Here is a 67,638-nt window from a genome sequence, read left to right on the forward strand (position 1 = left end):
CTCTGCTGCTCCTCCTCTGCTCTTCATCCTCACCATCCAACACCTCCTCAACCTCCCTTTGACTCTCTGGGTAGCATTCTGGGTAATCTGAACTCAGAACCTTCTGGATCTTCTTCAGCTCGTTCTTCACGAAAGTCACAATGTTCTCCTCCAGCAGCTGGAACAGAATATTATGTGAATGACAACATTTAACATCATGGAGCCAAACATCAGATCCATGTTGGACAGATTCACCACTGGTCTGTAAAGTGCAGCGTGGAGATTATTGTGAACAGACTGGATGTAAAAGTAGTTGTTGTTCATGTACAGACCATAAATATGGAGTCCAGGTGTGTCTGATGCTGCTGGACAGACGGACCTCTGGGAACCTCTGAGCTCTCCTGGTCCACTCTGTGGAGGAATCATGAAGAATCAGTCACATTGTGTCTGTCCACTCAGAGACAAACACAAGCTGAAGGTCCTTTGAGTTAAAGTGTTGATGACATCATTGAATCAGATGGTTTCCTCTGACTCTGTTTAGTCCCTCCAGCTCTTGTGGACCCGTTTAATACTGAGGACAGCAACACACAGCTAACACAAGCTAGCTGGATGCTAACTGTCCAGTGCAAGGTTCAAGTGCAAGGTTCAAGATGAAGTTCAAGGTTCCAGGTTCAAGATGGCACCGCGTGAGTGGCAGCCTGTTGCAGCAGCTGTCGCTCACTTTTGAGCTTTTTCCTCTTTTACAGTTCTTCTTGTACTTTTTAACTAATCCTTTTTTACTTCTCTCTGGAGCTCTCTGTTTGGGCAATATGGAGAACAGAAGTACCAGAAGTATTGAGACCAGACTCGCTTCTCTCGTTCTGGTCTCAATACTTCTTTTTTCTACATTTTCAGCCGTGTCCGGGGAGCCTGTTCGCACAGGAGGACACGCTACAGACCCGTCCTCCCGTCTGTCATCTCTCTATAAAAGCAAGGAATCTCTGTCTGTCTGTCTGCCTGTGTGTGTGTGTGTGTGTGTGTGTGTGTGTTCATCAAATATCTCTGCGGATCAGGATCAGACTGACCTGAGAGTTACAACATGGCTGCTGCGTGTTTCAAGGGTGTGCGACTTCGCATTTGTTTGGACTGCAATGACACCGTGAATGAATTATTTCATAAATGCTTTACAAATTCACGAGCATTGTCCACCGAGCCACCACAGTCACGTGCGCACCAGAGCCAATCACTGCAGAGCCCACCGCGACCCCCCACCTTAAGAAACAAGCAGATTTATACCTGCAGCGGCGCGAGCTGGACCGGGATTTTGCCGGCGGTTCGGTCCCGTTCTGTTCTGTGCATCTAAACTGACTGTTGTGTATTAACGAGACTAAAAGAGTCCGGACCGAGTCTGTTCGGGTCTGAGGAGATCCGGAGACGCGCGAACAACAAAGTGGAATCGGAATCTGTGGATGTTCGTGTGTAGCTAGCTGCTAGCTGCTAGCCAACCTACACGATCCAACTCCCAAGGCGACGGACCGGACGCACCGGCACATCCAAAACCGGACGTGGCGTAAATAGTGTCCGCCACGCTTTTTCGCGAACATTGCCGTCACGTTTGCTTTGTGTCTGGTGCAGGAAGAAACGGTAAAAACGGGCTTTTGTCACGAAAAGTGTCCAAGCAGCAAGTTTGGTTGTTGAGGAACAGGAAGTTGTGTGAGGGACAGAGGCGGTGATGCAGACAGCGACAGAGAGAGCGAGTTTTGAGAGTTGAGAGATTTGTGACATTTAGCTGCTTGGAGTGTATAGTTAGTGTGTCATGTAGTGTTTGGTGTGGTGTGTTTAGTGTGCAGTGGAGTCGTTTTTTGTGTTGTGAGTCAGAACAAGGAGGAGAAGCTGAATGTGGAGCAGGCAGGAATGAGCTGAGGAGCTCATTATAACTAATGCAATTGGTTCATTAAACTGTTTGTGATTTTCACAGCAAAAAATAACTTTTTCCTACTTTGATTTTATGTTATTTTGTGATTTTAGGTCCATAGTGTTAATATAATATGTCAAAATAAAAAAAAAATAACTGTACAGTCACACATGTGAGGTTGTGCTGAAAATAATGACACCAAACAAGACAAGGTGAATAGTTCTTAAGGTGAAATAATATGATGGTATAATCAAAAGTTATATCCCTGACGTCTCACCTTCAAACACAACCTCATTTGGCCATCCATGAAAAAGCTACTGAACCTCCCACTTTTCTATAGAAATACATGCTTCCTACGGGCAATGCACTAGTCATGGGGAATGTAAGATCTCTCCCCAATAAGATGGATGAGCTAACGGCGCTGACCTGGCATCAGAGGGACTACCGCGAGTGCAGCACACTGAGACGTGGCTAACGGAGCTGACACCGGACACGGACGGCTGTGTTTGTTAATGACAGATGGTGTAACTCTTGGCACATCACTGTTAAAGAACAGGTCTGCAGTAAGGACATCGAACTTTTGGCTGTTAGCATGAGGCCGTACTACCTCCCGAGGGAATTCACACAGGTGATTGTACTCGCTGTGTACATCCCCCCTCTGCTAACGCTGATGCAGCTTGTGATGTTCTTCACTCAGTCACAAGCTCACTGCAGACACAGCACCCACAGGCCCTCTTCCTCTTCCTCTTCCTCATCTCTGGGGACTTCAATGATATCTCTCTGTAGGAACACAAGCCGTTGTCTCTGCATCGTAAAGTGGTCTCATTTTGGCCATGATTACCTTTAACCCAAATCAACTCCTTTTTCCAGCATTTGGGACTGAAAGCCCCCATATCCTGGCCTGGCAAATTCCTCTCCTCTCCACAGAGTGGGAAGATGTTGTTTTTCTTGCAATAAACAGATCACCAGAGATCTTCTTTGTAATTTACAACGACTAAAGCACATCTGGTCTGTTCCTCTTCCTCCAAAGAAGATGAACCCCTGTTCCTCAGGTCAAACAAGGTCAAGCCTGATAGAGTTTTCTTTGGTCACACCAAAAGGAAGAAGGACTGGTTTCTAACATAGATGTGGTGATTTAAGATGTTTTTCTAATCTACGTGTCTCTTCCTCTGGAACATTCTCCAGTGGGGGAAGGCTTAATGGGAAACCTAATCTGTGTGTTCTTCTCCTCACATGTACAACTGTTATTTACGACCGTTGTTGTTCCTGGGTCTGACATACCAGTCCCCCCTTTCAGTCTTCTGTTCTCACCCAAAAGTCCTAAATAACAAATAAACTACATCTCAATTTCTTAAATTTAATGGATCCCGAAATAGAGTAAGAAGGTCATTCAACAAGATCTTTCTTATGTTATTGTGAAGCCCAAATGAAGTTTATTACTCAATAAGTTTGAGGTCAACAGAAACCCCCTCCCCTTTGTCGATGGAGGAGAGATTTGAAGATCACCATTCCTTGTGTAATACTTGCATTATTTACCAGTTAAATGTCTGATATGTTTTGTTAAAAGATAGAACTACAAGGAATATGTATAAGTCCTTGGTTCTACTGTGTATTGTATACTTTATTGTCATATGTTGTATACTTAAGTGCTTCATGTGTTAATCAGGTTATAATTCTTTTGAATGACAAATGATCATTATCATGTTGCATCTTTTCACGAAGGCAAACATTCGACTTTTAAGATGGTGAAGTTTTGGGAAGGTTAAAACACGATTTCGAAATGTTAAATACAAATAGTATAGTTAGATTAACTTTTGGGAGCCTCAACTCAGATCACAGGAGGTGTGACACTGTCAGCCAGCCCCTGCTGCAGGCCATAAAAACAGACACTCTCCCCTGCTCTCATCCTCTCTCATGCCACTACTTTACTTCCTCTCTTCTTCTCCGGACACGCTCTCCCCCTGTCCTCTTCTTCCCCTGCTTCTTCTCCCTCTTCTTCTTTCTTCTCTTCTTTGTTTTTCATTTTTATTTTATTTTTATTTTTAAAGTAATCTTTACTTTTATTTTTGCAACAAGCTAAGACAAGCGAATTGAATCCCTACTTTAAGTATTCACTTTTATTCAAGTTTTTAATAGGACAAATTCTTTTCTTTTTGATTTTATACTGTTAAAGTATCACCGCCTGATCCAGAAGAAGTCGAATTAGTTTCAGAATCAGAACTTGACTACCACTATTTGAAACCACCAACAAAAGTCTTTTTCAAGACTGTAATCATCTGATGAAGAACGTTGCAGTCCATCGTCTGCCTCAGAAGCCGTGCAAGGAGTCTCCGTAAATAGAGCCTTTGTGTGCTCCCAGCCGAGATCAACTCTGCCCCCAGCGCTCCCAAGGCGGAAACCCGCTGGGCCTTCGGACCAAGAGTCCCTCAACAGAGTACCGGCCTTCCCTCTGGCTACTGGACCGACGCGCCGTGCCGTGGCCCAACCCAGAACTCTCAAAGAGACCAAGCTTCAGTGCCTCCTGACGCCCAGACAAAACAGGCTGAACGTCTTCATACAGCTGGATCCACACACGTGAGAATGAGTGGTGTCTAAAGTTCTGACTTCTGTCTAAAGTTCTGACTTCTGTCTAAAGTTCTGACTTCTGTCAAAGTTCTAACTTCTATCTTATGAACTTAAAAGAATTAAGATTAGGGTCTCGTTAGTATTAAAAGATTACTCCCGTAATATTTAATATATAAAAACCCGACCCTTTAACTTTACCATCTACCGACGGTCACACGACTTTATTACTTTCCTAATTGCAGTCTTTACATTTTCTGTTATCTGTTGTTCGTCTAAAATTGTCATGTCTTTTATTTTACCCAAATTATTTAGTCAATAAACATATAATCGTTTGTCTTTGTCTGGAACTTAATTTTAATATGGAGAACCGATGGATACGTGCAAAGAATTCACTACTTCAGAATATTGAGACTGAATATTGATTGATATTGAATAAATTGATTTTGAATGGACTCTAACTGTCCAAGCCAACTGGTACAGTTAGGTGTTTGGAATAATGTCCTCCGGATTATTCCAATAACTAAACACAGAGGTGGTGCCCCCTTTAACGAGTGTAATATTAATTGCTAGTGATTAATAATCATATATATATATCAAAGTAGTGTGTGAGCAGTGTCTCCTACATCATATATTTATGGTGCTGCCCATGTCAGGACCGCACACCATAGTATCCTACATCTCTGTCCTCCACTCTGCCCACGTTCACACAGTATGTCACCTGCCACACCAATCACCTCACTGCCATCTACAGAAGTTCTCTGACGACTCTGCTATCGTCGACCTCATCAGGGACGACAGAGCCTACAGTGAACTTATTCAGGACTTTGTGGACTGGTGCCAGCAGAACCACCTCTAGCTCAATGCCAGGAAGACCAAAGAGCTGGTGGTGGATTTCCGCAGGCACAGACAACCCTGCACACAGGTGAACATCCAGGGAACAGACATTGAGATGGTGACTTCTTACAAGTACCTGGGAGTTCACCTGAACAATAAACTGGACTGGACTGATCACACTGCAGCTACATATAAGAAAGGTCAGAGCAGACTGTATCTGCTGAGGAAGTTCAGGTCCTTTGGAGTGCAGAGGACCTCCTGACCTCTTTCTATGACTCTGTGGTGGCATCAGCCATGTTCTATGGAGTAGTCTGCTGGAGCAGCAGCATCTCAGCAGCAGACAGGAGGAGACTGGATAAACTTATCAAGAAGGCCAGCTCCATCCTGGGATGCCCTCTTGACTCAGTGCAGGTGGTGGGAGAGAGCAGGATGATGATGTCATCACTGCTGATGCAGGAGTCCAACCTGCAGGTCACTGTCACAGCACCGAGCAGCTCCTTCAGCTACAGACTGATACACCCTCAGTGTGTGAAGGAGAGGTATCACAGGTCCTTCCTGCTGCTGTCAGACTGATACACCCTCAGTGTGTGAAGGAGAGGTATCACAGCTCCTTCATCAACAGACTGATACACCCTCAGTGTGTGAAGGAGAGGTATCACAGCTCCTTCAGCAACAGACTGATACACCCTCAGTGTGTGAAGGAGAGGTATCACAGCTCCTTCAGCAACAGACTGATACACCCTCAGTGTGTGAAGGAGAGGTATCACAGGTCCTTCAGCAACAGACTGATACACCCTCAGTGTGTGAAGGAGAGGTATCACAGGTCCTTCAGCAACAGACTGATACACCCTCAGTGTGTGAAGGAGAGGTATCACAGGTCCTTCAGCAACAGACTGATACACCCTCAGTGTGTGAAGGAGAGGTATCACAGATCCTTCAGCAACAGACTGATACACCCTCAGTGTGTGAAGGAGAGGTATCACAGATCCTTCAGCAACAGACTGATACACCCTCAGTGTGTGAAGGAGAGGTATCACAGCTCCTTCATCGACAGACTGATACACCCTCAGTGTGTGAAGGAGAGGTATCACAGCTCCTTCATCAACAGACTGATACACCCACAGTGTGTGAAGGAGAGGTATCACAGGTCCTTCAGCAACAGACTGATACACCCTCAGTGTGTGAAGGAGAGGTATCACAGGTCCTTCAGCAACAGACTGATACACCCTCAGTGTGTGAAGGAGAGGTATCACAGGTCCTTCAGCAACAGACTGATACACCCTCAGTGTGTGAAGGAGAGGTATCACAGGTCCTTCAGCAACAGACTGATACACCCTCAGTGTGTGAAGGAGAGGTATCACAGGTCCTTCAGCAACAGACTGATACACCCTCAGTGTGTGAAGGAGAGGTATCACAGCTCCTTCAGCAACAGACTGATACACCCTCAGTGTGTGAAGGAGAGGTATCACAGCTCCTTCAGCAACAGACTGATACACCCTCAGTGTGTGAAGGAGAGGTATCACAGGTCCTTCAGCAACAGACTGATACACCCTCAGTGTGTGAAGGAGAGGTATCACAGCTCCTTCATCGACAGACTGATACACCCTCAGTGTGTGAAGAAGAGGTATCACAGGTCCTTCATCGACAGACTGATACACCCTCAGTGTGTGAAGGAGAGGTATCACAGGTCCTTCATCGACAGACTGATACACCCTCAGTGTGTGAAGGAGAGGTATCACAGGTCCTTCAGCAACAGACTGATACACCCTCAGTGTGTGAAGGAGAGGTATCACAGCTCCTTCCTGCTGCTGTCAGACTGTACAACCAGCACTGCTCCATATAGACCTCACCCTGTACTCTGCACTGTGCAATAACTCTGTACAAACTCATTCCAACACCCATATTTATTATCTATATTTAAAAATCTGTATATTAAAATGTGTTGCTAATTTTTTTTTGCACTATTCATGTAAATATGTATATGCGTAGATTCTATTTTTCTTTCCTTTTTAATTATTTTGTCTATTTTGCTATTGTTTTGTCTTGTCATATTCTTCTGTTGCGACAAACAAATTTCCCGTCTGCGGGACATTAAAGGATTTATTATTCTGAGTCTGATTCAAATTGATGAAGAGTCTCAATAAACTTGTATTCAATTGAGATTCCAACATTGGAGAATGAAAAAATGATTCTGTCTTTTTGTTTTGTTTAAATTATTTCTGCAATAAATTTGAATCTGACACCAAAAAATTAAATTACTGGTTTGTTTTTCGTAGAAACTTGATTTTGATATTTAATTTGTCTGATTTGTGACTCGAAAGTCTTTATTGACTTTTTTGTGTTTTGCTTTTGTGTGATTAACGACACAACGGCCTAAATATAAAAGATAATGATGAATTCATCATTTGTAAATATAAGCTATATTCATGTAGACGTGACTTAAAATACTTAACGTCTGAGTTTCAAAATGCTCCACGTAACTTTAGACGTATTTGTAACACTTTATTTTTTGTTGCATGTTTCATAAATATTGTAAATCAGTAAAATGTTCTGCTTTCAGTTCATATCTTTGTCTCAAGTGTTATGATAAGTTATTTGTTTTATATATTTTATATCTAATGTGCTGATATATCATTTATCAGAGTTTTTTACTCTTCATATGGGTTTGGGTACCGGCCCCATGAGGTCCGGATGGGTCGGGCCCTTGTAACGTCAGATATAACACACAGCCCTTCCTCTCCTCGGCAGCAGGGTCAGATTTCAGCAGGAGGTGAGTCACTGCTGTTTGTCCACAGGAGGAACACTGTCCTGTCAGAGTTGTTCAGGGACGGACATGAAGAAATGTGAACCTGTCCTTTAATACTAATCCTGCTCTGACCTCCATCATCACTCTGAGAACATGATGACCATCAGGACAACTGGTCAGACTGGATTTAATGAGGACAGACATCAACAGAGAGAGACAGGACAACAACTTACTGTCTGTCTGACACATGTGCTTGGGAAGATTACTTTGGAAATGTAGTTGATTACAATTACAAGTTACCCTGTTGAAAATGTAATAGTAGAGTAACTATTTCAGTTACTTTCTCAAGGTAATGTAACTAATTACATTTGATTACATTATGATTACTTTTCTTAATTTTGAATGAAATCTCTCAACTGCTTACCATTTTCACATTTTAAGACCTATAGTGTGATAAACCTTTCAGTTCAAAGGTTTAACCATATATTATGAGTCTGACCTTCGGCCTGTACTGAAGGAGGCTCACTTCCTCACTAAATGGAGCAACAACGGGCTGATTTCAGCCAAGAGGAGCAGGTTGTTTTAATGGAGAGAGTATGAGCGATATAAAAAGCCTGATCACAGCCTGAAGCAACAGTGTTGCTGCAAATATGACAAGAGGAGGCTGATTTTCATTTCTGACAGCTCTACATTGAGCTGCTTTTAAATATGAAGCTTTAGAGCAACAACAACTGTTGTTTTAAACTGTGTTTTAGATTGTTTTCATATATTTCACTGATCGCAATTATAAAATGCCAGTGTGTGTTTTATTGAAAGCGAGGCTGGTGAGCGTATGAAAATAGGTTACAGTGGGTTTTTTAGGTGCTGTAGCTACAAGCAAATCTCATGTTGTCTCTGTACAAAGACCTTTTTAAATGTGAGAAAACAGAGTAGACTTACTCAAGATTTACTGCGTTTGGGCAACACATAACAGGCGAAACAATTCATTTATTCATGGCCACATTAAGTTAAATTATCTGTCTTCTTTCAGTGGTGACTGTATATAAAGTAAACAGGCTACAGCCTAATAAATGACCTCCTGATGCGAGTCGGATCATCAGCTGAGCAGCGTTTCCCCTCAGCTGAACATCTGTAGAGACGCTCAGAGAGAAAGTAACCAGCAGCGGATCAGCGCGATCTCTCCCTCCGTACAGATGTTCTGATCCAGCTCCACTGGACTTTCAAAGTAAAGGTGACGCCAGCTGTAAATGAGTTAAATAGTGAAACAGAGTGAACAGAACCTGGTCATACAGGGAAGCCTGGCTTCTGTCTGTATGAACTGTTTTCTGTGTTTCCAGCCCAGGAACATCTTGTGCGCCGCCGACACTGTTGCTGCTGAGTCGAATGGCACATGACCAGAGAGAGCCAATCACAAGCGTCAGTTTTGGAAGGAGGATGTTGATATGAAAAAAACTAAAAACAAACATGAATCCAGGGGGGGCGAAAAACTATTTGATAAATCTGAGTTTTTGCTGCGATTTTTCAAATGTAACTTAAGTTGTAATCATTGAAATTTCCAAAAGCAACTGTAATTTAATTACATATTTTCTCCCAGTAATGTAACGGATTACAATTACGTACATTTTGTAATTAAATTACGTAACGTCGTTACATGTAATTTGTTACTCCACAACACTGCTGACACTTGTGCTTGTTTGAAACTAATGATCTTATCCTTTGACTGATCACTCTTGATAATATAGGTGAAAACATCAGGAATAAACCTTCAGAGAATATTGGACCAAACTAATTCAATAAAGTGAAATGAAGAGTTGAAGACTGGTTCTATTGGGCAGCTTTCTAAAGTGAGAAGATACATTTAAGTGAAGAAGAACGAAGCTGAAAATAAACATCAGGTTTCAAAAAACATCTTTCTCCACAGTTAAAATATGAATCAGTCACATATTAATGTTATTAACAGCTCACCTCTTTACAGCAGGAGCTGGTTGTTCTTTAAAATCAGTGCCACGACCCATTGAGTCGTCACTCTTGAAGGACACACAGCTGGGCTCAGGTCCAGGTCCAGGTCCTGGTCCAGGTCCAGAACCAGGTCCAGGTGCAGGTCCAGTGGTTTTAGAGGGAGGGCCTCCCTCCTCTCTGTCCTCACACTGATTCATGCTGCTCATCTCACACACACTTTCATCTGGAGAGGAAACACAAATCCTTCATCTGCACATCAACTGAAATCAGCCTTTGGGTCAGAAACACTCTTGAAGGACAAAATGTCTGAAAGTCGACTTCCTCTTCTAACATTTAAACTCAGAGCACATTATTCCACAACTCACTGACTCTATTAATACATATTTCACTAAATGGCTGCTACAGGACATCAAACCAAAACTAAATCATGTCATTAAATCATTTGTATTCTGTTTTTTACTGTTCTCTACTAATAAAGTCGCTCACAGCAGTGACGTGAAATCTGGAGACAAATGTGAAAATGTCTTCTGACAGAAAAGAGACAGTGGACTGATCCAGGACCTGTCTTCACTGATCTGCAGGAAGGACAGTGATGTCATCAGTCTGAGGTTTATTTCAAAATAAAAGACTTCTGTCACACAGTAACACCAGTGACTCCAGAGGACGATCTCTCATTATATGTTTTATGATATTTATTTCTAAGTAAACATTATGACATTTTAAAGGGTATAAAAACAGTCAGTGTCCTTCTGTACATGACTGTGGAGACTTTCTGTGGAGCTTGGAGTGTTAAATAACTGATTAAACACAAATACTGACAAGTTGATTTAACCAAGAGGCAGAAATTGTTCTAATAACCTGTTGTGTTATTATAAAATATGACAGTCTCAGGTGTGTTCAGGTGGGTTTTGTCTGTAGAGGTTATGACGTCTCTCACTGACGTCACGTCTCCTGTCAGAACATCAGCTGCTGGACTTGGATCAGTCCACTAGATGACGTCATGACGCTGTGGTGGAGTCAACACACACGTTTCTCTGATATCTTTTAATCTGAAGAGTCAATCTGGTCATCTGTTGTTTATTTAAAACATTTATCTGCAAAGTCAAAATGAGAATCTCTTCCTCTGAGAAGTAATCAGGAGCAGAAGTACTCAAGTAACGTAACGGGCACTTTAAGTACTGACACTGAGAGCCGACGTGTTCCTGCTGACTGCTGCTCAGTGATGAAGTTATATTTGTATTAATTAAATAAAGCTTCAGACTCCTGGATGTCCTCTTACTGCCTCCTCATCAGTCCTGGACTGTAAATACAACCACAGATTATTCACCGACACCAACAGCTGCTCTGCAGCCGCGTTTAGTGCGTCACACAGCGGGAGAGCGGCGGCTCGTCTCGGCCTCCTCCACAGGCTCATTCAGGAAGACACAAAATGGCGGATGTGTGTCCGGACGCTCCCAGTTTAAACTCGTGAGTTTGGAGAAATAAACAACCGAGCTTCAGTTTTTGTGCTGTTTCCGGTGTAACAATGAAAAGTAGAGCTTGTGTTAGCGAGTCGAACATGTCAGATTCATTACATTACCTTCAGCTGGAGGTTCAGACGGGGAAAACTATCTGCGACACACCTGTCAGAGAAAGTGAAAGTAAACTGTGAGGAGGAAACAGCCAGAGAGGCGTGTGACTGACTGGGAGTCTTCCTGTTAGACTGAGGGGGCTGCAGCACGACCCACAACCAGCTAACACATGCCGAATTTACAAGAAGGCCCGAATAATGAAGAATCAGTCACAAACAGCGTTTCAGGAGGTTAGAAAGTGTCTCCTGACTCAGAAACTCACTAAATGGAGAGATTTCATAAGGGAGTCTGGGGGCTGTCTCTCCCTCTTCACACTGTTAGTGACGTCACCACAGAGGACTTCTGGGTATTGGAGTTGTTGGTCGTTGATCTGTGAGTGTCCTGTGAGACAAGAGAAGACACTGAGCTGAAACAAGGCGTTTCTTCTTCCACAGCCAAACTGTTACTGATGTGAAATAATGCTGAATATTCAGTGTGGAAGTAAAGAAAAGTAAAGATCACATCACAAGTCTTGGCACAATGTTTTCACAGCTGATGTGGACACAATCAATGTTCCCTCTAAGCTGCGCGCTTGCGCAATCGCGCACTGCTTGCACATTCTCAGCGCACAAGAAAATCTATGCAACGCATAAAATAAAATTCAACATAAATGTATTAATTAATATCTAATATTAGACCTAATCTAATAAATTAGACCAATAATATTGTTTTCTGTACCATTTTGCAATGTAACACAGTGAGTGACAGGTGTCCAGCCAGTGATACGATACGGTTCACTTACGCTACGCAGCCAATCATAGCATTGACAGTGTTTGCATATGTGCCCTGCCCATACGCGCCGTGCAGGTTAGCTAGCTAACAACAGTGCGGCGGAGTTAAGAGACGCAAATGCTAACCCCTTATCATGGCGAAACGAATGGGCAGCGACACATCCACTCACCAAGCCAAAGTAAAAAAGAAATGCGCTTCTTTTAAGATGGAATGGCTGTGGGAGTCATACTTGCCAACATTAGGTTGTGAAAAATAGGGAAATCGGTCCAAGTAACAAGGTTCCTTCGCCAGGTGTGCGATTTATTTGTCATAATTTCTTGCCTTGTATTTCAAACCACACATGTCCAAAATTCTTAGAACAGTGTTTCCCCTAAATGTTTTTATAGCAGCTGTGCTCTGAGTTGATAATCTAGCAACACTAGGGGGGTCTGGGGGCCCCGGAAGAAAATTTTGAAAAATGAAAAATCATTTTCAGAATTTCAGAATCAGAGTCTAAGACATGAGACAAAATGGTGTAGAAGCTGACATTGCTGCTTGAAAATATGTGAACATCCTGAGCATTAGAGAACTTTTTTATTTTCAGAAGTCAGTGGGCCACATGACATGGAAGCTATTGAGAAAAATAATCATAATTTCTGCATATTAATATTCATATTAAATAGAGGAAGCACTAAAATACAATAACAATAGGTGTCTTATTCTTCCATTTTACTGATACAATCTGCAGCTGGTTTGGAGTCACTGGGTTACATGACATGAAAGATATTGAAAAAAACAGCAATGATTTTGTATTAATATTTTTATGCTAAGTAATTTAATGACGGTCCCTAAATCAGTCTCAGTGATTCAGCGCGAGGCTCTGGAGGTGAGCTGACCGTCCTCCTGCTGCTGACACTGGGAGAACCTCAGTAAAGTCTCAGCTGGACCCGAGTAGATATCCACAGAATATCCAACCTGAAACTAACTTCACCCCGGTTCAGTGAGTCGCCTGTTGCAGCCTTTGAATAGGATGACGAGGATTTCAGTCACTCAACTTCTACGGTGACTTGTAGAAATTATACAAATAGCAGTAATGACAATGATGATCGATTTCGAGATAACTTAGATAACTTGCTTTCTCTGTGTGCAACTTAATTCCCCATTCGCCCCCCGTGATGTTAAACCAACAAAATCATGTCATCATCAAAATCAGATGTCATTATGTTTACCAACACCCGACCCGTGCCTTGCACAACGCCCCCCCCCCGTTCCAAAACGAGAGCCTCATTTTCAGGTCGGAAAAGACAGATTGCGGGATTTATGGGTTTATCAGGAACAATCACACACCTGCTCATCTGCACAGGCAGGCCAGGGTTGCCAGATACTGCAACAATTATACCTCACAATCTTACTTGTTTCCTTTACTGTAAAATCGGGAGATTAACGGGAGAAATTACTGACCGGGAGCATCGAGGGAGATAGGGTTCAAAATCGGGAGTCTCCCGCGTGAATCAGGAGAGTTGGCAACTATGGTGGGAGTTTGTGCAAATAGAAGAACAAGCGGTGAAACTGGGTGAGATTTTTTCTTTTTCCAGTGAGAAAGGTCTACTCTGCAAAACATGCAGCGAAGCCAAAGTAGCAAGTGAGTTTTCAGAGGGGAAAATGTGGAATGAATGGAAGTTGGACTACCTCAAACGTCACATTCAGCACAAAAGTCATTTGAAAGCTGTTGGAATTGTACGAAGACTCAAGATGGAACAGGGGATTGGTACATTATTGCGGGAGAGCGCAAAAGACAGAGAGAAAAGGAACAAGCTGTCACACAAAACAAAATCTGACCCCGAGCAAGTTAAAGTTCTCATTGACAATATTTTACTTGCCATCAAAATGAATGCATCAATGCTGTCAGTTCAACAAATCCACGATCACATGGCAAAGTATGTGAGTATACCAGAAAGCTGGCCAAGCAAGAACTATGCCTTTGAATTTGTGAACTCAATCAATGAGATAGTGCAGAATGAGACTATGTGCAGTGTTAAAATGCACCCTGGCATACCTTGATAGTAGATGAGAGCACAGACATATCAGTACACAAAATGCTAGTCCTATATATTAAATACAGGGAGGAAAATGATGTTAACTATAAAACTGTGTTTGGTGGCATCATCCAGCTGACAGCATGCACTGCCCAGGATATTGTTAGTGCAGGCAATAACTCAGTTTTACTCTGAACATGGACTGGTGATGTTGACCTCCGATGGCTCCTCAGTAATGCTAGGAAAACACAACGGGGTTGCGGCTTTGTTAAAGCGCCAAATACCACACCTAACTGAACAACATTGTGTGGCCCATAGAGAGGACTTGGGCATTGATGATGCCTTTGATGCGAGATGTGGAAACTCTTCTTAGAACTGTGTATTCCACTTTCTCTCGGTCCACTGTGAAGAGGGGCAAAATGGAGGACCTAGCAAAGATTCTTGATGAAGATACGCTGTCATTCAGGCCTCTGAACGAAGTGCGATGGCTGTCGCGGCACCAAGCTGTCAATGCTGTTCTGAGGAACTACACTGTACTTCAAGAATTCTGCAAAAGAGAATACACCGATAACAGAGATCCAGTGGCAAAGTACTGCTACAAAAAGCTGAGTGATTCAAAGTTCAAGGTTACTGTCACTGCTCTGGGAGTTGTTTTGGGTGAGCTAGCACAACTCTGCCTCACTTATCAAAGACACAACCTGACTGTGATGGAAGGACACTGCTTTGCTAGAGCAAAGATTGAGAAGTTGCATGTACAGTGGAGTGACCGTGTCAAAGAGGCAATGGGGACCTCATCAGCTGATGGCAGAAATACTGGTGAGATTACTCTTTTCATTAGTAAGCTCTGTGATCACATGGATGCTCGTTTTCCAGAGGATGAATTAAAGGAGTGGTCTGCATTTGACACTGAAGCATTGAGCTCAGCCATCAGTTCTGACTATGGATCAGCAGACATTGCCACACTGGCAAAGAAGTATGAGGCCATTCTCCACCACCCACAGTCTATGGAGGCCATTTACAGTCAATATGCTGAATTCAAGTACATAATGAAGCAAAAACTTAAACAGGGGTCAATCAGCACATTCTCAGATATGGCTGCTGCAGCACTGAGATGTGAGGAGCTAAAGGAGATCTCACAGCTTGTGGATATTTGTGCTACATTTCCAGCTTCCAGTGCAGATTGTGAAAGAGGATTTAGTTTAATGAATCATATCAAAACAGCATCCAGAAATCGTCTTGAAGTGGCACATTTGGACCAGCTGATGCACATAAAGTCAAAGCAAGAAGCAGACGAAGCCATCAACCTGGACAAAGTGTACAACCATTGAAGTGAGAAGAACAGACGTGAAAAATAAGGTAACATTTCAGTCAGATAGGTGCATATTCTAGTGACATTTATTAAGAGTTTTTATTTATGGATATTAATCATTAAATGCTGTTACTACTAGATAATTTATGGGTAGTAGAAATGCTAATAAAAAACTGAGCAATTACATATTTTACAGACAAAGAGTTACTATGACTAAGACTAAGAGTCATTATTAAATACGCCACATGTTCAGTGAATATCCTTGAATATATTTGTCTGTGTGATTTAGCTGCTGTGATAAAAAACAAATGTGTTTTTATCACATTGGAACAGAAAACCCTCAGACTATACAACCTGTGGTGATGCTCACCTGGTTTCCACCTGTTTACAAAGAAGCAGCAGATGGAAGCAGAATTTAAGATGGAAGCTGAAATGATGTTTTCATGCTTGTAAGTGCTTGTTGCACTGCAGCCTTCAGACTGGGAGGTTTTGGGTTCAATCCTCTGTTCATCTTTAGATTGGAGAAACCAAATGATTGCTCTGCTGCACATTTCTTCATGTTATAGGTTCTGTGGAGTGAAGCAGCTGTGCAGAGAAACAGCTGAGTGAGATCAGATGCTGCTGTTGTTGATAGCTGAGGTTCAGGGATCAAATCCCAGCTGATCTGTGGGGATGTTTTCATCTTTAAAGCATTTGAAGGCCTTTTTGATGGGACAGCTCAGCAGAATCCTTGTTTCCTCTGAGGATTGAACTCACAACCTGAGAACTTGTGCTCAGTCTTCTTCCTTGTTGAGCTCTTTGTCCTGAGCTGCTTCACCTTCATGAGGACTTTTCACTTGTTCTTTGTGATAACAGACTCCAGAGTCAAAGCTTTGGGATCTGTTTTTATATGAATCATTATTTAGAGAGATGATGACTGACAGGATCTTTGTTTTCACACTGACAGTCAGAAATGTGCTTCATCACAATCTGGACTGTAAAAAGAAAAACTGTCAGTATAAAACACACACACACACACACACACACACACTCCTCCTCACCTGTGGGGGCCTCATACCTGCCCTACAGCTCAGAAGTACCTGATCCAGACTCCTCCTCCTCTTCCTGACTCCTCCCACACAGTCCTGTCTGATGCTTCCTGCCAGTTTCAGTGATTCTTCAGTGTACAGTGGTCCAGCCTTCAGCTCATCATCACCACTTCCTGTCTCCTGTTCCCGTACCTGCCCAGGTGATCCTGATGCTGCCTCCCTTTGCCCTCTCTGTCTCACCTCTCTTGCCACATTTGCTTGGTTTTCCCCCAGACGACACTCTTCACCTGCAGCCTCACTGATGCTCACTTCCATTTCTATCCTTCCTTTCCTTAGCGCCCTCTTTGCTAACTCACCTGCCCTCTCATTATTCCCCCTCAGCCCTCCATGCTGGTTCCACATCAATCTAAGCGGACCTCCTCTGTTCACTCTTCTTGTAAGTGACTGAAGAACTTCATATCAAACGTCCTGACGGCCGTTGGAATGACTGACTGATTTCAAGCTGCCAGAAGCGATGAAGACTGTGAGCCCATCAGTACCTTGTTGTGTCTGGACTCTTCCACCATCTGAACTCCAGCAACACTGCAGCATCTCCAGCGTGTTTCATGTTCTTCTGTTTCTCCCAGTTCCCTTTGCTGGTTCAGCCGCCCCAAATCCTGCCACTGCTGTCTCAGGTTCTGTAGCTCCATCTGTATATATCAGCATAGAATCACTGTTACATGATATTTAACAGCACTTACCAAGTTTGTCTGTTGGAGCTTTTCCTTTTCTGTTCAGCAGTCTGTTTGTGGCCACCCAGTCAACCATGGTGGTGATGGTCTGTGGACACACCACTGTGGGGCTTCTCCTCACTGCTAAGACTCCCAGTTCATCTGCCACATCATTCCCCACTCTTCCCATTCTCCCAGCACTCCTGCACAACTTGTTTTGTGGGGTGAGAATCACTGTGTCCCTGCAAATGTGGCCAGTAATTCCCCATCAGCTGCTTCCTCCTCAGCCCCAGTGGCATCTCTCCATCTCTACCTGTACAGCAGCAGGTACTGGAGGTGTTTTAAAGCCCCACTGCAAACTCTCAGTGCCTGAATCACATCCAGCTTCTTCACATGAGACCTGGCAGGCAGCTGATCCAGAGGCAATACTGCCATAATCACACACACACACACACACACACACACACACACACACACACACACACACACACACACACACACACACACACACAGATCTAATCACAGCCACAGATATTCTTGTCAGTGCCCAGCAACCTGTCAGACATCTCAACACCTCCATGACTTTTTTCTTTCATTCTGCCAATATGAGCTGCTGGCCGTGTTAGCCGTGAATCAAACACTGCTCCCAAACTCTTTGTGAGTGGTTCCCACACATCCTTAGTTTCATTCCTTCCTCTCTTGTTTTCCTGCTGAAATAAAGTGTCTGGGTTTTCTCCTCAGAGAAGCGGCAGCCCGATCACAACCCCACTCCACCAGCTCATCAACAGCCCCTGGCACTTTGACAATGACATGCGCCACATTCCTTCCTCTTTTCCACGAGGCCCCATCATCATCCACAGAGAGTGAGCTGCCTGTATCTGCTGCTACTTTAGAGAACACGGATGATCATGGATCATCATAGTGAAGAGTAACGGACTGATCACACCACCTCCAGGAGTCTCATTCTCAGCTGCACACTGATCTGATCAATGTGATCCAACTGGTACCTGTATTTTCCTTCCACACAGAGAAGAAGAAATCCTTTATCCAATGAAAAGCCCTCCCTCCCTCCCTCCCTCTCACAGCCATGTTGCACAGCTTTATTAACAATCCTTCCTTCCACATCATGTCAAAGGCTTGTTCAGCATCAACAAACACTCAACTACTGGCTCTTTATTTGCCTTCTTCTCTCAGTTTGCAGCCTCATCACTGCATCCATTGTGTTTCTTCCTTTTCTAAAAGCACTTTGATAATCAGTGCCAGCAGCAGCAGCAGCAGCAGCAGCAGCAGCAGCAGCAGCATTTCTCTCTTGTCAGGATCACATGATAACCTCTGTGTTATCATCCTCTATACACATGTGATGTTAGTGCTGTTGGTGTGTAGCTGGTGAAGGGCTGTGAAGGATCCTCTCCAGGTTTTCTTCCAGGAATCACTGCTGCCTCTTTCTTTCCATGCACTTGCTAATCTTCCCTCTTTCCATATGTTGGTATAAAGTTGCAGCAGCTTTGATAACGCTCCTTCCTCCAGGTGTTTTAGCCTCACATAGCAAATCCTATCTATCCCAGGAGAGGTTGGTTCTGATGTATTGATGGCCCTCGTCATGTCTGCCAATGTAAAGGCTTCATCATCACTTGCTTCACCTGTTTCTTCCCTCCTGTCTAACACACCTGGACACTGACTCATTGTGCTTCCTCTCTTTCTAGAGTCATGTCTAATGCTGACTCAGCACCTGCAGTAATGTTCACCCTGGTTCCTCTGCCATCATTCAAACACACCAAATTCCTTTCATCCATCACTTCTCCAGCTGTTTCCCACCTGCGTCTGTGTGTGTCTCTGTGTGTGTGTGTGTGTGTGTGTGTGGCTACAGGTGGCTGATCAGGTGCACTGCAGTGGCCCCGCCCCCGGAATGTACCATTTCTGTGGGTGGGGGAGTGTGATTCTCTTTGAGCACATCTAGTTCCAATGCCTCAGTCAGTTGACTGATTGAATCAATGAAAGCTTTATTGTCATGTGGTTTCTCTCTGAGGTCCAGTTAGTAACATCTCCTCCCAGTAAAAGGTCAGAACCTCACAAAGTCCAGCTTGTGTCTTACAGCCTTCCTTCCCCACATTCACTGTCCAACACTTGGACACTCATCAAGCAGATATTCTACCATCAATAAAAGTCGTCCCAGGAGAATTCATTTCAGGCCTTTATTTCAAGTGACAGAAAACACAAAGCTCAGTATGAAATCAATCCAAAGTGCAAACAGCTCCCAATAAGCTTTTTTTACGCTTCACTTCAACAAGTTCCAGCCTGAAGAAGTTCAGGACGACATTTCAGCTCAAAACATGTTGAGAAAACAGTCAATAAAAAGTGCAAATGAATATGTGCTTCTTTTCTTTGACTTGTCTTCCTGAGAGGAATGGGCATGTGATGGTCCTGCCACTGATTTCAATCTGGGCTGAATGGAGTCGCTGCCGTTCTCATGCAGATCTGTAGGTGTTCACCTGTGAGCCTGGAACCACACTCGTTCTTCATATTGTTGACGGTGGGTGGAAAAAGCCCACTGGCAGCCGTCAGCGGGTCCAAACGTGGTCCAGGTGTGCAGTGCTGCTTTGGTTAGAGCATGAAAACAGTGTGCAGCAGCCAGAAAGCAGCAGGTCAGTGGCCTCTAAATGCTCTTCATGCATCACTTCCTCACAGATCAATGAGCTCCAGCTGCAGAGATCCCACATGAGCCCACCTCAACGTCTGTGTCACCTCCTTTGAAAAGTTCTGTCATCCAACGGGCCGCTGAATGGTTCCGGCCCTGCAGCTTTAACTGGAGCTCATGCAGGTGTGATGTGATGTCAGCCGACACAGCAACCGTCTCCATGTTGTGAATGAAAGAGGTGAAAGCAGGTGAGCATCATCCCAGATGGTCTAGTAGACCATCTGGGATGATGCTCACCTGCTTCTAAAAGCAGCTTTCACCTCTTTCATTCTTCCTGCCTGAGTATTTTCAAAGTAAAAGTCATCAAACTGCTGCAAACGTGTCACATGTGTTGTCAGAATTCACAACAGTAGAAAGACTGAAAACAATAAATAACATGAAGTGAAGAGCAGAAAAACACCACGTCAGCACAATGAGACACTTTAATGAATATATACATCATAATACACACTTGTTTGTTTGGTATTCTAATCAGCTGTTAATATTCTGTTTCTGTAATAAAACATCCATCTGTTTATTATGTCACCATGGAAACCATCAGATGAGTTTATGAACACCATCACAGGTTTTTGTTTCTTCTCATCACGGTTATAAAAACACATAAAACAAGCAGAAACATCAACATGTGAGTGACACACATCTTGTTAAATAAAGCTTCACAGACGTTTGATTTCACGTCCTGAATGTTTTTCAGCTCAAAGTGTTGAAATATAAAAAGTGAAGTGGTATGGAAAGTATGACACGTGTGTTATTTTCAGAACATCAGTAAAGGACAGAGTAAAATAAGATATTTAGATGTTCTGTAGATACGGGTCGCTCCACACCGACTGACCCAGGACCTGCCAGCTCATGTCACACATTCTTTTTAAAGACATTTGTGTTGAAACTTTGCTTCAATTCATGACAACTTGGAACATCCAAATAGTTGTTTTGTCCTGAAATGATTGAGTTGAAAGAGTCAAAGTTGAAAACTCAACCACAAGTTCAAAAGTATTTGGAGTTCAGCTGCACGATCACATTCAGTTCATTGAAGTTTCTACATGAAGTGTTCTGGAGAAGCGGGAAAAGTTCTGGATTGTGGGTGAGTTGGCTGGTTGGAACGACCCATAATCACTACATGACTTATTGATTCACACACATATTGAAGCATTGAACAGATTTGGTGAGAACTTAAAGCGTTGAACAAAAGAAATGAAGAGAAAATGAATGATTGAATGTGAGTGTTAAACAAATGAGTCACATACAGATTGATGAGAGTCGTCAGGACAGAAGATCTCTGAGTCCCACTGATTCTGTGCTGCCACCTGCTTTCATTTCACCATCAATTCATGTCTCAGCAAACTGTTACACTCATTCTCTTTTGCTTTTAGGATTTATTTCTTCCTTCTCTCAAAGAAAACATGTTTCAGCTTTAAGAAGATTAAAAAAACCTCTTTTATCCTGAAAGGAGTCAGAATAATGAAATAAAAAGAGGAGTTGAAGTTGTGCTCGCTGTGCTGCAATCACACAGAATAATACTTGTTTCACATATTTTCTAAAATCAAGTCAAAGTTTTTGTTCTTCACTGGATTTCTGCTGCCAGGAAAGAAAGTTTAAAGGAGCAGTCTGTAGTTTAGTGGAAGAAACAACAAGGAGCAGACAAAGATCTTCATCAGCTGATCAACAAACTAAAGAAACAAACTCTCTTTGTTTTCATGACTGAAGAAACAAAGTGACCTTCAAGGACAACACACTTTATACTGTTTCACTGGGTTTATATGTGGCGGACCCTGCCACCTCTCTGGCTTCAAACAGTGTTCTGTTGGAAAAAAATGTCTTCTTACCTCATTAATATTGTAAATATTTGATGTTGTTATATTGAGCTACTTTATCAGAGGAGAAACATTTCAGTGATGCTGTGCGACATCTTTCAGTCTGATTATAAACTCGTCAGCTGATGGTTTCACAAACAAAGTCAGATTGAAACTAAAGGGAATCATTTGTACAAGTTTTGGACTCTTTGCTCTGAACATCAACGTTCAGAAGCATCAAACATGAGCTCAAATCTCTTCAGCACTTGTTTCAAAACTTCATGAGGACAGTTTAGTTTGTGATGTGTGAAAGTGTTTCAGTATTTCATCCGGCTCTCAGACTTCCAAACATCTTCAGCCAACCGGCTCAGACAGAGAAAGACTTTTCTCACAGCTGTTTAGTTTGACGGACCAGATTCAAATCCAACAAACGTCCTGAAAATACAGCCGGACTTCAACAGCCACAAAACACTGAGAGAAACACAATGATTGTCATTCAAATGTGTTTTCTTCTCATAGAATAATCAGACAGAAATGAAGAGATGTTGTGCAGTTTCTGACTCTGTCACTACGGACAGAATTACATGTGTTAACCAACACCATCAAACTTTTAGTTTCATCATTAGAAACACATGAAACAAGTCAGAGTGTTTCAGGTGGAGTGTCGAGTACATTTGATCAGATTTTACTGTCCATTTACAACTTTGTTCACAATGATTCTTTACAATTAAAGCTGCAGACGACTCAATGTTTTCTCTTTCTTACATTTCACTAATAGTTGTGGATTTTATTGGAACAAGAGCCAGAATTCAAAACAACACATGACAGAAAGTACAAGTCAACGCAATTTAATCCACAATTTAATGGAAGAAGAAGTTTCAAATGGAAATGAAGAATCTTTTCAATCACTTTGAATCATTTTGTACAAAGTTGACTGATGAATTTATTCCAAGAAGCTGAAAGATTGATGTGACTGTGATCCTGTACAGACTCAACTGTTCAGCACTGACAATGTTTCTGTGACAGGAGGAGACTCTGCACACTAAACACCACACAGACGCACTGAGGAACCAGACCTGGACCAGAAGAACCCAAATCCAGGATAAAGAGGTTCAGTGAATGTGGTGTTGAAGGTGTGGAGGTGGATCAGTGAGTCAGAGGAGACTCTGTAGAAGGACAGAGTGCCAGCAGGACAGTCCACATACACTGCTACTCTACCAGAGGAGGAGGAGGAGGAGGAGGAGGAGGAAGAGGAGGAGGAGGAGGAGGAGGAGGAGGAGATGTTTGTTTGTCTGTTATTGTGACAGACAGAGTAACGACCATCATCATCACACCACAGACTCCAGGACTGATCATTGAATCCAAACACACAGTCTTCACTGTCTCCTTTCCTGCTGATTCTTCTGTAACTCACTGATATATCAACTCTTCCTCTCCACTCGACCTCCCAGTAACAGCGACCAGTCAGACCAGTTCTACACAGCAGCTGACGACACTCAAACCTCTCTGGATGATCAGGATATGACTGATCCTCCTCCTCATATGTCATCTTCCTGTTGTTGTCAGACAGTTTGATGTATCTGCTGACTGTGTTTGTGTCGACTGTGAGCTCACAGGAATCTGATGGAGAGAAAAAGACACAACACAGCTGCAGTTATTAATGTGTCATCATCAGTGTGATGATGACATCACAGATGTGAATGAGTGATGTCACAGTGTTTTGATGAATGACAGTAAAAAGACACTCACACTTCCTCAGACCTGGTGTCAACCATCGGACTCCAGCAGGCTCCACCCTGAAAGGAGGAGGGGGGTCAGAGCAGCACATCCTCTTTCAGCATGCAAACATGGACATGACATGACTCTCATACACAGAAACACAATCTGTCCATCAGGCTGCTTCTCCCTGTTCTCCCTGAACCTCTTCACCTCTGCCACTCTCCTCACACACTGAGAGTGAGCCACAGGATGTTGGTGTGTGTGAAAGAGGACCACAACATCTGAGAACACACACAAACCTCTTGTTGGATTTATCACTTCATCTTTATTTTATTGGATGTTGTTGCTGTTTCCTGTGGGCCACCTTACGCTTGCTGTTTGATCCAATGTCATCTTGTGACCAGGTTTCTATATTAGAGGACTTTTGGATTTGGACGTCAGAACTTTTGAGGTCCGATTCCTGTTTGAAGCTTGGAGGGCTTTTCTGAATCTCAGCTGCACAGTCTGCTTTTTGTTCTTGCTGTGTTTCTGCTGCTTTGTTTTACTGTGCAAAGAAACAAATACAATTTATACCTAATAAATCAATCAGAAAACATTGGACGTTGGTTCCCGACCTCTGCCACAGAACCAAGTGACAGAGACTCCCAGACTGTTTCCCTCCAGAACCTCACAAGTGTCACTGAAGCTGTCATTACTGTGCAGAAAATAGCTAATGTTAGCTCACGTTAGCTAATGTTAGCTAGCATTAGCTATCGTTTGCACATGAATGGCAGATAGCTAACACTACCAAAAGTTAGCCAGGGTTAGATAGATAGATAGAATTACTTTAATGATCCCAGACTGGGAAATTATTTAATTATTTATTATTAATTATTATTTATTATTTATTTTAGTGAGCTAACATTAACTTGCGTTAGCTAGCAGTAACTAGACTTAGAATAGGATACAAGTTACCATTAGCGTCAGCTAGCAGTAGCAAACGTTAGCGGGGGTTAAAAAAGAAGAGAGACAAAGAAACAAGTCAACATGGTGACTACGTTGTGAGGAAGGACGCCCCATGACACCACAGCCAGCAGCTGTTCTGACTGATGGTATCCTCAGTATGCTGCTAACACACATGAGGCCACTATCAATGGTGGAGGATGAAGGAGTGCTATGTGCACTTTAGAAAACAAACTACATTTGACTTTTGCATTCTTCATGTAACAAACATTTTAGAGGTGTGAATCTTCAGCGGCCTCACGATTCCATTACGATTCAGCTGTCGACGATTCTCGATGCATCTCGGTGTTCGTCATCCTCAATGATCTATATCACTGCACACGGCTACTGTTCATCATTTACATTCCCCTTTTATTCTGAAAGTCCTTCCAATAATCACACTGCAGCAGGCTACAAAATAAAAGCTGTCATCAAACAAAAGCTGTCTCCATCTGCAGCGTCTTTCACGTTTGTCTACAATAATGTAGTTTTCACATGGCAGCTTTAAGATCCAACATTTACTGACTCTGCTGCACACACCTCTCTCAGAGTTGGACAGCAGCTCCTCAGATCTCGGCTGATTAGCTGCTGTAACAGTTATTATTGATGGCTGCAGACGTTAGCTTCAGGAGAAAATGACCAACGTGATCAGTGATTGTTGTGAGGCAGAAGTCTCGTCCAGTTGGAGCTTCACAGCAAGTTCCTAACATCTGACATGTGTCTCCAGATGTCTGTTTAAAGAAACACTGTGTTTTAATCCCTCTCAGATGATCTCTGCCTCCCTCCAACATCCTCCTACATCAGTAACATCAGTCAGAAGTCCTCCCACAGTTCAAAGCATGGGAGCAACGTCCTGATGAAACTTTATCGTCCAGCTGAGGACGAACAATCAACCATCAACATGAGCTGCAGACTCTTGATTCTGCTCTGTCTCTGCATCCTGATGCATCTTATAATGGAGACATTTCATAAACCTCTAATACATTGATGTTGTCTGTTCTCCAGAGGAGACACTACAGGAGCAACCTCACCTGCCTCTAACCACTGAGCCTGGATGTTCAGGTGAGTGCAAGCTGCTCACCTTGACTCCACCTCTGATTCCACACTTGGTGTGTCTCTGGTGTTTGTGTGTCTGATGAATGTAAAGAAGTTCAGCAATAACTTAACTGTCCTGTTTTATTCATCTAAGTTGGCTCAAGGATGTTAAAATATATCAGGTTCTGCTTTATGCTGCAGTCACACAATAACATTAAATTATATTTATTCTATATCTGTGTGTGTGTGTGTGTGTGTGTGTGTGTGTGTGTGTGGTCAGTTGTCTTGAACACAAGGTGAGAAAGTGTGCTTCATGTTCCCTCTACATGCAGCAAACTCTGGCTCTTCAGCTCCACCTGATGTTGCTGACTGACCTCATGAGGACAGAGTTGGTTCTGAGAGGTCTGTATCATGGACCGGCTGATTTCATTTGTCCTTTTTGTGTATTTATTATTGGACAGGTTTGTTCATTTGCACATCCTGTTATATTGTTTGGATTATCACTGTTTACTGGACATGGTCTGTGGTCTCTTCTCGTGGGGATGGGGCGCTATGAGGAAAGCTCTCCTAGAGCAGCAGATAGTCTGGGACCGCCCCGCGACTATCCGTGAGTGGGCGCCTGTTAAAAACATGTTGTATCTTGAAGTGTTGTCGGGGCGGTCTGCGGTCTGCAACATGTGTCTCAGAGGCTCTGTACACCTGCTATTATCACCTTATTGATTACTTTGTGATCAGATGACCAGTGGAAGCTCTCAGCTCGTCTGTTCACAGTAAAATGTGTCTGACAGAACACTTGGATCTCACTTCACCGCTGATGAGCAAATGCAACACGACATCATGTCAAGACTGGAGGGACAGAATTGTAACTGGTACATTTACCGACCAACACTTGCTAGATAACATTTAATCACATTTATTTATGTGTGAAACTGCTGCTCCACATAAACACACACATCATGAGTGATGCAGCAGCTGTCTGTGACTCTGACTCCTCCTCATCACTCTTTGTCTCAGAGGGCAGGATTTCATCATCTCAGGTAGGATAAAGATGGCCGCAAAGCGAGAGAGCTTCCGGTTGAACCAGAGCAATTAGAAAAATTCCCCCAAACAAACCAAGTAAATCATTCTGCAACAAGCGTAGAGAAAGGGGATAAGAGCCGTATCACCACTCTGAGCAGTAAACATTGTCCGCAGACAGGTTGGTGAGAAAGACGGGGCGCAGCAACAATTAGCGGCTAACACGGTGCAGTGCGTTGAAATGGCGGACATGGAACTGATTCTGCGAGAACTAAGACGCTTTCGCCAAGAAAATAAAAGAACAATTAGAGACGATAGAAGAAGAAACTGTAACGGCGAATGGAGAAAGCAGAAGAGAGGATCCAAAACACAGAAGAAGTCTTTACGGCTAAAGCTGCACACCAAGCTGGAGGACAAGTTGCTGGATCTGGAAAGTCGCTCGGGACAAGAGAACATAAGGATCTATGGGGTGCCGGAGGGATCCGAGAAGGAATCAACAACCATGGTCTCATTTGTGGAAAATTTACTCTGCGAGGGTCTCAAGCTAACTGAGGACATGGCCGACCTGCAGATTGAAAGAGCCCACCGTTCAGTGGGACTGCAGTCGCCGGTGGATTATAATTACGTTTTCAAGTTTTAAAACAAAAGAGACATTACTCCGCAGGGCATGGCAGAGGAAGACATTTACCTGGCAAGAAAACCACATAAACCTGGACCACGACTATCCACCTCTTATCCTCAGAAAACAAAGAGAATACACAGAGATCCACAAAGTGCTGAAGGAAAATAAAGTTCAGTTTCAGACCATCTTCCCTGCCAGGCTGTGCGTGAGACACGACGATGGAACCAAAACCTCTGACCTCTCGCTAAACTGAATAAATCAGGATTTAACCATGTTTACTTTTCTTCCCATGGGTCGGGGAGGCAGAGAGGAGTGGCGACTCTGATATTCAGTGCTGTAAATTACTAACATGTATCAGAACATAAGGACAAGGAAGGCAGATTTGTTGTGGTTACAGGCAGAATAGAAGGTACTGTGATAAGTCTGTTCCTCTGGGGAGCGACTGGTGCCTCTTTAAACATATAGTTGATTTAATGACAACAAAAAGTCAAGGGAGACGGAGATTTTAAAAACATTGGCAGAAGATTAAATGCTTGGATGCGTGAAGTTGGGATTGTGGACGTGTGGGGAGATAAACCCGTCAAGCTGAGAATACTCACATCACTCGTCCGCTCACAATGTCTACTCGCGCATTGATTACTTTTTTATGCTTAAAGGAGATCTTTTTAGGGTGGATGTGATGGCCACACAGCCAGGACACAGTGGTAACCCTCTGCACCCACACTATCACACTATTTGTTTCTATAACTAAGTTAGCTGTATTTTGTTTATGCACATTATATATTCAATTAAGTTGGTTTATATTAGTTTAACATTAAGTATTGAAATAAATCACACACAGGTTTTTGGTTTCATACAACCAGGGGCGCAGATGGGATTTTTGAACTGGGGGGGACCGAGCTGTCAGCAAATGATTTTAACTCAATAAGTTATCTATCTATCTATCTATCTATCTATCTATCTATCTATATATATATATATATATATGTGATGTTGATAGGTTTTCAATGTAATGAGTCCCCGGGACCCACAAGTGGTGAGTTGAGTGGGTCCCTGGGAAATTCAATGGGTCCCGACTCCCCAGTTAAAGAAATGTATTTCTTTCTTATATTATTCTATTTCTTAAATGTTATTGAGTGTTAAACTCCTTTGATGGTGGTATGATATGGTTATAATAAACGGATATATTCATGTATGTTCAAAATATATCTGAAATTAAACAAATAAAATTCCAAATCTGAAAAGTTTATTGCAAAACAACTGTCACAGTGGCATGACACATGACAATCAAATCAAACAGCATTTTTGTAGCAACATAAATAGCACCAAAATAAATTACTAAAATTCAAATAATCTGCTGACCTGCAATAGGTTTTATCTTTTTCTTTGGTGGCATTTTTGCGTTCTCCTTTTCCTGCTTACTCGAGAAAAAACGGGATCTCATTGGAAGCGCGATGTATGCACAGACGCCGTTTGGGCATAACAAAATGGCGGCTGCCATTGAATGTAGTTTTCATCACCACCACCGGATTATGTTTTATTTATTTCTTTACAGCACGTCCCCTAAACATTAAAACATAATCGACACGAATGAGCACAGCATCGAGCAGAGGAAACGTGGGTTTATTTACTATGAAGTTCGTATTTTTAATTGTTGAAATCAGAGGTGTAGTAAGCTTTTCAAAAGTGCGGGGGATGGATGTGGTGGTGGTGTTTTTTGAATATTAAATCTGTGTCTATAATAACCACACCCTGACATGTAAATGTGACATCTGTCTTGATTCGTTTATTTATAATATAATATAATATTTCTAATAGAAACTACTGCAACTGTACTTTTTTTTTTACCATTAAATGTTATTTTATACATCATCATATTTTATCATGTTCTGTCATGGACTATGTCACTTCACTGCTAACAGAAAAGAGAGCTGCTCACTGCCAGTTGCAGCTTCTTATCTTGATCTGCAGTCTCTGTTAATTTTTTGTCATGATTGTTATTATTAGTACTTAGATTATCAAAAATAACAGTAACATGTCAGGATGTGGTTATTATAGACAGATACATATTTAACTGTCAAATGTCATCACAGTAACAGCGTTACATACATTAGCAGCTGTAAACACATAAACACATTATAAAACACATCATGTGGTTTGGTGTCGACCTGTATACTGAACGTATCAGGAGTAATCAACGTTTATAATCATCAGAGAACGTTACAGACATTGTTTTTGGTTGTTCTCTGTTTCCAGAGAATTCACAGAGAAGCTGGAGTAGTTTGTGACATTCTCATCCTGGATTTTTGTGAGGAGGGAATTAAACGCCTGTCCCAAATAAACGCCTGGTCTGTTAAGTGGTTGAAACAAATAAACGCCCGGCTGTTATTTGGTATTTAACGGTAGTTCCCGCCTCATCAGCACGAGCTGAACAATAAATCTAACATAGCAAGAGAGGCGGGACTTAGGGCAGAACAGACAATCATCAGCCGGTCAGTCCCAAAGCCTGTGTCATGTTTGAAGCAGCAACAGGACAGGGAGGGGGAGAGGAGGCAGCTGCAGCGAGTGCAGACTTGGAGCAGCCGGAGAAACGAAGCGACTGTAGTGAGGCGTTTGAACGAAACTGCGGAAAAACTGCAGAAAAAGTGTGGGTTTTGAACCCTCTCACCGGGAAAAATGTGGGTGTTAAAACACCTACATCCACCACGGATGCGACACCCCTGAGTGGGGGGGGACGGATCGGGGTCACTATAAATCTGGGGGGGTCATATCCCCCCCGTCCCTAGTGCCATCTGCGTGCATGCATACAACACACTTTATTATTTGACAGTACATTAGTTTTCTATTTGAGCACGCACATTTAGTTAGCTTTTGTACAGTCTTTGTTTCAGTATTGTTTTCTCTTTTTTGCATGATTTATTCATGGGATTTTGAGCATATCACCTGTATAATAAACCTCATACATGAAGTGTGATTAATACAAAGATTCAGTCTGTGAACACTGCACTAAGAAAGAGACAGTTTACCCCACCCACTTCCTCCCCTTACATTTTTGTTCTGAGAAACGAAGGGAGTATTTAATTTTTTCCAATCTCATAAAGTGAAGAGCGTCCCTTATCCATTGAGAGTGAGAGGGGGGGCAGGGGCTCTTCCATCGCAACAGAATGGCACATCTTGCTAGAAGGGTGAGAAAGGCAACAAGCTCAATAAAATAGCACAGCAGTGAGACGCCAATGGGTTGAACACCAAACAGGGCAAGTAATGGTGAGGGTTGGATGTTGGCAGATGTGATGGCTGACAGGGAGTCAAAAACGCACGTCCAGAAGGGAGCAAGGGTGGGGCAAAGAATTGTTCCATGAAGAGCTGGATGATTTTAAATGATTTAGATGGAACACAAGGCCTGTGAGATGAGCGATCAAGGGAGGGATCAAGACAGCAGTTGAAGTCACCACCAAGGATGAGCTGGTGAGAATTTAGGTCAGAGGGAGAGAGACAAAAAATTCTTTAAAAAGTTCTCATTATCCCAATTTGGGCCATACACATTTGCCAACACCAGATTATTACCTCCAATTTTACCTGTAATAATTATAAAACGTCCATTAGGGTCTGAGATGACAGTGGACACTGAGAAAGGGACAGATTTGTGAATAAGAATTGTCGCCCCACGAGCCTTACTTGAGAATGAGGAGTGGAATAGTTGGCCCACCCAACCTCTGCGAAGTTTAACGTGATCTAATGGCTTCAGGTGAGTCTCTTGTAAAAAGGCTATTTTAGTGTTGAAGGATTTAAGATGGTTAAACACTTTGTTGCGCTGAACAGGAGAGTTCAGGCCTTAAACATTCCAACTAGTGAACCTCACAGCACCACTAGGTGCAGGTAGTGAGACTGTGCTAGCCATTATACAATGGGACTGACGGTGTGAGTGGAAATGTCACCTCTATGAACGCCCCTGCCCACCCCCCACTGTTACTCAGCATCATGACTGATAATATAAAAATACACTGACAAAACGCAAAATAAAGCAAAACTTAAAAACAGTGACAAAAACACATCACCTTCCCCCAACACAACCCACCCCCCCACCCTAAACCCTGTTGTTGCTGCAAGAAACAGCAGCAGCATGAAACTCATCGATTCACTGATCAGCATAACCTGATAAATCCTCAAATCTATCGCACTGATCTCACAACTCGATACATTTCAAGAAAAACATTGCATTTTAAAAAACTTCAAGAGGAACACCAACTTAAGTGCAAAAGGCATTTTCAGATATTATTTTGAACGCACGGTCTGCTATACCTGTTGAAAATATTATTAAACAGTGGAACATGAACGTCTTAACAAAAGGCTACTGTAGAAAGCCCATTAACAATATAGAGATCACGTTTGGAAAGGTGTCTGCAGTGCAAACAACTCCTGACAGCTAGCATAACATTTAGCTGCACCCAGCACAAGCGCTAGCGCACATTATGAGAAAACAACACTCAACTGGAAGAGCACACTTCGCCTTCGGGCACACATCAAGTGCATTAATGATACTGGCTTACGCGTCTTTGTTCAAGTCCTGGACAAACTTGTCAGCCTCCGAAGCAGCCTGGATCCACGTCCTCTCGCCGTTGGGGAGGGTGATACGGAGCTTGGATGGATACAGCAGAGCGCTTGTACAGTTCCGCCATGGCGTTTTTATACTCTGCTCGCCGCTTCAGCTAGTCAGGACTGTAATCGTCGTAGAGTCGGATCTTGTGCTCCTTGTAGAACAGGTCACTCCATCTGCGAGCCTCACGGATGAGCAGGTCCTTTACTTGGAAGCGGTGGAGTCGTATGATGACAGGTCGTGGCTTGTCTCCTGTAGCAGGCTTGGGTGCGAGGCTCCGATGGGCACAGTCGAGCTCGGGGGGTAAAGAGAGGACCTCCGTGCCAAAGACATCCACAAGTAGTTGTGGAAAAAACGCGGTTGGTCTTGAGCCTTCAAGCGACTCAGGCAGGCCAATGATCCTGATGTTTTGGCGCCTACTGCGACCCTCCAGGTCAGCTAGCTTAGCTTCCAGTGACTCGCTGTCGTGTTGGAGAGTGGAACATGCTGTCTCTAGTTGTTGGAGACGAAGGTCCACCTCATTAGCATTTTCTTCCAAAGAGCTGATCCACTGCCCAACAGTTGAGTGTAAGCCGTCCAGCGTGGTTGTCAGGGCCTCAAAAGATGACTTAAAATCCGCAGACAGTGCTTTTCTATGCTCTTCCAATAGAGCGCTTAGCTCTGGCATGGTGATGCTAGCAGACGACGAAGAAGATCCGTCTTTATCTTGCTTGCCCTTTGTTTTAGACATAACTGCATGTAAAAAATAGTCAGCAATAACACTTAGCCTATTGCACACAAAACAAAACAAAATGAAAGGAGAGGTTTAAAAGGTAAAGTAAAAGTTCAGTCATGGGAGCGAGCTGCGGCACGTCTACTACGCACTCCTCATACCTCATATGTCTTCTAATTTCTTTTTTCTTGTTTGAGTTACCGGTGCTGTTGGTGATGCTGCTGGGATCCTCCAGGCAAAAGGATCCGCCCCCACAAGCTCGGCCATTTTAAAGCAGGCATTGCTAGGGCCGGTGCACCATGGGGGGGAGACTTAATGCTTTAGCTATGTTTATTAATTTCCTTAGACAATTAGTAATTTCATTTAGCTTGGTTAGGTATAGATTGTTTATTCTAAGGAGTTAATTTTCCTGATCTGCTTTGTTTGTAAGTTTGTCTGTTGTCTTATGTGTTCAGTGTTTAGGTTAACCCCTCTTGTGTTAATATGGGCTGATCACCCAATATATAAGTTCTCCTCTTATGTTCATTAGGAGGTCTGTTTAAGTCTGTTTTGTCTTCTGTTAGTTTGTTCAGTTGACTTTTGTACTGGTTTGTTAATTTGACCTCTTCTATGGGCCCCGCCCTTTATTATTTTCATTGGATAAATTTTGTTACCTTGTGCTTTGGGTAAATAAAACCCCCTTTTTTTGAAGTTACTACCTGTTGTCCTCATTGCCGACTTAAAGGAGTCATCACCCGGAAATCGCAATTTCTCTTGTTAAAACATGCATATTGGTGTTGGACCTCAGTTGAAACTTGCCTGAAAAGCTGAAGTTTGAAAGTGGCTCAGTTTTTTCGCTTTTGCTCTTTTTCCAAACAGGAATAGCGCACAGTAGTGCGCGTTCCTAAAGCACGAGATTTTGACTCTGCTCCTGTGGTGACGTTACCACAGGAGGCTACTCGCATAAGCATCGGCTCACAGCCGTCCTCAGCCAGACTTTCTGAGTGAGCACGCCGAATCTGCTTATTTCTCTGTCATTTTCACGCCATACATCGTGACCGCCAGCATTAAAACTCAGGTCTTACATGTAAAACACGAGTGTGAAAAGTAAGAAGGAAAAAAAAAAAGAATTTACCATTCAGAGACTTCCTGCTGTAAACATGTCTCTTCCACCGTCTCTGCCTCTTCACTCTCCCGTTCGGGTTCCGACTTCGGCTCGTACATAAATGCCTGAATTCCGTAAAGTTCGTCATTTAGTGTGTGCGCCATGACAGGGGGCTGTTTATGTTTTGGAGTCTGTGTGCATGCAGGCTAGCCCCCGATTCTGGCTCTGTCCTTCCTGCGGCCAATCAATGCGCGCTTCATTACATATTAATACAATGCACATCCGGACCAGTCAAAACCTCACGCGTAATCTCACGTAAAAAGTCGCGGTATAAAAAAGTGTCAGAACAAGCTCTCTGTTTGATTTTTTTTTTTAATTTCATAATAAGATTATAATTCTAAATACTCAAAAAACCTCAAAGCAACAATACTATGAGAAGTGGGAAATTAAAAAAAAAACTTCTTTAAACAGTTATAAATAAATACTTTTAATGTTTTTGACTTATATGTAGTCCCCTTTGTAATTAATGGTAAAGCAAGCGTATCCGTCCATGTTCAAAGATGTTCTGTTAATCTTGATGCCTCTCTCTGTCTATCACTAATGATCTTGTGTGGCCTGCCCTCTTCCAGGTCATCATGGTGGACAGGAGGTCGTGTGGCTCGGGCACCACTTGGTGATGCCTCGTCCTGCTCAGTCGTCTCCTGGATCCACTCACTCTACATATAACTTGTATCAGACTTTCGGTTGATGTAACTTGTAAACTGTGATTTGTTGCTCTTTTCTGTACATGCGAAATCTACGACATGTCTGTCCATCCTGGAAGAGGGATCCCTCCTCTGTGGCTCTTCCTGAGGTTTCTTCCATCATTTTATTTACCCCCCTGTTAAAAGTTTTTTTTTTTCCATCAACATGTGAAGTTTTTCCTCACTCGAATCAAGGGTCTAAGGACAGAGATTGTTGTTCACTGTACAGATTGTAAAGCCCATTGAGGCAATGTAATTGTGATTTTGGGCTATATAAATAAAATTGATCTGATTTGATTTGAAAGATATTTGAAGGTAAACTGATTCACAGTTTACCTCTCTGTTGATATTCATTTGTAGAGCCAAGATCATTTTATTTGTTGAACACTCCTGGATGTAACTTTTCCCTGTAGCCGTGACATTTGGTATTTCTATGTAAGTTGACCAGAAAATAACAAGATGTGGCAATTGTCTTGCTGCCTATTCTATGTGACATCAAATTCATTTATGTGTCACAGAAATCTTTTGAATTTGAGGTTCAGTATTTTCTTTTTTTTTTTTTAATCAGATTTTATTTTATTTTGAATTTACATATCAACAATGCATATAGCATACAACATTAAGTAGCGGTCTGAGCTGGGGGGAGAAAATAAATAAGCAAAATAGCAATAAAGTGGAAGATGAAAAGAACGGAATAGAACAAGATTTAATTAAAAAAAAAAAAAAAAAAAAATTAAAAAATATAAATAAAATAAAAACAACACACACACCCAACAAAACAAGAGATATCCTTGTACCTACTAAGGAATATTTCTCATCACCGGTCTGCTCAGTTTGGCACCTTCTAAGCCACTGTTTCCCATCTGGATAATTTCCCTTAGATCCTTAGGCAGGTAATCCATTAGAGGCCGCCATATGTCCATAAAAGTGTCATCACTTCCTTTTAATTTGGCACTTAATCTTTCCATAGGAAAAACTCTAAAAATTTCCTTGTACCACTGAGTTACAGAAGGAGGTTTCTCACTAATCCAATTAAATAATATACATTTTCTGGCCAAAAGTAAGAGTTTATTGAGTAATTTTGACCTTTTGACATCCATAACTCTGTTCAAAGGTGGCAGCCCCAATAGAAACTGACCTGGATCTTTACATATGAGTTTTTTAAATATTGCTGTCATTTCCTTAGATACACATGACCAGAACTTTGATATTTTCGGACAGCTCCATAAGCAGTGTATATATGTCCCACTTGTTAGCTTACATTTAAGGCACAATGGTGATCTATTAGGGTCAATTTTGTTCATAACAGAAGGTGTCCTGTGCTGTCTATGAAGTATTCTATATTGTATTTCTTTACATTTATTGCTGAGAAACAGGGAGTGAGTAGTCCGAATACATCCCTTCCAAGCATCCTCATCATATACATTTTGCAGGTCCTCCTCCCATCGCTTCATAAGCCCATCAACACTGTGTTGGTTACAACTCTGAAGACTATTATAAAAGTATGTGATAAGACCTTTATTCAATGTGAAATTAATTATGAACTTCTCAATTGGTCCCTTCAGTGTTTCAGTTTGAGTTGACTTGAAATTTGTAGTAATAAAGTGACGGGCTTGGAGATAGGCAAAAAAGTCTTTTTGTGGAAGCCCAAATCGGTTTTGCACTTGTGAAAAGGACATAAGAACATTATTGTCATCAAACAAATCTCCAACCACTCTCACTCCCTTCTCCCACCAAGAGCAGAATACAACATTATCAACACCAGGTAGGAAGTCCCTGTTACCCCTAAGTGGAGTCAAATAGGAAAAGGCACCCTTTCTGCCTGCAAACCTGTGCATGTCATGCCAGATCTTAATAGAGCTTTGAAGGATTGGATTGTCCCTTACCCCGGGAGGGGCAGTTTTTTTACTCGTGAGTTCCCCTAGTAATCTAAATGGGACACAAGCCCATGATTCGAATGGGTCCTCTATTCCCTTTAAGTAGCAGTGAACCCATTCATATATGAATCTGCCATGACAGGCCCAATTGTATAATATAATATTAGGGAATGCTAGACCTCCGCTGTCTTTTGGAAGCTGTAGAGTTTTCATACTTAACCTAGGTTTTTTCTTTTGCCAAATGAACTTTGAGAAGTCCCTTTCAACCTCTCTTGCTACCTTTTTAGAAATAAACAGAGGCAACATCTGCATTGGATAAAGCAGCCGAGGTAAAACATTCATTTTTAACAAGTTAATTCTGCCCATCCAAGATATTGGCAAATCCATCCACCTGTTAAGATCGCTCTTGATATCTTTATGTACAGTGTTGAAGTTTTTTCTCAATAAATTCTTAATATTCTGGGATACAGAAATACCTAAGTATGAGAATCCAGAGGTAGACCAAAAGAATGGAAAGTTTGGTATGTTTGGAACATCCTGCCCATATCCAATTGGCATGGCCATTGACTTACTAAAATTAATCTTATATCCAGAGAAGGATCCAAAGGTCTGGATAACTGACATTAGAGCTGGTATTGACTTGTCAGGGCTGGTGAGAAAAAGAAGAACATCATCTGCATATAATGCAATCTTGTATGTTGACGATTTAATCTGGAAACCCGCTATGCTTTTATGACTTCTAATAGCCTCTGCCAGTGGTTCAATGGCCAAAGCAAAAATAAGCGGGGACAAAGGGTCCCCTTGCCGAGTGGACCTCCCTAACTTAAACTCTGATGATTTTATACCATTTACAAGTACACTCGCTTTGGGTGAAAAATATATCAGCCTAGCGAGTTTAATAAAATCCTCCCCCAGTCCAAATTTTTCCATAACGGTGAATAGATAGGGCCATTCCACGCGATCAAATGCCTTTTCGGCGTCGAGTGAGATAACAAGCCCTTGTGCCTGATTAGTATTTGCATATTGAATGATGTTAAGTAATTTTCTCATATTGGTATAAGAGTTCCTGTTTTTAATAAAGCCTGTTTGGTCAGATCTTATTAAGAGTGGCAAGTAGTTCTCAAGTCTTTTTGCCAATATTTTCGAAAATAATTTACTGTCCACATTCATCAGGCTAATAGGCCGGTATGAGCTACACTCGTCAGGGGGTTTGCTCTTCTTAAGGATTAAAGATATATTGGCGGCATACAATGAGCCTGGTAGGGAACCCGTCTCTATTGAATGAAGGTACATCCTTAGCAGAGGTCCATCTATGGAGTTTAATAATTTTTTATAAAACTCTGAACCGTAGCCATCCGGTCCAGGAGCTTTTCCGTTCTGCAGAGAACTGATTGCATTTTTTATCTCTTCACTGGTTATTGGTCTTCCAAGAACAAATTTGTCTGCTTCTGACAAGGAGGGGAGATTGAGTTTTTCCAGAAAACTCTGTATACAATGTGAAGATGTAGTGGATTCTGAGGTGTAAAGTTTTTCATAAAAACTCTTCATTATCTCCACCATTGTTTTGGTCTCAAAATGTTTTTTCCCAGTTTTGTCCTTTAAGGAGGAGATAGCCCTAACGTCCCGCCTACAGCTGCTAAGCGTGCAAGTAGTCGCCCTGGTTTGTCACCCATTTCAAACAGTCTGTGTTTTGCATAAAAGATACTTGCTTCTGCCTTTTGTGTCAGGAGTTGGTTAAGAGCTGACCGCGTGGCTTCAACTTTTTTGAGTAAGGTTGCACAGTAGTTATCCTTTAGTTGTTTATCAAGATCAGCCAATTTTCTCTCTAGGTTCAGTTGCTCTCTCAAGGCTTCCCTTTTTCTAGCTGTGCTATATGAAATTATGGTTCCCCTCAAGTAAGCCTTGAGGGTATCCCAGAGTATTGATGGATTGGTATCGTTGTTATCATTAGTTGAAAGAAAAATATTAATTTGTTCTTCCAAAAAGGTCACAAATGAGGGACTATTAAAAAGTGAAGGATTTAGTCGCCAGTAGCGTGGTGTGGGTTGGGGGGAGGGAGGGGAGACTAAAATAGACGTATCTGCATGGTCTGATAGTAGACGGGGACCTATAGTACAATCCTCCACTCTATCTAACACCTTCCTTGAGACAAAGAAATAATCTATTCGGGAAAAACTTTGGTGTGGATGTGAAAAAAAGGTATAATCTCTCCCTCTAGGGTGGAGAATTCTCCAGGCATCAAACAACTGTAAGTCTTCACATAGCTCTGTGGTGGCCCCCCCCATTTTAGACAAAACTTTAGTCAGGGGGCGCTGGTCTACCTCGGGGTTCATAACACAATTAAAGTCTCCTGCAAGTATACTGAATGTTGTAGACATTGCAGAGGCGTCAACTAGCAATTTAGAGTAGAATTCTTCCTGGTACACATTTGGAGCATATACACATCCAATCATTATATGTTCCCCATATAAAAATCCTGTAATAATCACATATCGACCTTGACAATCTTTAATACACTTTTCTAAAGTAAACGGAGTGTTTTTATTTATTAAGATGGCCACCCCTCTCTTACTTGTAGAGAATGAAGAGTAATACATTTGTCCTACCCATTCTCTCTTAAGTTTTTCATGTTCTTTGTCATCCAAATGGGTTTCTTGTAATAGGACTATGTTAGCTTTTTCCTTCTTTAGCCAACATAATAGTTTTTTACGTTTAACAGCATTGTTTAATCCCTTTATGTTAAACGAGACATACTTAGTGGTGTTCATTGTTCTACCCAGCTATATGACTGACTAAGAGCACATCTAGTCTTAAAGCAACACATAAAGGAGATAGTACAAGGGCACAAAAGGAGAAGAAAAAAACAACAACAACAACAACAACAAAAAAAAACCAAGGTAAGGAAACTAAGAAAATATAAAACACTGAAAAAGGTGGGACCCAGACCTAACTCACTCACTTTAAACCCATCTTCAAACAACGTAAGTAAAGGGAACGTGTACTCGTCACTGAACACACTCAGCTGAAACGAACGTGTCCCTTTGGGCTAATGAACATGAACAGTCCTCTCAGGGATACAGAACAAAGGGTCCCTTGGAGCTGGGAGGAAACAACGCGCGTTGTGAGCGCACTTGACCACGGTCCACAGTTGTTCTCCATGAAACGCAGCCTTCATGACACCCACTCGCTCCCGACTCGAACCCCCACAATAAAGTCACCTTATATGTAGCCAGTACATCACAAAGCCAACTTATGTATAGCTGCCCGTAGGACGCTGTACGCACGGGGTGGCATATAAATTCACATTAATGTCATATAAACTTATTTGAACGAACCATCCCGGTCAGCGTACTGCAGCTCTTAAGAGTACTCACGGAACCGTTTCCATTGCCCCAATAACGTGAGCAGCCTCCTCCGCTGTGTCGAAGGAAAAATCCTTGTTGTTGTAGGTGAAGCGGAGGGTCGCCGGGTATTGCAACCTGAACCTGACGTTCCTGGAAATCAGCTTTTGGCACACATCGTTGAAGCTCCTCCGTTGCTGCAGGATATTTTGCGGGATGTCCTGGCGAATGGAAATCTTGGCCCCTTCGTATTCGAGCTTCTGTTTCGCACCAAGCGCTAATATCTTCATTTTGTCCGCCGGATAGTGAAGCTTCATGATGACTACGCGGGGCATCCCGGATTTAGGTCGGCCGAGACCTCTGTGGCATCTGTCCAGCCGGATCCTGCCTTTCTTGGTTTCCATGTGAAGAAATTTGGGCAGCCAGGTTTCAAAGAAATGCAGCGCATTGCTCCCTTCAATCCCTTCTTTGATCCCAAAAATCCTGATATTATCCCTTCGGGATCTCGCCTCCTGGTCATCCATGCGGTTAGTGAGGGCAGCAAGTTTATTTTCCGTGTCTGCTAGCCTGCCTTCCAAATCTGCAATGGTGTCTTCAGCACTTGAAATGCGATTTTCTGCCTCCTCAATGCGCTGTGACTCACTTTCCAGCTTGGCCGTAATGATATCCAGTTTATTAGAAATCATGGACATCTTCTCTTCCATGACGGCGGCAACTTTAGCCGTAGTCTCAGCCGCTACCGCAGCTACAAGGTTAGCTCCTGCTACCTCGCCATCATTAGCAGTAGCTCCGCCGTCGACTTGCTGGCTAGTAGTTCTCTGGAACGGAGCTTTTGTGGTCTTGTTTGTCGGCATTTCTCGACCAGAGATGTTCATCGACCACCCACGTTTCGATATATTAAGTATGGCTACAAATATGACTCTTAAAATATAAGTTTGTGGATAATTCTGCCGGGAGCTAACTGGCCTCGATCCTCTCAGTATGACGTCATCACCGGAACTAGGTTCAGTATTTTCTGATGAGACATCTGACACAGAGGATCTATTGTTATGAATATCATAACACAGCAGTAAAGTGGTGGAAATTAGATTTAATGTTAATGTTTTGATAACCCTCTGCAGTCAGTGTGGAGTGTGAAGTTTTGGATGAGCGGTTCATGAAGCAGCAAAACCAGAAGCCAAGAAATTAGACAGGCACATTTTGAAAAGGCATTAATCTAGTTTGAAAAAAAGAGGTGTAACTTTAGTGTTTGTGCCTGGTTGCTGATCTTCATCTCTTCTTCTTATCTTCCTCTCTTCACTCGTAACTCTTGGCTTAGTGCCATGCTGCATTTACTCCTTAACTGAACTGAACTGAACTGAACAACAGGAGGTGGAGTAAACGAAGCAGACCTCCCGACACTGAACCATCTACAATCCAGATACAGAGTCTCACACTGACTGTCTGTGGCTGCAGCAGGACTCTTCATACCTGAGAGTTTCCAGTGTCCAGCCTGGATCCTCCAGTCGAGCAGACAGCTGCTTCACTCCTGAGTCTCCTGGATGATTGTAGCTCAAGTCCAGCTCTCCCAGATGGGAGGGGTTGGAGTCCAGAGCTGAGGCCAGAGAAGTACAGCCCTCCTCTGTGATCAGACAGCCTGACAGCCTGCAGACACACAAAACAACACACATCACACATCAGCGGAGGGACCTGATGATTCAGTGCACAAGAGTGTAACTCATCTGATGGAAATGCCATTAGTTTTCCAAATATTTGTTCATGAGCCAACATACTGTACAGATTAAAATGATGACCTGATGATGGAGCTAGAAGAAAAGTCAGAGGATCACCAAAGTAATGACAGTTCATCCTGAGGGGAGCATGAATGTCTGAACCAAACCTCATGACAATCCATACAGTGGTTGTTGAAATTAGTACATCGGGACCAAAGTGCGGAATAGACTGACTGACCCACATGTTATATAAACTGCATTCATGCTTCCATCAGGATGAAATGTAATTATTTTGTGGATCTTCTGACATGTGATATATAATTTTTTCATTGATTTTGGTAACCCTGTCTGGTTTAGACTAGCTCCAATTGTACAGTAACATGAAATATTGAATAAAATAATGAATCCTGACCTGAGAGTTTCAAGGACACAGTGTGGACTCTTCAGTTCAGCAGAAAGTCGCTTCACTCCTGAATCCTGCAGGTTGTTGTTACTCAGGTCCAGCTCTCTCAGATGGGAGGGGTTGGAGTCCAGAGCTGAGGCCAGAGAAGTACAGCCTTCCTCTGTGATCAGACAGCCTGACAGCCTGCAGACACAAAAAACAACACACATCACACATCAGCTGAGGGTCCTGATGATTCAGTGCACAAGAGTGTAACTCATCTGATGGAAATGCCATCCGTTTTCTAAATATTTGTTCATGAGCCAACATACTGTACAGATTAAAATGATGACCTGATGATGGAGGTAGAAGAAAAGTCAGAGGATCACCAAAGTAATGACAGTTCATCCTGAAGGGAGCATGAATGTCTGAACCAAACCTCATGACAATCCATACAGTGGTTTTTGAGATTAGTACATCGGGACCAAAGTGCAGAATAGACTGACTGACCCACATTTTATATAAACTGCATTCATGCTTCCATCAGGGTGAAATGTAATTATTTGGTGGATCTTCTGACATGTGATACATTTATTTCTCATTGATTTTTTTTAACCTGTCTGGTTTAGACCTGCTCAAATTGTACACTTACATGATAATAATGAAATAAAGTGATGAATTCTGACCTGAGAGTTTCAAGGGCACAGTGTGGATTCTTCAGTTCAGCAGAAAGTCGCTTCACTCCTGAATCCTGCAGGTTGTTGTTACTCAGGTCCAGCTCTCTCAGATGGGAGGGGTTGGAGTCCAGAGCTGAGGCCAGAGAAGTACAGCCTTCCTCTGTGATCACACAGCCTGACAGCCTGCAGGCACACAGAACAACACACATCACACATCAGCTGAGGGTCCTGATGATTCAGTACACAAGAGTGTAACTCATCTGATGGAAATGCCATTAGTTTTCCAAATATTTGTTCCTGAGCCAACATACTGTACAGATTAAAATGATGACCTGATGATGGAGCTAGAAGAAAAGTCAGAGGATCACCAAAGTAATGACAGTTCATCCTGAAGGGAGCATGAATGTCTGAACCAAACCTCATGACAATCCATACAGTGGTTTTTGAGATTAGTACATCGGGACCAAAGTGCAGAATAGACTGACTGACCCACATTTTATATAAACTGCATTCATGCTTCCATCAGGATGAAATGTAATTATTTGGCGGATCTTCTGACATGTGATACATTTATTTCTCATTGATTTTTTTTAACCTGTCTGGTTTAGACCTGCTCAAATTGTACACTTACATGATAATAATGAAATAAAGTGATGAATTCTGACCTGAGAGTTTCAAGGACACAGTGTGGACTCTTCAGTTCAGCAGAAAGTCGCTTCACTCCTGAATCCTGAAGGTTGTTGTTACTCAGGTCCAGCTCTCTCAGATGGGAGGGGTTGGAGTCCAGAGCTGAGGACAGAGAAGTACAGCCCTCCTCTGTGATCACACAGCCTGACAGCCTGCAGACACACAAAACAACACACATCACACATCAGCTGAGGGTCCTGATGATTCAGTACACAAGAGTGTAACTCATCTGATGGAAATGCCATTAGTTTTCCAAATATTTGTTCCTGAGCCAACATACTGTACAGATTGAAATGATGACCTGATGATGGAGCTAGAAGAAAAGTCAGAGGATCACCAAAGTAATGACAGTTCATCCTGAGGGGAGCATGAATGTCTGAACCAAACCTTATGACAATCCATACAGTGGTTGTTGAGATTAGTAAATCGGGACCAAAGTGCAGAATAGACTGACTGACCCACATTTTATATAAACTGCATTCATGCTTCCATCAGGATGAAATGTAATTATTTTGTGGATCTTCTGACATGTGATATATATTTTTTTTCATTGATTTTGTTTAACCTGTCTGGTTTAGACCTGCTCCAATTGTACAGTTCCATGAAATAATGAAATAAAGTATTGAATCCTGACCTGAGAGTTTCAAGGACACAGTGTGGACTCTTCAGTTCAGCAGAAAGTCGCTTCACTCCTGAATCCTGCAGGTTGTTGTTACTCAAGTCCAGCTCTCTCAGATTGGAGGGGTTGGAGTCCAGAGCTGAGGCCAGAGAAGTACAGCCTTCCTCTGTGATCAGACAACCTGACAGCCTGCAGACACACAAAACAACACACATCACAGATCAGCTGAGGGTCCTGATGATTCAGTGCAATGAATCTGTGTTTAAGGGTTTAACATTTATTATATTCATCATCTTCGTTTTCACGAATTTACTAATCAGCACTAAACAGAGTATAACTGAAAGCTGATGGAAATGCCATTTGTTTTGCAAATATTTAGTCATGAACCAACAGAGATTAAAAAAATGACCTGATGATGGCATCAGATGAAAAGTCAGAGGATCACCCAAGTAATTACAGTTCATCCTGAGGGGAGCATGAATGTCAAAACCCACATGACAACCCATCCAATGGTGAGATATGCAAGTCAGAATAGACTGACTGACCCACATTCTAAATATATATACAGATTAGTGGTGTCATTGGTTTTGTATTGTTACTTTGATGAGTGAAGGATCTGTTAAGTTGTCGGACTGAGAACACTATGAGAACATCACACTCATGTCCTCACTGATGTTGTCTCACCTCTGTTGTGCTCTGTTACTACCTCTATTGGAGGATCAGAGGTGGAATGAAACCGTCCCCCCATTCCACCTTTGAAAGTTTCCCACCTACGGTGAGGTGGACTATCGACGCAAAATTCCTGCCTTGAAAAAGCAGTGTGAATGGGGCTTCTGTGTCTCTCTGTCTCAATGCAACCAGTGGAGACAGATGATGGCCCACCACTTAATCCGGTTCTGCTCGAGGTTTCTGCCTATTTTTCTCAACACTTGAGTGCTTGGTCATGGGGGAAATGATGGGTCTCTTAAATGAATTTAATTATATCAGCAGTATGATCAAGACCTGCTCCAATTGTAAAGTTACATGAAATAATGAAATAAAATAATGAATCTTGACCTGAGGGTGTCAAGGACACATTGTGGACTCTCCAGTCCAACAGACAGTAGCTTCACTCCTGAATCCTGTAGGTTGTTGTTATTCAGGTCTAGTTCTCTCAGACTGGAGGACTGGGAGCTGAGAACTGGGGACAGAACTTCACAGCTTGACTTTGACAGTTCACAGCCACTTATTCTGGAGAGAAAAAAAGAAGACAGAGGAGGATTATTTATATAGAACAGCTCACAGACATGACAGCAAATGGCCCAGAGGTTGAACTTAAACCCTGGGAAGCTGCCGAGGACAAAGATTCTGTACATGGGGCACATGCTCTACCAACTGAGCTACAGGAGCACCCCAGAGGGTCCAACTGTTAAGATTGTGAGTTACCAATTCACAATAGGCCTGATAAACTTGAAAGGAGCAGAACTGTGCATAAAGTTAACATTCTAAACTATTTATTCACCTGTATCTAATGCTTGCATAACCAAAAACATATATATGTGTCAAACACATTATAAATGAGATCAAATAAATGCAGTTTTCACAGAGAGACAGAGCAGTCAGGTCACTCAGTGTCTCCTGAAGCTGTGAGTTTTGTGTATGTCACAAACTATGCTGGAATGTGGTTCAATGCTTCTTAGTGTCTAAATACTTTTGGCACATGAGCTCTGTAAGTCCTACAAGCAAGAGGGTGTTTTAGCTGTGAATCAATGAAATGATGAACTCAATCACGATGTGTGTCTAAGTGTGACGCTGTCCATCGCACTGAAATGGAGTTGAGATTGACTGGTAGACAGACAGATGGAACATGTCACTTGATAGGATTTCTTGGCCTGCTGCTTTTTGTGGTTGTAAATAAAACACTGGGCCTACATCCCATTTCTCTGCACCATTGTAGCAGTCCACAGGAAGGACCCACCGGAGTAGGGCTGTCTCTATGCTCAAGACCTCCTGATTCACAAATCAAGCACTGGATACCAACAAGCTCCTCATGTGGCTCAAACATTTACTGCAGATAGAAATCTTAAAATAAAGACTATGAAAGAAAGTCTGCTAATTTATGTGGCAACCCAAATCAAATCCTCTGACCCAGTCTCAGAGAATGACTGGTATATATGATCTCTTGACTGACTGAATCAAGAATAAACATCCAGGTATAAAAGTCATATGATATTAAAGATAAATGAGGTTCTTCATCCTCATTGTTTATGTTGTACAGGAGCTGAAATAATGAAAATTACATTTACATAAAATAAAACAAGTTTGATAGCAACATTTTTTTAGCAAATGTAATTTTCTTTTACAGAAATATATAAATGATTTCATAACAAACAGTGATCTAACCTCAAACTTTCCAGATTGCAGTGTGGACTCTCCAGTCCAGGTAACAGCAGCTTCACTCCTGAATCCTGCAGGTTGTTGTTACTCAGGTCCAGCTCTCTCAGACTAGAGGACTGGGAGCTGAGAACTGAGGACAGAGCTTCACAGCTTCTCTCTGAGAGGTTACAGCCACTCAGTCTGGATAAAGAATAATGAGCAGACAAAGAAAATAATAATTCTATTTGGGTCAATATCAGCACATTTACTACATTCTGAAGAAACTTCTCCAAACTTACAGGGCTTTTTTGGAGGCTTTGACCACTGGCAGCAGCTTCAGAAGAGCCTCCTCTGAAGCAGAGTATTTCTTCAGGTCAAACACATCCAGATCTTTTTCTGATGACAGTAAGATAAAGACCAGAGCTGACCACTGAGCAGGAGACAGTTTATCTGTGGAGAGACGTCCTGAACTCAGGTACTGTTGGATCTCCTCTACTAGAGAACGATCGTTCAGTTCATTTAGACAGTGGAACAGATTGATGCTTCTCTCTGCAGACAGATTCTTTTCAAACTTCTTCTTGATGTACTTGACTGTTTCCTGATTGGTCTGTGAGATACTTCCCGTCTGTGTCAGCAGACCTCGGAGGAGAGATTGTTTGATCTGTGAGATAATTCCTGTCTGTGTCTGCAGACCTCGCAGGAGAGTCTGATTGGTCTGCAGTGAAAGACCCAGGAGGAAGCGGAGGAACAAGTCCAGGTGTCCATTTGGACTCTGTAAGGCCTTATCCACAGCACTCTGGTAGAGACGTGTCTCTGTAGATTGATGGTCTGCTGTTTTTTCCTCTACCAGCAGATTGACACCAGAGTTTAAGAATGTCAGATGAACATGAAGAGCAGCCAGAAACTCCTGAACACTCAGATGAATGAAACAGAACACCTTGTTCTGGTACAGTCCACTCTCCTCTTTAAAGATTTCTGTGAATACTCCTGAGTATACTGAGGCTGCTCTAATATCGATGCCACACTCTGTCAGGTCTGATTCATAGAAGATCAGGTTTCCTTTCTGCAGCTGATCAAAAGCCAGTTTTCCCAGAGACTCAATCATCTTCCTGCTATCTGGAGTCCAGTGTGAATCTGTTTCAGCTCCTCCATCATACTTGACCTTCTTCATTTTGGACTGAACCACCAGGAAGTGGATGTACATCTCAGTCAGGGTCTTAGGCAGCTCTCCTCCCTCTCTGGTCTTCAACACGTCCTCCAGAACAGTAGCAGTGATCCAGCAGAAGACTGGGATGTGGCACATGATGTGGAGGCTTCGTGTTGTCTCGATGTGGGAGATGATTCTGCTGGCCTGCTCCTCCTCTATGAATCTCTTCCTGAAGTAATCCTCCTTCTGTGGGTCAGTGAACCCTCTGACCTCTGTCACCATGTCAACACACCCAGGAGGGATCTGATTGGCTGCTGCAGGTCGTGTGGTTATCCAGAGGCGAGCAGAGGGAAGCAGTTTCCCCCTGATGAGATTTGTCAGTAGCACATCCACTGAGGTGGACTCTCTAACATCAGTCAGGATCTCAGTGTTGTGGAAGTCCAGAAGAAGTCGACACTCATCCAGACCGTCAAAGATGAACACAACCGGAAACTCTTCAAATCTGTAGATTTCTTTGGTTTCGGTGAAGAAGTGATGAACAAGTTTCACCAAGCTGAATTTTTCTTTTTTCAGCACATTCAGCTCTCTGAAAGTGAATGGAAATGTGAACTGTATGTCCTGGTTGGCTTTGTCTTCAGCCCAGTCCAGAGTGAACTTCTGTGTTAAGACTGTTTTCCCGATGCCAGCCACTCCCTTTGTCATCACTGTTCTGGTTGGTTCGTCTCTTCCAGGTGAGGGTTTTAAGATGTCTTCTTGTCTGATTGTTGTTTCTGGTCTGTCTGGTTTCCTGGATGCTGTTTCAATCTGTCTGACCTCATGTTCATCATTGACCTCTGCAGTCCCTCCCTCTGTGATGTAGAGCTCTGTGTAGATCTGATTCAGAAGGGTTGGGTTTCCTGCTTTAGCGATCCCCTCAAACACACACTGGAACTTCTTCTGAAGGTTAGATTTAAGTTTACGCTGACAAACTGCTGCAAGATGTTCTAAATGAACACACAACAAAAAAGATCATTAACTTATTCTTAAAGACAATAACACAATTCCCTTCTCCTAAAGATTGCATATATGAACAGATTCATCATCATCAGGCTTCAGTAAATGTCTCATTGATCCAATATGTTAAATCTTTAGAGCAGGGGTATTCAAATACAAATCTTAAAGGGCCACAAAGACTTTTTTCAATGACTCAAAGGTCCATGTGTTGAGGTCGGTCAGGCCACATGCAATAATACTGAAATATTCAAAACAAAATGTCCTTTTCATTCTAAACAAAATACAAAATAAAATAAAATGTAAGTTCCATTTTAAAATAAATTAAAATACATGGTTGAATATTTCCTCTTTTTGTTTGCCTTCAAACATTGTGTCCATCACTTCAGTCATGCATTATTTTATTTAATTGTGACATAGATGTGACAAGAATCCTGCTTGCAGGTTGATATGACGATTTCAGTGCATTTATTTGTGTTGTGCTTATCTCTGAATTTTGAGAAATTGTCTCTTCAAAATTCCTATGCTTCGTCTCATAAGGCCGTTTCAAACTGGAAATCTTCATCACAGCTTCTCCTGGCATATTGTAACGCCCCTTGTGGACTGTGGCGCAATGGCTCTTGGGTATTCTGTTGGTGTTGGTGTAATTATGGTTCATGAATGTGTTTGTGAATAAGATGATATGTAAGATGGTTGTGGGTTAATTCACGTCATTTGTTCTGTGAATAAATGGTGTTGAGTTTTAACAAGGATGATAAAAATGTTGGCACCGTGAGTGAAAGGGTGTTTGCCAGGAGAAACTCCCATCCGTTACACTCTGTGTGAATTTGAAGATGCATGATAAGACTAGCTACAACTTATTATACTATGTAAGACAAAGTATATGTTACCTCTGCGCTGTGAGATACGAGAGGCTTGTCCTGGTTGGAGGGAGAATGAATGCATATTTTAAGTTCCTATTTCTCTCGCCGATTTTCACTGTCCACTTTGTTATAGCAGTTTACTTGGAAACAAGCAATTTTCAATCTCTTACCACCAGCAAAATGTGAATACACGAACTGCCCCGAAAACGAAAGTGAAAGTTAAAAGTCGCGCTCGCAGCGGTGAGTGACCCAGCTGTCTGTGTATCGTTGGCATGGAGACAAGTCCCGGTGTACACGTGCTGACCTAAACAAAACACATGGTGAAGGAATAACAGTTGGGGGGCCACAAACAGGAGGCCGGTGGGCCGGATGCGGCCCAGGGACGGCCTAATGAGGACCGCTGCTTTAGAGAAATCCTCTTACTTCTCTGCAGACAGTCAACCAGCTCCTCTTGCTTCATTCTCCTCAGGAAGTGAAGTGTGATCTTCAGAAATGCCTCTCTGCTGCTCCTCCTCTGCTCTTCATCCTCACCATCCAACACCTCCTCATCCTCCCTCTGTCTCTCTGGGTAGCATTCTGGGTAATCTGAACTCAGAACCTTCTGGATCTTCTTCAGCTCGTTCTTCACAAAACTGATAATGTTCTCCTCCAGCAGCTGGAACAGAATATTATGTGAATGACAACATTTAACATTTGGAGATTATTGTGAACAGACTGGATGTAAAAGTAGTTGTTGTTCATGTACAGACCATAAATATGGAGTCCAGGTGTGTCTGATGCTGCTGGACAGACGGACCTCTGGGAACCTCTGAGCTCTCCTGGTCGACTCTGTGGAGGAATCATGAAGAATCAGTCACATTGTGTCTGTCCACTCAGAGACAAACACAAGCTGAAGGTCCTTTGAGTTAAAGTGTTGATGACATCATTGAATCAGATGGTTTCCTCTGACATCACAGTGTTGGTCGTACTGCTGATCCCACTGTGAATCAACAGTCAGTCAGTTTACTGGGTTGGTTCAGCAGCTTGTCTGGTTTAGTCCCTCCAGCTCTTATTGACACGTGTAATACTGTGGACAGCAACACACAGCTAACACAAGCTAGCTGGATGCTAACTGTCCAGTGCAAATTGGTGAAGAGTATCAATAAACTTGTTTTCAATTGAGATTCCAACATTGGAGAATGAAAATATGATTCATTATGTCTTTTTGTTTTCGTTTAAATTATTTCTGCAATACATTTTAATCTGACACCAAAAAACTAAATCACTGGTTTGTTTTTCGTACAAACTTGATTTTGATATTTAATTTGTCTGATTTGTGACCTGAAAGTCTTTATTGACTTTTTTGTGTTTTGCTTTTGTGTGATTAACGACACAGCGACCTAAATATAAAGATAATAATGAATTCATCATTTGTAAATATAAGCTATATTCATGTAGAAATGAGTTGAAATACTTAACGTCTGAGTTTCAAAGTGCTCCACGTAACTTTAGACGTATTTGTAACACTTTATTATTTGTTGCATATTTAATAAATATTGTAAAACAGTAAAATGTTCTGCCTTCAGTTCATATCTTTGTCTCAAGTCGTCGCTGTCGGGCGGAAACCTCCTATGTTCAAATTTGGACAATTTCATTTTTTTTTCACAAATCGATACTATTGGTCCAACGTGGGTCTGTTATTTTTTATAAATTATTAACCAATCTAAAGTGTTGAAAAAAGCATGAGAGCAAATCTCTTCACTCCATTGGACACTTTAACTGTCGGAGAAGCCTTGTAACTCCACCCACCCCTTTTCTGATTTGTTAAAAATTGATAGTTTTAATGCTTTGGTGCAGAAGGAAGCCTGTGAGTCACAGAGGTAAGTTTGCGTGCAGATTAATTAATAAGCTCCTCGTTTTTTGTATTGCATCACTCATAGCTCTTAAACATTTAACATAGAGTTTACACAGATGTATGTAACTACAATCATTAGTTTTGATCAGCTTTTAAAGTCTTGTCTTTTGTCAAAAGGCTCAACGTGACCGCAGACTGTGATGAACACAGCTGGCAGCAGCGGCGTCTGTGTCCGTACCATTCTTATCAAAGTGACAGCGTAACCTCCTATCTCCCTGCTCCAAAATCATAAAAGTTGTGTCTCCGATTAAACATGATTTGGGGGAAATGTTGTGTTAATGTTGGTACATAACAGTATATGATAGCAATATAAGGTAGAATACCAATTTTAACAATATTATGTTTAATAACTCAAAAAATATGCCGTTTTTTAAATTTCCTGAAAAATAGTGGTTTTGGAGATAAGAGGATTCCGCCCGACAGCGACGAAGTGTTTGAACTATATTTAAAAGATCAGAAAATAAGTTATTTGTTTTTTATATATTTAATATCTAATCGGCTGACATATCAGTAATCAGAGTTTTTTACTCTTCATATGGGTTTGGGTACCGGCCCCATGAGGTCCGGATGGGTCGGGCCCTTGTAACGTCAGATATAACACACAGCCCTTCCTCTCCTCAGCAGCAGGGTCAGATTTCAGCAGGAGGTGAGTCACTGCTGTTTGTCCACAGGAGGAACACTGTCCTGTCAGAGTTGTTTAGGGACGGACATGAAGAAATGTGAACCTGTCCTTTAATACTAATCCTGCTCTGACCTCCATCATCACTCTGAGAACATGAAGACCATCAGGACAACTGGTCAGACTGGATTTAATGAGGACAGACATCAACAGAGAGCAACAGGACAACAACTTACTGTCTGTCTGAGGAATGTTGTGGTTTGAAATTAATGATCACATCCTTTGACCAGTCACTCTTGAAGGAAACACAGCTGGGCTTGGGTCCAGGTCCAGGTCCAGGTCCAGTAGAGGCTGGTCTCCTGCTGGACAAGGAAGAAGACCACCAGAGATGTTAATTCACTTTCTAGTCTTCAGACACAGAAGCTTCTGTCCATAAAATAGTGGAAAACATCAGGAATAAACCTTCAGAGAATATTGGACCAAACTAATTCAATAAAGTGAAATGAAGAGTTGAAGACTGGTTCTATTGGGCAGCTTTCTAAAGTTAGAAGATACATTTAAGTGAAGAAGAACGAAGCTGAAAATAAACATCAGGTTTCAAAAAAACATCTTTCTCCACAGTTAAAACATGAATCAGTCACATATTAATGTTATTAATAGCTCACCTCTTTACAGCAGGAGCTGGTTGTTCTTTAAAACCAATGTAACGATCCATTGAGTCATCACTCTTGAAGGACACACAGCTGGGTCCAGGTCCATGTCCAGGTCCAGGTCCAGGTCCAGGTCCTGGTCCAGGTCCAGTGGTTTTAGAGGGAGGGCCTCCCTCCTCTCTGTCCTCACACTGATTCATGCTGCTCAACTCACACACACTTTCATCTGGAGAGGAAACACAAATCATTCATCTGCACATCAACTGAAATCAGCCTTTCCATCATGTCTCCTGTCAGAACATCAGCTGCTCCTCCTCTGATTGGCTGCTTCATATCAGCGTCACATGAATGCTGCACTTCTACTGTCAGTCCACTAGATGGTGTCATGGAGACATGAACCAACAAGTATCTGATGATTCTGAACAAGAACCTGAACACCAACATATTATAAGTCACATCAGCTACAGTCAACAGCAGCAGGGAGAGGAGGAGGGACAGGAAGTCCCCAGACTCCCTTCAGAAATCGCTCCATTTAGTGAGTTGTTGAGTTAAGAGAACCTTTATAAACTGTGTGAAACGCTGTTAATGACACATTCTTAATGATTCGGGCCTTCTTGTAAATTCGGCCTATGTTACAGGCTCGTTTTAGGGGGTGCTGCAGCCCCCTCAGCACCTCCAGCTCCCGCATCCAGGCGAACAGCTGCTCTCCAGCCGCGTTTAGTGCGTCAGACAGCGGGAGAGCGGCGGCTCGTGTCGGCCTCCTCCACAGGCTGATTCAGGCAGGAGAAGCTGCCTTCAGTCATCAGTAAGTGGAGCTACACAGTGACAACCACTCTGTGTTCACACACTGACCAACTCACTCCACTTCTACTCTCATTACACCGAGTCATTAAAGTGTAAAACATTTCAAATGTCCGTTAAATTACCTTTAAACGGAGAGAAGAAGCTGCTGCGTCAGAGGATCAGTGAAAGTGAAAGTTAACTGTAAACCGGAAACAGCAGGGGGCGGGGCTTGATGACGCAAAGACGTAAATCTAGTTATTTAAAGTGTATTGATGAGTGTTGTTCAGCACATTGATCCCAACAGTGACGAGTTCAATACAAACCTTCATGCTTCATATTAATGTGGATGGAAGTTCTGTGTTAAAGTGACAAACTGCAGCAAACAGAGCAGTTTATGATCCACACCTACTGTGTGACTCAACACACACACAATCAGTCACACACACTCAAAGTCCACATCAGGTTCAGCCCGTGGCCCGGTTCTGGAACTCCCTCTTTGTGATGTGAGCGTCCAATCAGAAGGAAGGAAAACAGACTTCTTTGTGTTTTTGTGTTGAGAAACAAATGATGAAATAAGCCGTCAGTGTTTCACTTCCTGGTTCTGGATCGTCACCAGCAGCTGTTTCTAAACCTCTATATTCCTTTTGTTCAACAGCAGCTTTGTAAACTATTTAAAGCATTAATTTGATCCATCCATCGCTCAGACTTACAGAAATATCAACTCTTTTCATTCCTAAGATATATTTCATGTCTTAACTGTCATTAACTCCACTAAAGTCCAACAACGTTGAGGTTCTTGTACTGGAACATTTCCACGTTGTGCTCCTTTAAACTTGCAGTCAGTGACATTATTGAAGAAGGCAGATAAAGATAGAATGTTTTCCTTGTTGTGCTGGGTCAGGGTTGTTACGTGGGGTTCCACTGCGCCCACGCTGCAGGAAACGCCCAGCTGAAGCTGCACGACTGGGGGGTGGACTTCACCTGCTGGTGCTCCTACAAGGTGAGCTGACAGGAAGAGTCCTCCACATGTCATTCATATGAGAGTTCAGGTATACAGTGTGTATATGACTGACCATTGTCTGCTCTCACTGTCTGAACTCAGCTGCTGCAGCTCCACTCTCACTGGGTTTAATGGGGCCATCTTTGCTTCTGCTATCTACTTCTTCCATAGAAATCTGTGCTGCAGGTCCAAACTCTTCCTTCACTGATGTTCTGAAAATAACACTTTTCATACTTTTCACTGGCCGTCACATGAAGTAGTTTTATTTCACAGCTGGATGTTTGTACTGTGTTGACTTCAAGCTTCTCTTTCTTTGTTTGAGCCGCTCAGAAATGAGGAGCAGAACAGGAGAGGTGCATGATGGGAGTCTGAGTCCAGCCTGTTCTGACCAGGTGAGACAGGAGAGGTGCATGATGGGAGTCTGAGTCCAGCAGCAGCAGAACAGGAGAGGTGCATGATGGGAGTCTGAGTCCAGCAGCAGCAGCAGAACAGGAAGTCAGCAGCAGGTTCTGCAGCAGTGAAACAGTCAGAAGCAGCTGTGACGTCACGTCTCTCCTGTCGTCTGCACAGTAACTGAAGTCGTTAATGAAGAGAGGAAGTATGAAGGAAGAGAAAAGAGGAACATTACATCATCATCACTGATCACTGTTTGGAACCTGGAGAGGAACTGAGTACTTTTACTCAACTACTGTACCTGTGCAGGTGAGTTTGTTCAGTCAGGATTCACACACACACACACACACACACAGAGCTGGATCCCTTAAACAGCCATGATTAGCGAGTGTGTAAATGAAAGGAGGAACCTGGATGAGGATGAGAACATGAAGGAACTTGAAGGAATGATGGAGCTCAGTGTCTCTGGTTCTGACTGAATGTGGACCTTGAACAGATCCGTGTGTGCAGCGGCTGCAGAGGTGACAGTAGAACCGTCTGTTCAGGTTTGGAGGCAGCTTGCATCGTTCTGTCTGGACAGTAGTTCTGTTTTAAACCACGTGTCCTTTCCTGTTTGTTTGAATCAATGCTATATCTGTTTTTATTGGAGCTCAAATATTCCATACGTGAACTATTTAGATTCATCAGACAGATGGAAACAGAAGTCTGGATCTTATTTGAGTGCAGCAGTTCTGTTTCTGTTTCTGCTGCTTTCAAATCACATGATTTGTGTTGAGAAATTGTATCCTGGGGGAATCTGCATGACATGAACCTCTGGACTCACAGTCCGCTCTGTACATTGTAATGTGTGAATTGTGACACATTTAATATAGGAGGTATTATTTTTCTGAACATATTTGAATCTTCCTGCATTTCCTTCTTCAGAGGGAAACATGCTGCAGATCAGGAGCTGCTTTTGTCTGGTTCTCCTGCAGAACTTCATGCCCTCAACATCACCCTGTTGAATCAGATCCTTTAAATAAGCTGTTTCACTCTGTCAACAGACAACATGCATGTTTTCATACTGACTTCATGTCTGCTGTCATGAAACCACCAAGGTGTGAAGAAGACAGACTGCAGGAGAGAAAAAGGTGAGGACAGGTGAGAGGTGGTGTGGTTCATTGGTCCTGCAGACTGAAGCTTCATCCCTCCACTGATTCAGGATCTGAAGTGGCTCCAGAACAGTCCAGGCCTTCACAATGTGTCTCTGAAGCATCAGCTGGTGTTCACAGCAGTATTATTGTCCTCACATCCATCAAGCTGCTAGAGGAGGGATGTTGCTGTTTCATTAAAGCAGCTGCTGATCTTTTTCACATCCTGCATTGTTATTGTGCCTTTAAGAAGCACAATCTGGTTCCTTTGTGGAGGAAGAAGTGGAGCATGTTGCTGCTGCTGCTGCTGCTGAGGGCTTTTCTTCTTCTTCTTCCACTGTTTTCTGCCTTCTTTCTCCAGCCTTTATTTCCATCATTGTTGTCTGTATGTTTCATCAGGAGGACGCTCTGCTTAGTGGCACAGAAACATTGAGGGAAACTTCCCGTCCCCGAGTCATCATCACCACGGACGAGGAAGATGCTGCGTGTGTCTGATGGCCTGGATGAAGAGCAGACGGAGGAACTGAGGGAAGCCTTCATGTTCCTTTTTAGTCTGCAGGAAGATTATGAAGCATTCAGTAAAGAAATGATGGACACGAGGCAGATGCAGCTGTTTTCTGCTTCTGACAGAAAGTGACAGAAAGGAATAAAGTGTTCTGGTGTCAGTGGCTCAGACATCACTTCAGTCTCTGATCTGCTTCCTGCAGCTGATAGAACTGAGTGGACCACAGTGTGACGTGTGTGTGTGTGTGTGTGTGTGTGTGTGTGTGTGTGGCAGCATGACACAATCATGGACTCACAGTCAGAAAGAGTTCAAAACAGGAAAGTCTATCAAATGCATGAAGCTTTTTCATAGCTGCGTGTGTTTAATACAGTATGAAGTGTTGAGCTGACGTCACTGTTCCAGTTACACACTGAACCTCAGACAGAAGGTGTGTGTGCAGCTGTGAGGGCTCATCAACATGGAAACATCATGATTTTATTCACAAGATGAGAGCAGAATGTATTTCCATATGATGTATTCTCACTGTTATCATGTGGGCTGGTGTTGACCAACAGAAACATGTTGCAGCAGACCTGATGCTGATAGAAATGATGATGAAAGCAGCTCCATATAAAAGCTGTTTATTGAACTAGAAGCTGAAGCAGAGACGTAACATATCAGCACACAGATGATCAAACACCTGAAACATTGAACTGATCATCAGCTCTCTGTGTGTTGTGATCAACTCCAGCTAACAGCTCAAGTTGGACTTGGATCCTTATTCTACATGCCATCAATACGTCACTCTGTCCGGAGGGAGGCGCTGCAGTGACGTCTGATGTGCTGCCTGGTGTCCGCCACCAGAGGGCGCCTGCGCAGTGGGCGGAGTCAAACAGTTAGCACAGCGAGCCACTCCCCGATCTGCGTGCTGCAGCCAGGAGGCTTCAGGTTGAATCCAGCTGAGCTCTGCTGGACTGCAGGGCGCTGCTGTGAAGTTTGACCCTCTGTACTACCCGTAGACGTGACCAAACATGGCTGAGCTCGTTGAAATTCCATTCATGTTTGAGGCAAATCAACAAGGAAGGTGATGAGTTTTCTTACCTGATGCTGTGGGAACTTTGCTGGCCTGTTTCTCATATGAATCTCTTTGAGAAATGATGTTCAGAATAGTAACCAGGAAGTAGCAGCTGAGGGAACAGAGCAGTGGACCTGCTGCCGTGCTGCATGCAGACAGCCGGGGGGGGATCAACACCCGGGTCAGCTGTGTGTTTTACACAGGGAGGATTTACCTGATTAGTTACCTGTTTGTTTGAAGTCTACTTATCTGTAGAGATAGATAGCTGGGCTGCTATAATACGTTTCATGTGAGTGATTCAGGATTCCTTCAGGAAATATTGTTTCATTCTCATCTTACTTCTGTAGCTGCAGCTTCATCTGAACTCTTTACACCAAATGTTTGTGTGAGCGAGCCTGCAGTCCTCACCACAATATCAACACTCAGTCAGCTGCTTGTTTTTATATTTATATATTATATATATATATATATTCCTTTTAAGGGTTAGCCTACTTGATCCAATAGGAAACCTTTCTGGTACAGGATCAGTGAAATGAAATCCATTCTGGTACATTATAGTAAGTGTTGCCCAATAACAATACAATACAGTTCCAACAGTTATTGATTGTCATGATGACAGCTGTGCTGAGGTGCATGATTATATCACAGCTGACCACGTTTAACAAATATGCATAAAGACACATAAGATGATGCATTTTCTTACAGCAACATTCTTCACAATGAATGAAATAGAGGGAAAAGAAAGGCAGAGATCAACATGATGCTTCTGTCACAGCAGAACAAAGAACATTTGAACATCCAGTAACTCCTCGACATCCCACACAGACCGTGTGACTGCTGCTGCCAACATGTGTCACCTTTCAGCGTGCAGAGTTTCTGAGGGATGGCGGCGGCGGCGGCGGCCTGCTGCTCTTTGTGGCGGGGCGCTCCTTCCCTTCACGGGGTTTCAGCGCCGCAGACTGCCACCGCCAACATGGAGTCTCTGGTGTGGTTTGGATCCTGGACCGGGCCTCTTTGCAAAGGTGAAGCTCTCCTCCCAAGTGAATGTGAGAAAGAATCAAGGTATTAGATGGTTCATACACACACCAAAGACAGAAACACGTGTGTGTTCACCAACACACACATGCAGAGGTCTTCTTCACTTCTGTATTCTGGACTGTCAGTACTTTCAGTTTTGCAGCGATGCTTGCAGTGGCCATATCAACATCTATTGTAAACAGGACACATATTGTAGCGTGTCTCCTTCTGGAGATCTGGACGCTTCCACGGCTTTGATTCTGCAGCTATACAGAGCAGAATGGAAACACACCCGCTGGCATCAGGCCCAAACTTTCACCATGTCACTTCTAACAGGACGTGGTGAATACCGGCCCACACAGTTATTTTCTACAATCTGAGTCAGAGTTTTGTTGCACTGACTGTGTGTGCTCTCCTCTGGACTCAGTTAGAAAGAGAAGAAATATATCCCAACTGTGAGAGATGATGAAGAACAAAGATGATGCATCAGAAACTTCACGGCTGAAGCGCTCCAACAAGACGAGAGAAATGTGAACGTGAGCATCAGCTGCTGCTGTGAGCAGCGTCACAGCGACAGTGGAGCCAGTATCAGCTGTGAGCCGAGTGGAGGCGCTGAACGCTTCACACAAACACCATGACAGACTCCATGTTTGTGTGACTGGCATGGTCAGAGGTGTGCCGTCACCAGCGCACTCTGCTGCTGCTGCTGCTGCTGCTGCTGATGGAGAGAGAGAGAGAGAGAGAGAGAGAGAGAGCTCAGCGTCTTCAGCACATGTTGCTGTAACTTTACTGTGTGTTCAGCCTCAGCTGCTGCCTCAGGTTCTCCTGCTGCTCCACCTGTAACAGAGGGAATGTGTCCGTGTGAGCGCAGCAGGCCCGCCCGCTGTCTTTGTGTTTGTGTTGCTGCAGCATGGAAACCCATCAGTGTACAATGAGGCAAACTAAATGGACCCAGTCATAAAGACACTGATCCACAGCACCACTACAGGTCAAAGACTCCACCGGGAGCTTTTTGAAATCCAGCTTGAATCAGTCTGATAATATTAGTCTGAAGTTAGTTTGATTCAACAGCTTGATCCTGTTTCCATTTGTTCACCACACGTCCTGCTTTCCCTTCATGTTTAACCCCCTCTGCATGTTGTTGCATGTTGTAGTTAAAGACTTTTCTAAATGTGTGTTTGTGCCTTCAGGTAGACGTCTCACTGTCACCTGCAGAGAACATGAGAGTGAAGCTCGAGCAGCTTCCAGCTGTGCAGGTGTGCAGGTGAGGGCACAGCCAGCTGTGTGACACTGATCACTCACTTCTGGCTTCACTCTCATCATCAACTGATGAATGTGTGTTCTTTGTGTTGTGTAGCTCAGATCTTCATCTGCTTTCTCACTTTCTCCCGACACCTGAGCTGCGAGCGGCTGACGCGGCTCGGCCGTTTGGTCGGGATTCATCATCTGAAGGCGGCGTTTCTGGAGTCCGGTCAGAAATGAAGGATCTTCCAGAAGATGATCCGTTCAGACCGGTTCTGACTGATGATGTGTTACAGCTCAGAAACACAAACAGCTCAGACACAGTGCAGCTCCACTTGTACTGCTAAACCTGTCAGATATATATATTGTCACAAGAAGACATAAAGAAAGAAAGCCGTGACAGTGTGCAGTCTGCAGCGCTGCCACTGAAACCAGCTCTGTGAGCAGGGCCAGCTTTGGTACCAGCTGAGTCCAAACACACACCAGAGGCCACAGCATCAACATCTGTGTGGAGGTGGAAATCATCCAGCAGGTGGAGTTCTGTCAGACAGCTCCATCCTCCAGCTGCCAGTCAGCTCCTGTGGAGGAATGTACTGTGATGCATGTGACTGTGTTGATGTTCAACAAGCTCCTGTTGTTTACTTTACTTCCAGTGTTTTATGGATTGTAAATGTATTTGTATCAACAGGAATTCAATTCCCCATCAAGAACTTTTTGTTCTGTATTTCAGTCGTGCTGAATTGAATTTACTGGTGTTAGGAACCAAAACAAAAGCTCTTGTTTCCAGTGGGAGCTGAGAAGCGTGGCAGCCCGGGAGAGAAGCTGATCTGTGGTCAGCTACAGCAGCTTCACCTCCATCTGTGGAGGCTGTTCATGTCCTGTGGACTCACCTGTGGAGACACCTGACAACATCACTGATGCTCGGCCCAGCAGCACTAATGAGACCAGCTCCATCATGCTGCTGCACCAGCTGAACCAGCACAGACCAGCACAGACCAGCATGGAAATCCTGCTGGTCTGTGCTGGTTTCTGTAGCAGGCAGAGAGGAACACGTCAGTCAGCTGATCCCTGATCTGTGCTTCTGTGCTGCAGGCAGAAGAGAGAGACTTCCTCCTTTCTCACTTTCTTTTTATTGGGACAATCTAAAGTTCCACATGTTGAGAAGAAAACCCAGCGGAACACGTGAATCATCTGCTGGTCCAACAGAATCCACTCGTCTGCTTCATCCTTCCATCCAGTTTAACACGAGCACATGTTGGCAGGTGACACTGAGCACCTGTAACTCCCTGCAGCCACACGTGGACATTAGAATAAAGTGCTCAGTGCTTCAGCTGTCAGCCACACTGACTCAGTGGATCTCAAGTCTGACACCCACCACATTAAAGGAACACTTCACCCACAAGTCAAATCCAGTCAGGTGAAGTGTCGGCAGTCCACCAAACCTTTCTGGATCTCCTCCTAAACACGCGACCGTCCCGGTTCTGTCCGAGGCCGCGGAAGCCCCGATATCCCAAACTGATGGGACGAGTTGTTGACGTCCTTTTGAAACTGTTAACCTGCTGAAATCACATGATTCATGTGGGAGAGTTGTTAGAGGTGTTTGATGGAGACGCAGACGGACAAACTGAGACGGCCTGAACACAAACTAAAGTTCAGCTTGACACACCTGCAGCAGGTAGCTCAGTGTGCTGGAGGACCAGGGGCGCCACCACAACTCTTGGGCCCCATGACAGATTCAAATGTGTCTTATTTAGTGAAAAGGTTTGCTGCATGTGACCGTGTACCGAGCATGTTTAGCTGATGACATCATTTTAAATCCAGCACTGTCAGAATTAGACTTTAAGATCTTTCTTTTCTTTCATGAGCAGCTGTTGTTAGGCTGCTTAGTATGGAGTTCATTCTAAATGTTTATGTGTTGAAACAACTTGCATGCATCACTGTATCAGGATGGATTTATAACAGATGCACATTATGTATACTTCAGAGACAAACATTATCAGTAATCACCATTTCAAAATTCCTTCATTTCTGGACTTGTTGTATATGATGAAATGTACGCCTTGATGAAGAACTAGGCTGTAGTTATTTCATACAATTACATAGTGCACTGCAAGAAATCCACTGAGTGTTTCTGCTTTCTTTTAGGCAGCACTCATTTATTAGAAAACACAGCAGATGTTCAAATATTCAAGATAGATACTTCCAAACAATATCAACAAATCCCAACATGAACAATGGTAAAACATTTACACTGCTCATACAGTAAAGGTTCCTATGAAAAAGGTGCTTTCTTTCACATGCAGTATTATCAACAGGGATTATTTTCATCTGCAGACATCAGTTATGATACAGACGAGTCTTCATGATGGTACAGCTGCTGTTTTCTTTCTCTCTCAACTCTCCTTTTGTCTCTTGATTTAAATGCCAAAGTCTAGACGCCGAGGCTTCTTTGTAGCAAAGTGGTGAATGAAATCTTTGAAGTCTAGAGAGAGAGCCGGTTCACTTTCAGTTGAGAGGATTGCCAGACTGTTCAACCTCTCCTGTACCATTGTTGACCTGAGGTAGCTCTTGATAACTTTCACTTTCTCCACCACCAACAGTAACTGGGAGATGGCAATACAAACGTCACCAAAAGTGCTCTGGAGCTGCATTCTGTAAACTGAATTGAGGAGATCACGGCTGGTGCAATCAGAGGGGAAAGTGGCAGAAAATACTGTATTGAGACGCCTGATTTCACTCTCAAACTGAGCTGTGAGGTCCTTTGTGTACTTGCTTATGAGTGGGTGACACAGAGCAGCAACATCACTGTCCCTTAACTGACCAACCTTAAAAATGGCTGCAGCTTCCTCAACAATGTTTGCTGTGGTTTGGAAGCGAGTGTCCAAGTCACTAATGATTTGGTCCATGGCAGTGAGAAACACAGTGTTTCCAAATGTCTCTGCACAGTCGCCCTCAACTGTTTCTTCTGGGCTCTCATCACAAAACCTCTTTCTCTTTCTCTCACGGCTGACTTCTTTTTTGAATTGAGGTGGAATCCCCATTTCATTAGCCATCAATGTTGCCTCAGAGAGGAGGGAATCCCGTTCATTTCTAAGAGCCTGCATCTCATCTTTGAGTGCATTTCCATTGGCTGCCTCCATCTCCAGAGAAATGTTCCCTGACTGGAGTATCACATTCCTGCAATCAATACACTGCAATACTTTCAACCAAATGGTGACAAGTACAATGGCATCAAATGACATAAAGTGCTTCCTCAGACCAACAGCTTCAGCTCTAGCATCATGTGACAGACTGCATGTACTGAGTATGGAACTAAGGGCCTCCATGACACTCGCTAAGTGTTTTGCTGGCGGTTTAACGGCATCAATTCTTGCACTCCAGCGAGTGTCAGACAAGCTGTGGAGAGAGCAGCCGCTGCTTTCCTTGTATACGGCCCATCGCTCTGGACTGGCACTCACACATTTGTAAAGACGATTGATGAAGCCAAAACAAGTTGACACTTCATCACTTGATCCTGCAGCAAGATGTAACGTGTGGGCAGCACAAGGTGAAAATGTGGCCAGATTGTTGGTCTTTAGTATTTGGGCTTGTACTCCCTGAACTTTCCCAGACATGTTTGCAGCGTTGTCACAGCCTCGTCCCCTGCAATCACCAATATCTCTCCCTAGTTTCTGAAGCACATCCTCCATCATCCCTGCTGTTTCACTCCCTGTTTGTTTGTTGGAATTCAATAAACCTCTCTGTTCTCTCCCATTCATTTGCATCCTCATTATAATGGACATATCTAATGAGCACAACATTTTGCTCTGTGTGGGAAATGTCTGGTGTGGCATCACAAATAATGCTGTAATAAATGGCATCCTCTCTTTCTCTCAGAATAGATTGAAGGACTCTTTTCCCACACAGTTCAATGAGCTCATTTTGAATGTCTGAGGACAAATAATGAGTAAGTCTGGTTTCTTTGGTTGAGTTCCTCACTTTGTCTCGGCGCTCTTTTAAAAGTGCGTCATAGTGGGATACTAGTTCTAGTGTTCCCAAGTAGTTCCCATTGTGGACGTCGCCTAACTTTTCTGTTTTACCTCTGAAAGGCAAATTTCTGGATGCCAAGTGCAGCGTAACATCAAGTGGTCTCTCCAAGAGAGCGATATTTCTTTCTGTTTCAGACTGCATCTGTCTTTGCAGATGGTGGTCTGTCCCTTTTGCAGCCATAATAGAACATTGCAAGTTGTTCCACTTCCAGTAACAATCCCTGTGTGCTCGCTTGTTTTCATGGCGTGGGAATTTGTCACACATGCGGCGCCATCTGACATCACACATGTTGTAACCATGTTGGCTCCTCAGAGCACTTTGAGAAGGTCTTTTTACGTCACATGAAAAAGGATTGATGGAATGCAGAAGAGTGCATTTACACTCTCACTGTAAATGAACCAATCCCTTTTCATCTTTTCTCTGCCATTTGCTGCCTTTGTATATTTGAAGTCATGTGGAAATGGCTTTCCCTCAGAATCTTTGGCCATTTGTTTTTCCTCTGTGGTAGCTCATTTTCTAACAATGCTTGCTCTGTCACTGTCAGGGACTTTTTCTGGACACAACCCTGATGAGCAGACAGCAGATCTTCAGGTTCTGCATGCTGCTCAGTCTCACCAATGTCCCTCAACTCAGCCTCTCTCTGCTCCTGACTCTCGGCTGCTTCTTCCTCATCATCTGTGCTGCTAGTACTCGCCCTGTTCTCTTCCTGTATTTGAACCCCTCTGGTGTCCTCTCTGGCTGCTGCATCATGGCCTGCAGAGGGACCTGGCTCTGAACTATCTAGAATGTGCATAATACAGTCTGGTATGAATCCGTACTGATGCAGTGATGCATGCAGGTTCTCTCACCACATTAACATTGCATTTAAATGAACTCCACACTAAGCAGCCTCACAATTGTTGCTCATGAAAGAAAAGAAATATCTTAAATTCATTTGAAAGTGAGCCTGGATTTTCCATTTTAAGGTAACAGTCTTTTCAGCCTCATTCAGCCTGTTGTCTGTTATCACCAACACTTAATATGCTAACTAGCTTGGTAGCTGCTAACTAGCTTGGTAGCTGCTAACTAGCTTGGTAGCTGCTCCCTGTATAAATGAACATGTTGAACCTAAAGCCTTTATCTATGGATTGTACTGCTCACCTCCTTCTCCTTCAGCTGGTTTTGGGTTGAGGGCAGGTGTCCTCCTGAGGCTGAATCTGTGCATGTTGAGGGCTCCTCATTAGTTATGAAACTGCTCATTAGCACCAGCAGAATGTCAGATTTTATCTTGCATGTTAGCCTCGTAGCCTAGTTTATCACACAAGTTCATCTAGTTTTGTGCAGACCTACATGACATTCATCAGATCTCCCGTGGCAATAAAGGTAGAGACTTTAAATAAAATGGCACTGCACTGCTAACTGTAAACTGTTCTCTTATAGGCTAATCCAACCACGTTCATACGGAATCTGTTGCTCTGTCATTGGCTAGCATATTGTAAACACCGAGGTCAGTGACTAATACCTTTCTTTGACAAACTGAGTCACTAGTTGTCTGGCCTTTTTCTCCCTCTCAGCTTTCTGCTGCTTCTCCTTGTGTTGTTGGTAACTGGACTTCATAGTTAAGTTCACCTCACCACCACCATCAGTCCTGCTGAGCCACTTCTCATGTGTACACCTGCATGCAGTGGTAGCTCACGTTAGAACAGCTCATCATTCTCTGAGCAGACACATTTCACCTGTCCCGCTCTGCCAGAATCAGACTGGACCAGAGAGAGAGAGAGAGAGAGAGGGGTAAATGACAACATGAGAAAGAATTCCAGAATAATGTTATAGAAAACCACAACCATGTTCAATGAGCTTATTCTAACAGACCAAATGATACATTTGATTTCAAAAGCCTAAACAGGGCTGAAAACCTCTGAGAGACTCTTTGTACTCTTTCTAACAGGAGGACGAGAGCAAAGAGTCTCTCAGAGGTTTTCACTCCTTCTTCTGAGCAGCAGCTTTATAAAGAGTCAGGATTCAAACCCACAACCTCCAGAGCAGCTCATCAGAGAGCTGAACGTCCTGCTTTGAGCTTCTGCCTCTTTTATTTGAAGAGCTGTGTTCAAAGCTCAGACTGACTCCAGGACTGAAGTCACAGTGTCACAACTTCCTGCCAGTCCTCCAGCACACTGAGCTACCTGCTGCAGGTGTGTCAAGCTGTCAGTCACATTGTGCTTGTAGACACAATATATTTGTCTGTGTGATTTAGCTGCTGTGATAGAAACCAGAGGGCTTTGTGACTCTCCACACAGAGATGCAGTGTGTGTGTGCAGCCACCAGAGGGCGCTCTGCCCCTGCAGATATGTGTTGGGTCTGTTGGTGCTCTGCAGAGAGACAGCATGGACACCAACGAAGAAGAAGAAGATGGAGGAAGAGGACACACTGGAATGTGTTCACGTGTGTGTGTGTGTGTGTGTGTGTTGACGTCACAGTTGTGTTATCACACATTTGTTCTGTTTAAACTGCATCAAGGAGAAAAATCTTGGTGTGTGTTTCTGGGATCTTGTGAGAAAGTGAAGTATTGAATAGAAGTGTTGAGATGAATTAAAGGAAGACGTCAATAAAAGTGGAGAGTTTGTAGAAATGGCGGCTTGGTTTGTAATGAAAGGAGCGAGAGGCGGCTCAGACCCGGTGTCAACATCTGTCACCTCCTGCTGAACACCAACATCACTCGGACACACAGGAAAACATTCTTCATGTAGAACATCTGCTGAATTATCAACAAGGTCCAAATAATGCAGAATGAGTCAGAGACAGAGTTTCACACACTTTAGAAAGTGTCTCCAACTCAACAACTCACTAAACTGACACATTTGTTAAGGGAGTCTGGGGACTTTCTCCACGGGGACAAAGAAGTAGCCTATATTGTTCCTGTTTAGTGTCTTTGTAACATGTGACATGTTTAGATCAATAACATGTTTCTTCTTTCATAAATGGAGTGTAAATGGTGACATCAGTGTAAACAGTGTGTTCAAACAGCTGATCAATGTTGGCAGGTAAGACTTTAGCACTTTAGACACAGAAGCAGACAGGCTGGTACAGACATGCTGCCACAAACTGACACTTTTTACAAGGAGACAAACAACTTCAGCTGAAAGATTTAATGCTGAATTTACAACAAGGACACAATGACTTACAATCTGTCACACACACAGTTTCACTACGTTAGAAAGTTTGTTAGTTTAGTTTGTGATGTGTGAAAGTGTTTCAGTATTTCATCCGGCTCTCAGACTTCCAAACATCTTCAGCCAACCGGCTCAGACAGAGAAAGACTTTTCTCACAGCTGTTTAGTTTGACGGACCAGATTCAAATCCAACAAACGTCCTGAAAATACAGCCGGACTTCAACAGCCACAAAACACTGAGAGAAACACAATGATTGTCATTCAAATGTGTTTTCTTCTCATAGAATAATCAGACAGAAATGAAGAGATGTTGTGCAGTTTCTGACTCTGTCACTACGGACAGAATTACATGTGTTAACCAACACCATCAAACTTTTAGTTTCATCATTAGAAACACATGAAACAAGTCAGAGTGTTTCAGGTGGAGTGTCGAGTACATTTGATCAGATTTTACTGTCCATTTACAACTTTGTTCACAATGATTCTTTACAATTAAAGCTGCAGACGACTCAATGTTTTCTCTCTCTTACATTTTCACTAATAGTTGTGGATTTTATTGGAACAAGAGCCAGAATTCAAAACAACACATGACAGAAAGTACAAGTCAACGCAATTTAATCCACAATTTAATGGAAGAAGAAGTTTCAAATGGAAATGAAGAATCTTTTCAATCACTTTGAATCATTTTGTACAAAGTTGACTGATGAATTTATTCCAAGAAGCTGAAAGATTGATGTGACTGTGATCCTGTACAGACTCAACTGTTCAGCACTGACAATGTTTCTGTGACAGGAGGAGACTCTGCACACTAAACACCACACAGACGCACTGAGGAACCAGAACTGGTCCAGAAGAGTCCAAATCCAGGATAAAGAGGTTCAGTGAATGTGGTGTTGAAGGTGTGGAGGTGGATCAGTGAGTCAGAGGAGACTCTGTAGAAGGACAGAGTGCCAGCAGGACAGTCCACATACACTGCTACTCTACCAGGAGGAGGAGGAGGAGGAGGAGGAGGGGAGGAGGAGGAGGAGGAGGGGGAGGAGGAGGAGAGGACTGTTAGTCTCTTATTGTGCCTGACATAGTAATGACCATCAAAGCACCTCAGACTCCAGGACTGATCATTCCCTCCAACAACAGTTTCACTCTCTCCTCT

At 43.0% G+C, this 67,638-nt stretch overlaps 2 protein-coding genes and 1 long non-coding RNA gene across 3 annotated transcripts in view; 1 reads left to right on the forward strand and 2 right to left on the reverse strand.

Annotated features, from left to right (window-relative positions):
• The window catches only part of LOC115577964 (protein NLRC3-like), a gene marked incomplete at its 5' end in the record, with an annotated part of 2,253 nt that extends 2,093 nt beyond the window's left edge, over positions 1–160 (reverse strand). Inside the window, one exon of the mRNA XM_030410829.1 lies at positions 1–160. This exon is cut by the window's left edge and continues 75 nt beyond it. Within this exon, the coding sequence (XP_030266689.1) occupies positions 1–160 (160 nt within the window).
• Positions 161–22,813: 22,653 nt separating this feature from the next.
• On the reverse strand, positions 22,814–52,271 carry LOC115577963 (NACHT, LRR and PYD domains-containing protein 3-like). The gene is made up of 11 exons (XM_030410828.1): positions 52,202–52,271; positions 51,773–51,898; positions 49,773–49,851; positions 49,447–49,678; positions 46,717–48,153; positions 46,323–46,662; positions 46,051–46,224; positions 44,766–44,898; positions 43,684–43,712; positions 23,616–23,662; positions 22,814–23,486 (listed from the first exon to the last, which is right to left on the reverse strand). The coding sequence occupies exons 1-11, from the start codon at positions 52,249–52,251 to the stop codon at positions 22,909–22,911; spliced, it is 3,225 nt and encodes a 1,074-aa protein (XP_030266688.1). The 5' UTR covers positions 52,252–52,271; the 3' UTR covers positions 22,814–22,908.
• A 2,253-nt stretch (positions 52,272–54,524) lies between these two features.
• On the forward strand, positions 54,525–56,095 carry LOC115577962 (uncharacterized). Its single transcript, XR_003983319.1, has 3 exons — positions 54,525–54,671; positions 55,406–55,492; positions 55,892–56,095. It is a non-coding gene; the product is annotated as an uncharacterized LOC115577962 (long non-coding RNA).
• Positions 56,096–67,638: the final 11,543 nt, after the last annotated feature.

This window comes from Sparus aurata, unplaced genomic scaffold, assembly GCF_900880675.1.
Source record: "Sparus aurata unplaced genomic scaffold, fSpaAur1.1, whole genome shotgun sequence".
NCBI lineage: Eukaryota > Metazoa > Chordata > Actinopteri > Spariformes > Sparidae > Sparus > Sparus aurata.

Coding starts and splice junctions, on each gene's coding strand:
- LOC115577963 (XM_030410828.1), bottom strand. CDS start 52,251: ATGGATCGTTACATTGGTTTTAAAGAACAACCAGCTCCTGCTGTAAAG. Junction 46,225..46,322: donor AAAGCCTCCAAAAAAGCCCT/GTAAGTTTGGAG, acceptor TTCTTTATCCAG/ACTGAGTGGCTGTAACCTCT. Junction 23,487..23,615: donor GACACCAGGTCTGAGGAAGT/GTGAGTGTCTTT, acceptor TCTCTCCATCAG/ATTCCTGTGAGCTCACAGTC.